General features: G+C 35.9%; 2 protein-coding genes and 1 pseudogene across 2 annotated transcripts in view; 1 reads left to right on the forward strand and 2 right to left on the reverse strand.

Annotated features, from left to right (window-relative positions):
* The window catches only part of LOC120357342, a 3,544-nt gene extending 3,183 nt beyond the window's left edge, over window positions 1–361 (forward strand). Inside the window, exon 4 of the mRNA XM_039447512.1 lies at window positions 1–361. This exon is cut by the window's left edge and continues 688 nt beyond it. Coding sequence (XP_039303446.1) covers window positions 1–361 — 361 coding nt within the window.
* Window positions 362–34,594: 34,233 nt separating this feature from the next.
* Window positions 34,595–46,117, reverse strand: LOC113005649 (annotated as a pseudogene).
* Window positions 46,118–47,752: 1,635 nt separating this feature from the next.
* LOC113005647 lies at window positions 47,753–54,162 on the reverse strand. Its single transcript, XM_026141442.2, has 5 exons — window positions 54,017–54,162; window positions 52,308–53,311; window positions 51,349–51,832; window positions 49,079–49,430; window positions 47,753–47,923 (listed from the first exon to the last, which is right to left on the reverse strand). The coding sequence occupies exons 1-5, from the start codon at window positions 54,160–54,162 to the stop codon at window positions 47,753–47,755; spliced, it is 2,157 nt and encodes a 718-aa protein (XP_025997227.1).
* Window positions 54,163–72,089: the final 17,927 nt, after the last annotated feature.

Here is a 72,089-nt window from a genome sequence, read left to right on the forward strand (position 1 = left end):
TGCTACCAGAATTAACAACAAATGCTCGAAATACGTATCCTGGAAACAAGATCCTGGTTCTATTGCAATAGATGCTTTCACCATCGATTGGAACCACGAATTCTTTTATGCTTTCCCACCTTTTGCATTAATCCCAAAAGTTTTAAAAAAGATCCGTAATGATAACGCCAGAGGTATTCTAGTCATACCAAACTGGCCATCTCAAGCCTGGTTCCCCCAATGTATACAGATGTTTGAATCCAAACCTATTATATTTAAACCAAGTTTCAATCTCTTATCTTCTTCTAACAGAGCTCCTCATCCATTATGGTCCCAGCTTTCCCTGGTGGGCGGAATCTCATCGAACAGGCGTACCAGCTAAAAAATATGATGCCAGAAACAATCAAGATCTGCATCGCATCCTTGAGCACCTCTTCGCTTCGTCAATACGACTCAGCACTAAGAAAATGGTGGAAGTACTGCTACTTCACTGGAACATCAATTTTGTCCGCCGAGATTCCAGATGTTTTGCAATTCCTTACTAGCGAATTCCAAAACGGAGCTGCTTATGGCTCCATTAACACCCTCAGATCAGCAATAGCCTTAATTCTGGGACCACAGATAGGAGAGGATGCATCAATTAAACGTTTCTGCAAAGGAGTCTCTAAACTCAGACCAGCACAACCTAAATACGACACGACATGGGATCCCAAAATTGTCCTCGACTACATCTCACAATGGTCTCCAAACGAACAAATTCCACTAGAATTTTTATCAAAGAAAGTTGCAGTACTACTGGCGTTAACGACGGGGCATAGGATTCAAACATTAGCAGCCATTAACATTCAAGATATTATTAAAAAAGAAAATCACATAGAAATTAAAATTCCCGCACAACTGAAGACATCTGGGCCTAAAAAGTTTCAACCAAATCTCATGTTACCTTTCTTTTTTGATGATCCTACTATATGCGCAGTTTCAGCACTGGAAACATATTTAAAACGCACCAGCCACCTTCGTAAAGACATTAACGATTTGTTCATCTCGGGGAAAAACCATACAAGAACATCACAAGTCAATCCTTGAGTCGTTGAATAAAGGACGTTCTCCAAAAGAGTAGAGTAGATACGTCTACCTTCACTGCATATAGCACACGCCACGCGTCAACGTCCGCAGCAAAAAGGAAAGGCGTCAATATTGATCTAATTAGAAAAACTGCCGGCTGGACCACATCCTCGCAGATGTTCGCAAAATTCTATGATCGTCAAATCGAAGAAGATCGTAGCATATATGCTAAAACTATTTAAAAAAAAAAAAAAAAAAAAATATTAATAATAATATTAATAATAAAGGTATTAAAGAAAAATAATATATACGTATATATATGCATATACATGTATATACATGTGTATAATAAATAGATCAACAAAAGGATATACACAGTTCACCGTGCTTGCCGTACACCTTTGAACATCTACGAATGGTGATCTGAGGAGGAGGCGCGCAATACAATTGATCAATTAAACGAACTTACCTTAAGTGAAGTTCTATCGCAATTGTATGAAGCGCCTCCTCCGAAAGATCACTCCCACCCTATTAAATTCCCATGCTAAAATCGCATAATCCCAACATAGCGTACGGCAATTCTTTAAAATAATGAAGATAGAGGACCGGAACCCGCGGAACGGGAACCACAGAGCGGTAGCGAGCCGAAAAAATTTTACTGTAAACCTTGTGGCGCCATCGGCACTAAGGAGGGTACTACGAATGGTGATCTTTCGGAGGAGGCGCTTCATACAATTGCGATAGAACTTCACTTAAGGTAAGTTCGTTTAATCGATCAATTATATGTGCTACAGTAATGATAGTCTTCGTAAAAATGTTTGAAACAAAAATATTCGCCACACCATGCACAACGCATAAATGCGGCCTTTCCACAGATACTACATTTTGGCACATGCTTTTCAGTTTTAAAATAACAATATTCTACAGGGTTTTGAAAGTGGTCGGGACGCGTTTCTACATATCCGCTTTTAAACCACGAATATTTAAAAAGGTTTTTAAATCTAGGTGAAGATAGTTGATTGTGAGTTAATGATTGTAATTTAATTATTTCATTACGGGAGTGCAAATTAATATCTTCCTCTTGAAGAATGACATTATCTGAAAATGTTCGCACAAAATTTTTCCAAATTCGGAATCCAAAGACATCTAGAGGCTGAATGATACCCGTCGTCTTCTTTGGAATGGTTAAAAATGTAACTTCTTTACCTTGTGGTACATGTTGCTCTAGCTGGCTCGGGCAGTGTCCCGTCCATGAGTCAAGTAGAAGCATACTTTTACTGCCAGTATTCGGTAGATATACTTCGGTGAACCAAGTTTTGAAATGTTCTGCAGTGAGTTTTCCTGATTTTGAAGCCTGGATATATATGTTAACTGGACGAAATAGAGTTTCTTCCACCCTCGGTCCAAATGTTCCTGTAGACTCCTTCAAAACGATGTACAGTGGTGAAAGAAGATTTCCACTTGCCGAAATAAGAGGCATTATAGTATAACTATGTGTTGTTGAAGATATACTTTGAACTGCTGCCTCAATTATTTTCACTCCTGATTTCGCTAATGTTCGCCCAGAATGTATTTCAAGGTTGAAGCCACTCTCGTCTGCATTATAAACTTCTTCTAGTCCTATAGCTGGGATCTTGGACTTTACATTTGAAACAAATTCTTTTGCGACATTTTGTATATTTTCTTGATCTTTAAATGTAAATTGCGTTCGGAATGCGGTTATTTTTCGAGAAACAATTCCGTGTACTTTTTTAAACTTCCAAATCCACCATTTACTTGCCCTGAATTCGGGTAGATCCACTTGATCCTTTGCCTCCAAAGCCCATAATCTTAAATTCATATCATGAATGATTGATTTTCTATCACAAGCTTCTTGAAACTTGTGCAGTACATATTCCGCAATAAATGCAAATTTATCTGCATTTGTTCCATCTTTTTCTAAACTTGTCTCCCACCTGTATAGTTGATGATAAGATGATTTAACCTTGCGGAATTTGTGTTGTACTGCACTTAAAGTTCTACAGGCCTTTTTTCCACTTTTCCAAAACTCCACAGCTTTTCTCTTATAACTGAAGTCGACTATGCCTCCTTCATCATCAACAACGCATTCTTCAGGTTCGAAACTGCCTTCATCTTCTTCTTTTTCTGCAGGCGTAATATGTTCTACAACTTGCATGGAATGTGGCTCCGACGGATCTTCAAAATCAAGCACGTAATCATGATCTATCAATATCACTGAACGTGTGTCCTGAGCTTTTTGTAAAATATTTTAAATTTCGTTATGTACTTCAATTTCCACTGGTGTTATAGGTGTCTGTGTTATACTCGCAATTTGAAACGTAGTAGCTAACATGTTTATTACGTTTGCTACATTAAACGGCGTCATTTTACAGAAATTTCTGTCAAGCACTGATTACTAACGACAGAATGGTAACTGATTGACGTCGCAAATGAAACTGGAAATAATACTTCCTCGGATATATTTATATGACTCAAAAGACGCAATTACATGAATTTATTTACCGCGCGAATAGATTTTGCGCAAATAGCTTAAACGTTAGAAAATTGATTTCCAAGAAATCTTTTATTTAATCTTATTTATCGTCTGGTATGCAAAATTAAGAGGCGCGGTCGCGTCTCGCGCCAAGTGACATGCGAAGCGAACCGAGTTTCTTTTTAGTCTAGACATCAAGGTGACTTTATGTTATTAAACTTTACTTCGAAAAATAGCAACGTATTACATTACTTCAATGCTATTTTATTACACTATTATGCTATTTTATTACATTATTATGCACGATAAATAAGATTTTTCCTGGAACTCTATTTTCTAATAGGAGATGACGAAAACATTTCGAGGACAGTCTGCGTAAATATTAATTATAAAATCGCGCACATCTAGAGAAATATTTACGTAACATTTGAATGTATAATGTTCGAAGTAAAGTTAATAAATAATGTAAGCATACCTATATTAGAACAGTAGTATAAATACGTAAAACAATAGTATAAATGAAACAGTAATATAGTGCTATCGCTTTGCGTCAGTTTAGTATATTTGCAACATTTTTTATTGTGAAAAATGAAATCCTGTTCAAGCTGTGGCAAATCTTATCAACCTAATCTTCCAGTAAGTTCTTTTATTAGTTACATGAATAACATTAATTATTTGTACTTTCTATTATTATTGTTTTTATTTTGTTATCTATTATAGTTTCCGCCTTCAAAATGCGACACTTGTAAAGCAAGTGTCCCGGTGAATATAGTACGACCACTCATTGATGAAACAAATTCTTCTACAGCTCCTTTTACAGCTGAAGAAATCATGCGGCGCAGTGGCGGAAGAGGAGCAATAATTTAAATACTACGGGAGAGGCGGGAGGCTCGTGAAAATCGTTAATTTATAATTTTGTATAATTTTTAATTTTGACTTTCCACGACAATTAGAATATGTAACTATTTTTTACTCGAGAGTCGTTTACTCAAGTTTAGTTGTTTAACAATATTTTGTTAATATTAAGATATTTATGATAGCGGCTGATGAAGGCATAGTGAGGCAGAAATTGGTTCCGCGTTATTATAATAATGTACATTGCTCGCTAATGTATAATGCTTGCTCCTACATGTACATAATAAAAATATATGTAATTTAGAATAACTTGATTATCATTCGTTCTTGGCCAGGCTAAAATTTTATACGAGCGAAACAAAATATAATACATATTTCTTCATATACGTCAATGATTTCTTTTAATTAGTTTCATCTTTTATGTCATCGTGAGTATACATGTAATATTGTCGTGCTCAAATAATTGAAAACTATGTGAAATGTATGTTAATAATAATTAAATATCTCACAAAAACAAAAAAAAATTATTTTAAATTATTGTTGTAAAGTACTCTTCGAACCATTTAACTTTTATTCAGAACATTTTTCTCTATCTCTTACAGTTTCGACGATACACGCTTCGAAAAAACAAAACCGATTTTTTCAAAGGGGTGTTTCACCCCTAAAAGTGAGAGTGGGCACGTATAAAAAAATACGTGTCCCTTATTTTGATCTGTACGACAACGTATTAAAGACTCGTCAAAATCGAAGGGGAACACTTTCATAGTGCACGGACGGGTGCGCGTACCATGCATTATGGAGTGGTTTTTAATTATTTAAAAAAAATGGAAATGTTGCAACATAGCTTTGTCATATACCGTTGAATTCGTAATAAAATAAGCTTTATTTTGCTTATAAAAAAATAAAAATTTTGAAAAAAAAAGGTAGGTGGTGGGGGAAAGTATTAAAAAAAATAAAAAAAAAATTTTTCTTTATCACTGTTATAAAGTACTCTTGCAGCCATTCAACTTTTATTCAGAACATTTTTCTCTATCTCTTATAGTTTCGACGATATTTGCTTGGAAAGAAAAAATCCGATTTTTTTCAAAGGGATGTTTCACCCCCTTAAACTGAAATTGGGCACCAACAAAAAATATTTTTGTGTTACGGATGAACTCCTCTATGTGTACACCAAATTTCAGAATTTTTTGAATTTTCGGGTTGCCAAACGTTCCTTGTTAGTCAAGTTTTTGCTATGCAGTGTTGATACAGTTGCTCGTTCTATTTTACAGAATAGAATGCAATTTAATGGTTATTACAGGTTTTCGTGGTGCTATGACAAAGGAAAACATGAAGGAGGATGTATGCGGTTCTTAATGAAGGATGTAACGGTGCGCGATTTCCCTCGGTGTGAACGGTGCGGTGAATTTCGGGGTCGGATAAGGATCGTCGGTTGGTCAGGTGTTCGAATTGATTGTACCCAGTTGATTAAGTTGACAAAAAAAAATTATTTATTTTAAAAGCATAAATATAGTCTGGAAGTTTCGTTTGGAAGCTTTGCTACACGAAAAAGATTTGCTGCGTTATGTTGAAACGCCTTTATAGGAAATTCTTACTCAATATCAAATTACTGAAGGTGATTCGTCTGAGGTAAGAGTACAAAAGGAAAAATCCAAAAAAGCAGCACAAAAATCTGCAAAACGTTGCAGAGGTTTAATTATTCAAAAAATAGCAGAATCACATCTTGAATACATCAAGGACTAAACATCTGCATATGATACCTGGGAAACATTGAAACAGATCTTTGAGAGGAAGAGCATCGCGAATCAGATTCGTTTAAAAAGAAAATTATTATGCATGAAATTCAATCCCACGCGGGAGAATTTAGAAAATCATATTTTAAAATTTGATCGAATCGTAAGGGATTTAAAATCTTCAAGCTCAACTATGGAAGAAAATGACATCATTTGTCACCTGCTATTAACTATGCCACTCGAATATGATGCGGTCGTGATAGCCATAGAAACTGTAAGTCAAGATCAATTAACTTTATCTTTTGTTAAAGGTAGATTGTTTGACGATGAAGTTAAACGAGGAACGAGGAAGCCCAAGTCGAAAAATGAAATTCAGCCAAATTCTGTATTTGTTGCTCAAACTAAAACAAAAAATTTTGGACATCAACAGGGAAATGTCAGGAATCAAAATACTAGCTATCAAAGAAATTTTAAAAATCAAAAAGGCAATGTTGGAAGTAAATTATTCATTTTCACTTGTCATAATTGTGGTTTAACAGGTTTAACATAAACGAGCACAGTGTAATAAATCACGGCAACCTTACTGAAGTTTTAATACTCCCACTCAAGCTCATGTTACAGAGGACAACGAAAATCAGCCTAAGGAAAGGTCATCGTCCAAAGCAGCTTACACCTTCTTGTCGTGTGAGGATTCGCAAGAAAATGGAAAAACCTCCAAGAAAAACCTCCAAGGTATTTAGATTCTGGAGCCAGTGAACATTTGTCATCTCTGGAAAGTAAGATGTATAACATCAGAAATTTGAAAATACCTATCAAGATAAAGGTAGCTAAATCAGGAAGTTACTTGATCTTTAGGAAAAGAGGCGATTTAAAGGCAAGTTGTTTTGTTAATGGTCAATATAATGATAATATTATTAGTGACATTTTAATTGTATCAGATTTAAAAACCAATTTAATTTCGGTAAGAAAATTAGAAATAAAAGGTTTTAAAATCATTTTTGAAAACGGAATGGGAAAGATTCACTATAAAAACAATATTGTGGCAATAGCTTATAGAAAACAAAAATTATATGAATTAGAATTTTCTAATGCTGAGGAAGAAAAAGTTTTAAACAGTGAGGCTGCAAATAACATAGAATTATGGCACAAACGCCTGACGCATCTCAGTTATAACGGAATTCAAAAATTAAAAACCCTAGTAGATGGAATACAAGTGGAAAAAGTAAATTCAGGTCCTTGTAAAATTTGCATGGAAGGAAAGCAAGTTAAGCTACCTCATAATACTCAAAGAAACAAAACTACAAGACCTTTGGAATTAGTACTTAGTGATGTCATGGGTCCTATAAGTCCAAAATTCTATAATGACATGCGATACATTGTTTCATTTATAGATGACTTTACTCATTTTACAGAAATTTATTTAATGAAATCCAAAGACGAAGTTTTTAAATATTTTAAAATGTATCAAGCAACGGTGACTGCCCACTTTAATCTTAAAATTAGTCGATTTAGATGTAATAATGGCAGAGAATATGTCTCAAAGAAACTTGAAGAGGAATTTAAAACAAATGGGATTCAATTTGAATATACAATCAGATATACACCCAAACACAACGGAGTTGCAGACAGGATGAATAGGAACATAATGGAGAAAATAAGATGTTTGTTGTTGGAATCAGGACTACAAAAGATATTTTGGTCTGAGGCAGTTATGAGTGCTGTTTACATAATCAACAGATGCCCTACTACAGCTTTGAAAAATTCCGTACCTGCAGAGAAATGGTATAGAAGGAAACAAAGTGTTCGGAAGATAAAAATATTTGGAAGTCTAGTATTTCTCCACGTGCCAAAAGAAGTAAGAAGAGGAAAACTTGATAGTTGATCTAAAAGATGTTTAATGCTGGGCTATTGTTCTAACGGATATAGACTTTGGGATCTGGAAGAGAATAAACTAATTACAGGAAGGGACGTTATTTTCGACGAGGAGAAAACAGCAAAAACTCTTTTCAAAGGACAAGATTTTTACCAAGAAACTGACGATGAAGATAATAAAGAAGAGAATACTCAAGAGGAACTGACTGAAGAAAAAGGAGAAACAACAGACGACTATAAAGAAGATAGTAATACAGAAATAAATTTGGAAACGGAATATAACATGGGAGGTAAACAAGGGATATCAGAAAAGAATCAAAGTCCCACAGCATTGAAGAATAAAAATGACTCAGATATAGAACAAAACGAAGAATTTGGAAGAGGAAAAAAGAAGAAATGGGCACCCAAACGATTAGAAGATTTTGTCACAAATCTATGGCCAAGTTGGAATAACGAGGAAAAAGATTACGTAGCTTATGCATTGTCTGCAGAGGAATTTGTAAATAATGTTCCTCTGAGTTATAAAGAAATATAAGAAAGAGAAGACAAAGAAGTTTGGAAACAAGCTGTACATGAAGAAATGACATCCCTAATTGAAAATGGAACTTGGAGTTTAACACCGCTGCCTGCAGGAAAGAAAGTTATCGACAACAAATGGGTGTTCAAGGTAAAGAAGGATGAAGACGGAAATTATCCCTTAAGGAACAAAGCCAGATTAGTAATTAAAGGTGGTAACCAAAAGAAAGGGCTCGATTATAAAAAAACTTATGCAGCAGTTGCTAAAATATCTGTTAGAATTTTACTTTCAATTATTAACTATAAATTCAATTATTAACTTTATTGCTCATCAAATGGATGTTAAAAACGCCTTCTTACAAGGTTATGTACATGAAGATATTTATATGAAGCCCCCAGATGGTTTTGATATTAAAGATAAAAGTGTAGTTTGTAAAATAAAAAGAGCTCTATACGGATTAAAACAGGCTCCTAGAGAGTGGAATTTTCGTTTTGATAGCTTTGTTAAAGAGTTAGAGTTTATACAACCTAAAAATGATGAATGCTTATATATTTACAAGAAAGGAACTATGTACTTATTACTTTACGTAAACGATTTTATTATCACTAGCAATAACTTTGATTTTTTAAAGATTGTTAAAGAAAAATTAATGAAAGAGTTTAAGATAACAGATTTAGGAGAACTAAAATTTTTCTTAGGAATTAAAATAGAGAGAAAAATGGAATGTACCTGTCCCAGCATCAGTATATTGTAAATTTATTAAGTAGATTTAATATGAGCGACTGTAAACGGGTTTAAACTCCCATGAAGGAGGGTTTTCTTTCAGTATGTCCTGAAGAAAACAATAATAACTGATAAACCGTTTAAGGAACTAATTGGTTGTCTTATGTATTTAATGAATACATCAAGACCTGATTTATCTTTGTCTGTTAATAAGTTAAGCAGGTTTCAAGGATGTCCCACGGAAAGTTTCTGGAAAGGACTTAAGCGAATTTTGCGATATCTGCAAGGCACAGTTGACTTAGCTTTGTTGTATCCTAAGAACTCTAGATTGAAAGAGGAATTAGTTGGATTTGTGGATGCGGACTGGGCTGGAGACACATTTGATCAAAAATCAACATCAGGATTTATGGTAAATCTTTTTGGGGCCACTGTTACCTGGACGACTAGAAAACAAAGTACAGTAGCTTTATCTTCTACGGAAGCGGAACTTGTTTCACTTTGTAAACTTATTTGCGACTTATTATGGATTGTAAGAATTCTATTGGATATAAATTTAACAATTAATTTTCCGATAACACTGTTTGAAGACAATCAGTCCTGTATACGCGCTGCGTTATCTAATAATTTACACAAGCGACTAAAACATGTGGATGTTAAATACCATTTTATTTGCGATTTAATTAAAAAAAAAAGGAAATTTTGGAAGTTAAGTATCTTCCAACTAATGCTCAAACAGCTGATATCTTAACCAAGCCACTTAGTGCAACAAAGTTTTATATTTTCAGAGAAAGTTTAGGATTAAGTCTAATTGATTCATAATTTTAGAATATATGTAATTCGTTCTTTTACCTATTCTGTGCAGCTTACCAAAGATAGATTATATGAAGTATTAGGAGTACAAATTGAAAACCGCCGTTTTCCAGTAGATGGCGCCAGCGGTAAATGCTGGCGCCAAACGTTAGATCAAAAATTTTAAATGTAAGGTTGGGCATCTGGCAACAATTCCTTATCATTGCAGTTGTGAATTTTTATCGGCGTTACATATTTTTTTGTGATCGAAAATGTCGAAATTTGTGCCCAATAAGCGTCATTTGCGGGAAATTTTGCTTTTTGCCTTCAATTCGAAAAAATCTGCGGCTGTGGCGCGTCGAATGATTGTAAAAACTTATGGTGAGGCTTCCATTAGTGAAAGAACGTGTCGAGAATGGTTCCAACGCTTCAAAAGTGGTGATTTCGGCGTAGAAGACAAGGAGCGTCCCGGACAGGTGAAAAAGTTTGAAGACGCACAATTGGAAACATTACTGAATGAAGATTCATCTCAAACGCAACAGAAGCTTGCAGATTCATTGGGCGTGACTCAACAAGCTATTTCACATCGTTTGAAAGCCATGGGAACGATCCAAAAGCATGGACACTGGGGGCCATACGAATTAAAGCCGAGAGACGTCGAACGGCGTTTTTTCGCGTGCGAACAGCTGCTCCAACGGCAAAAACGGAAGGGTTTTCTGCATCGTATTGTAACCGGCGATGAAAAGTGGATCCATTATGATAATCCAAAGCGAAAAAAATCGTGGGGCTACCGCGGCCATGCATCAACATCGACGGCCAAGCCAAACATCCATGGCTCGAAGCTCATGCTGTGTATTTGGTGGGACCAGCTCGGCGTGATTTATTATAAGCTGTTGCAACCGGGTGAAACCATCACAGGAGCTCGCTACCGAACACAACTAATGCGTTTGAGCCGAGCATTGCAGGAAAAACGGCCACAATACGAGCAAAGACCCGAAAAAGTGATGTTGCTGCACGACAACGCTCGGCCACATGTTGCTCAGGTCGTTAAAACCTATCTGGAAACATTGAAATGGGACGTCTTACCTCATCCGCCGTATTCTCCTGACATCGCCCCTTCAGATTACCACTTGTTCCGATCAATGGCGCATGGCCTGGCTGAGCAGCACTTCCATTATTACGAAGAGGCCAAAAACTGGGTCGATTCGTGGATCGCCGCAAAAGACGAGCAGTTTTTTCGACGCGGGATTCGTATGCTTCCCGAAAGGTGGGAGAAAGTAGTGGCCAGCGATGGACAATACTTTCAAGAATAAGTATGTAACCATTTTTCAACAATCAATCCTCAAATTTTGACAAAAAACGGCGGTTTTCAATTTGTACTCCTAATATTAATATTAACTAAGATAGTGAGTTTTTTTTTATTTTTGTAATGACAAATTGAGGGCTGGTGTTGTAATATGCAATTTGTCGTTACACTACTGCGTTTGAATATTGTGATTTTTTTTTATTGGTTAGTAACAACCGCTTTCTTTATGTCTAATGACTTTGAGAACGCGCGGCGCTCTTCTTGATTTTTCCGGTGCTCGTTACTAAGCTCACACACATTATTGTAAGAATAATAATAAAGTACAATTTAAATAGTAAAAGCTTGGAAAGTCTATTCAAAACCTACCTGCTTCAACATAAAACACTTAAGGAACGAGAATATCTAACTGGAAGTGTGCTGGATTTGTTGGAACGGTCTCTACAGAATTTGTGGATTATTTTACAGCGTCTGAGAACGCCGCAATGAAAAGAGCGCATAATATCTGATACAAAAGAACAACCAAAGAATAGCAAAAGAGTAGCAGCTCGCAGGCATGGCGGCGGATACGCGAGAATAACTAAAACCTACGCGGAAAGTACTAACGAGTTTAGTCCAGATACGGCTTAAGGCTAATTTAAATACATAATTATTTGCGGTTACGTGAACGTAATATTAATCGGAGACAAGTTATGCGGACGATTTGTCCGTTTAGTCGGGGGAACCTCGGAACATGGCGTGATTGGCTGGCGCGTGTGTGTGTGTGTGTGTGTGTGCGTCTGTGACTGTCGTATCAATATGTATAATATGTGATTTTCAATATATAGATTTGTGAGAGTTAGTCGAGCCGTTCAAAACGCTACAGATTTTTGTATTAACAATAGCTGTACGTTAACATCTTGTATAATACGACGGCTGTTCGCAAAAAAAAAAATTAACAGAAATGTCGGTAATTTTTGCTTATCGCGTTCATTGATAACAGCTCTGACATGCGCGGAAATGCTGTTGTTTTATAGAGGAATAAAAACGTTTTTCAAATACTTTGGCAGAGGAGGATATAGTATTATGGCTACTGTCGACAATATGGCTATTCTTATTATTTCCGTTATTAGGTGACGTATTCTAATAGAAGCAATAACAATTGCTTATGGAGTTATTCGTTTAGTAGCCCGCCGTTTCTAATGATACTAATATTTCAATACATAATGATTGACAATTTTTATAAGGCATTTTGACTTTTCTGTTCTTTTAATCTTTTTTCAAGGTGCACTTTCAACGTTTAATTACATACATTTCCTCATTATTCTTGAACTTGAGTGTATTATCATACGAAGGTACATACACTTAAGTGTTTTTTTTATTATTTAACTTTTTTTTGGTCGTATACAATTTGAGTTATAAAAAGTTAAAACAATTACATGGAAATTTGTTATTATGGATTTTTAAGCAAAATTTTTATATCAAAATATTTCTTTGATAAATCGATTATCATTCTACAAGGCAGTGTTTAGAAACATTAGAGACATCATTTTATTGTTGTTTAAGAGAATGCTATACTGATGGGAATTACAGTTGTTACGTCCTGCGGAGTAACGATTCTTTCCTTCGCAACCAGCGGATATTCTAATTAACGGGCGAGCGACGGTGATCTCACCCGGATTCTAAGAATACGGTGACTCTCACGGCAATAACCGGATGTCACAAATTAAGTAGTTATAAATTCACCAATTAAGGAGATCTGAGGTGACACCGTTGCTCGACGCCGGAAACACCCAAGATAGTAAAATCAGGGAGCTGGAAGACGCACGTGTGCACCCCTTTGAGTTCTGATGTCCGACACCTGCATAGCAACAAATCAAAGAATTTTTTGACATTTAATGCTTTCGAAAGTTCAATTGTCAAACCTGCCGCTTTCTCAGATAACAATTACCGAGGAATATAAAAAAGTCGTAAAAGCAAATATTGCACGTGGGTGTATTAATGAATAAAGTGGTGCACACGGCCCTCGATGGGACAAAGGGAATCATAGATGAAAAATAGTATAAATATGTGCGTCTTCTAGCGGAGCGTTCAATTCAGCCCAGTCTAGTCTTCATTCCTCGTCCGAATCACAGTTCCGTGGCATCTTGCATGCCCGAGTTCTGCGACTCTCGGATCCGCGGCATTTAAACTCGTACGCGGCGCAAGTCTCGGTCGAGAGGAAAAAAGTGTCAGTTCAAACGTCCCTGGTTGGGATCTGCAGACCATTGTGCATCGCACCCGGAACACCTCCAACCGGACCTACCGTCTCCCGCCGAGTGCGGCCCAGTTTGAAGGGCTGCGGCTCCGAGAGAATCACATTCACCTGCATCGACACTCACACTAAAATCTGCAAGCAGTAAGTCCCGAATCAACCGTTTGTTTTGCTCTCGTTTTTCGAACACCTTTTCTCTCTCTAGTGCGAAAGACTTTAACTTTAAACATAATATATTTATTAAGTTTATTACTCTTTCCTTCGCATACTCCTCTCTCACTCTCTCACTCTCTCTCTCTCTCTCTCTCTCTCTCTCTCTCTCTCTCTCTCTCTCTCTCTCTCTCTCTCTCTCAATCTCTTTATTTTCAATTCTTCTCTTTCTTGGGATTAACTCGTAAGAATTAATCCGAAAGAATTACTTTATCTTTAAATTTTTTTCTTTCTTGGGATTAACTCGTAAGAGTTAATCTGAAAGAATCTTTTTATTCTTAATTCTTCTCTTTCTTAGGATTAACTCGTAAGAGTTAATCCGAAAGAATTACTTTATCTTTAAATTTTTTTCTTTCTTGGGATTAACTCGTAAGAGTTAATCCGAAAGAATATCATTATTTTTAATTCTTCTCTTTCTTGGGATTAACTCGTAAGAGTTAATCCGAAAGAATTTCTTTATCTTTAAATCCTTTCCTTTCTTGGGATTTTCTCGTAAGAATTCTCGTTTCCTTCTCTCCCCTTAGATTCTGTCGAACCTTTTTTTTAAACTTCCGATCTTTTCCCTCGGTTTCACCCTATTCCTAATCGAGTTAACCCGAGAGAATGTCTAAATTTTAACCTTTGCCAAACGGAGAGAAACGGAGTATCTTTTTTTATTTTAGTGAATAAAATCCCCAAAGTTCATAAAAACTGGTCCCGAGCAGCCGCGAAGCGCCGCCGAAATCGCCGCAATCGCCGAATCCGCCGCCTCGAAGCCATTGAGGAGGAAATACCGATCGCCGCTCAAGTCCATCGACTTTGCCCCCCTGTTTCGTACTCTCCGGTCGCACCGGAAGAAGAGCGACTTCCCCCGTTCGCATTTTTCCCCCACTCCCTCGTAGATAATTTTCTTCGCACCATTCCCCCGTGGATAGTTTTTATCGCGCCGACTCTCCCTTAGATAATTCTCCTCGCCCCGACTCCCCCGTAGAAAATCTTCTTTGCGCCGACTCCCCCGAAGATAATTTTCTTCACGCCGACTCCCCCGATTCTCAAATAACTTATAGAATCTTCCCGGACTCTCCCGTTTCGCTCTCTTCTCAGGGATCTCCGATCCCTGAAATTCACGATTTGGAGGAAGACCAACCTCCTGCGGATTTTCCAAACGTTAGGGCCCACAAGGAAGAGGAGGAACCTTGTTTCACCCCTCCGATCCTCGGATCGCATGATCTCGAGGACGAGGATCGGTCTCCGAGCCCCGAGTTCCTCGATCTCGAGGAGAAGGAAGAAGCTCCCTTAGAGCCTCCGATCTTCGGATCTCACGATCTCGAGGATGGACCTCCTCCCCCTTCTCCTGTCCCCAGCGTGGAATATCTAGATGAGCTTCCATCACTTCCACCTCGTTTGTTTTTCGCTCCTGGCCCCCTCCAGTCGTTAAATGCCATCCTGTCTGTCCTCCCTTTGTGTTCCAATCCCCTCCCTCCTGGCGCATTTTCAATCGGGCCTGACCAGTTCGATCTGGAAACCGTTCGCGCCTACCTTCCCCACTTCTCTCCTGACGGAACTATTCCCGTCTTCTTCCCCCCCCTCGTACCCAAATTATTATTTAGTCCCGAAATTAATGTTCCTCAACCATTTTCGCCTCAATTTCGCTACTGTAAGAGAAATTAGAGAATAATATTTCTAGATAATATGGACACAATTACACATACACATGTGCGAATACCCTGTTCGTTACACTAATATAGAATATTATAAATGTATATATACATATATATATGAAAAAAAATTTATATATATGTGTATAATCGTAATTGTTAATCTCGAGCTTTGTATCACGAGTCTGCGGATTTTTTCGTTTTTTTTATTATTACTAAATTATGTTTCTTAACAGCTCTAATTTGTAATAAATTACTTTCACATAGAATTAATTTTTTTTCTTATATATATTGCGACCGCACTCACGAGCGCGGTGCAACTGCGTTAACTGCTCGTGACGCTAGTTAGGCAGCCACGGTAATCGCGAAGTCGCTCACATCAAATGCGTGAAATTAGTCGGTACGATTGGGCGCCAGGCACGAGCGAGCGTGCCACTCTTAGACCGGGACGTGACCGATCTCTCGATTCATGCCGGAAAAGGAAACGCGAAGACGCTCTACCTCGTCACGGGCAATAACGGGCTCTGTTAACCGGTAGCTCAGCCACGGGATTGGCAGAGGGGGTGGTTCGCGGTGGGCGGGGTGGTAGAGGAGAGCGAGGGAACTTAAAGAAAACACTTCAATTTAATAAAGAAATGGACAATGTATTTCCAAGATCTAACACTACTTACAGGACTCGACGACGATGTCTCGCGACGCGGGCGCGGTCGGAAAAAACTACGCGGGCGTCGGTACGAGCTCACCGAACGAAGAGAGTCACACTTCCATTCTAAGTAGCGGCGGACAAAATACGCCGTGCACACTCGCAACTCAGCACATGCACTTTCATTTCACGCGAAATTATGTCGCGATTCGGTACGAAGCAAGCATTCGGAAATACGCGGAACAAAACGGACATCGCCAAACAGAAACGCATACATACGCTATTACAGACGACACACAAGAATGTGACACAATTAACGCGACTTGGCTGTGGTGTCGGCGACGCTCTCAGTAAACGGAACCGGAAGAATCAAGACGCGACTTGATCGGATGAGACGCACGGCGGCTGAGCACGCGGACAGCACGCGATCACCGGCGTGTTCCCGGCGGGAGATTTTACGGCGAACGATAACTCTAAATGCAGCTATCGCACGCGCGACTCATCCGACCGGCGAAATCGGTGGCTTTACACAGGTCTCGTTCGTCTCACCACAACGCTGGCTTGTCTCGAGCTCGTCTCAGAACAGGGGTACGACTCGTCCCTGGGTGATGGCGGCTCCCGTCGTCTCGGCTAAGGGTCCGATCCCGGCGACGATCCACAGCGAAGTGATCGATAGCGCGAGGAAATTTGGCAGGCGGCACGCAGGATCTCTCGCCCCACGCACGGGGGTTCGTCGCGCCGCGCTATTGGTTCCGCCTTATAACGCGGTCCTCGCGACCCTCTAATCAGGCTGTCGCGCCGCGGCGCGCAATTCGAAGTAGGTCGGTGTCTTTGGGCAGCTCGCGACTCTTCCCGTGGTTTTCCCGAGGCCGGACGGCTATCCCTACGGACTCTTCGACGTCCGGTGCACCCGCGCTCGGGACCACGTCAGAAACTTTCTCTCGCAGCTCCTCGTTCGGGGTCTCCTACGCGATGCTCCGCGTGGAGTGTCGACATCCCTTACTCCGGACCTTCCCTCTTTGCGTCCTGCAATTTCAGCGGCCTTACTGTTGCGTACAGGCGTGACGGTAAGAGATAACGTAATTAAATGAAGAGAGATCACCTGCCGTGCGCGCTACTGCGATCCTGCGCACGGTCCGGAAGGTCTCAAGTGGCGGGTGGTTCTCCTTCTTGTAGTCTGCTCGTCGGGTGAGATTTCGTCGATACAAAAATTGAATATCCGCTAGCCGCCGATCCGCAAAACGTCGCTAAAATTAACGGACGGATACACGCACACAAAACAAAGACGCGAAATTGTAAGCGCACTCGCCGACACGTCCGACTCCGAGCCGAGAGGACGTAAAGCCGCAGCGTGCGCTCCTCGTCCGGATCTTACGATCCCTGTGACGGACAGCCAAACGGGATGTCACGTCACAATATTTATCTTTCATATTTTCTTTTAATAAATCGATGGTTGATTATAAGGAACTTGATTGATTTCTTAACCTGACTCATCATCCCTCGCTCTATTAAGCCAAGCACTAGGTCCGATCTCGAGGTAAAACAATTAAATTTGCTGCCTCAAAACAGGATCGAGGGACGCGGAACACCCTGAATGTTTGTCATTGGGCTCCCCGTTGTGGACCCATTGACCCATATATTCTGGGTTGTCGACGCGCCCTGCCTGTGCCTCGTGTGCACATTCTCAAGTTGTTACGTCCCTCCTTTCTCCCTCCACATCTTACCTATCTTTCTTCAACCCTGGACGTAACACAGTGTTCATTAATTTTTGAATTGGTTCTACAGATCACAAAATCCTTTTGCAGAATAAGAGTACGCACCAAAACAAAGTCTAGGGTGGTAAATTTTACGAGAAAATAGAACAAAATTTAAAAATTTATTTTTGGCTCGTAAATTTGTCAACCGAGATTAACTTTTGTCATTTACTGATGTTCTGTATCTAGTATGTATGAAATGAGACCAGCTCGGACTTCAGAAAACTCTAACAAACAACACTGACTATGTGTCATTCCAGTCAAAAGCCTAACAAAAAGGTTTAACATGTAAACAGCTGTACGTGTACAAATTTCGTTTAGCGCACGTAAACGATGACAAGCAGAGGAGTGACTGTAGTTGATAGGTCTTTTCGCAGATGGCGAAATAATCGAAAAACAAAGACAGATCTATGTGTTGGACAAAGAGCAATAGCCTGGCCTCCCTCGAAAATTAATCTGCTGTGCTAACGTCGAAGAAGTTCTTCGGTCACTATAGCATCCTCTTAATGTTAAACAGGGATAAAGTAATATTTCTAATGAACTTTCTAATGGTATTTCTAAAGTTTCTGAACACAGAAAAATTCTAAATCAGGAAAATTCTAAACAATGGAAAATTAAAAATTTATAATTTGGTATCACGGTACTGCGTTTTTTTTTAAACTAAACTAATTTTTTAAAATTATTTTTTATGAATAGCCATTTTATAACCACTTTTTTTCTTTCATCAATTATACAGTGCATTAGATTTTTATAAATCACGTCCCAAATAATAAGTATTTCATTATTTTCAGTCTAGAATCTGTCAAACAATACTTTGACGAATGTAAGCGTTCAAGTTTCAATAGAAAATATTAATTATAAACAAAGTTATTCAATAAAATCTAAATGGGTGTCATATTACCCTCTTCTCCTCTATAGCCATTGGGGTGATGAAACATTGTTTGTTGGAACAACTTGTGTAATGACCTGATTCAATAGTGTCGTCCACACTTTGCATATATTATATTGTCGAAGATTTTGACGTTTAAAACCAATTATAAATTTACGAGCCGCTGTAAGAAGCCTCTAATTTTGCATATTTTGCAATACATAGCATGTACTAGAATAAGTAATTATATAATAAATGTTTACAAAAACGTTATTCTTACGAAAATTAATATTACGCAATACTTGAATGTATTTGAAGTAAAAAATTGTACTTTTCTTTATTTGACCATTGCATTGAACATGTATATGTATACATTAATCTTTATATCAATATTACGACAAAAGTGATTTCAAGCTGTGTTTTCACAAAAGTATCCTTTAATTGACGTTTGGCAAGCTATTGAAGAAAAAATCACACGACGTGGCATTAATGCTTGACGACAACCGTGGCAGATTGTTTTTGCCTTATAGAACGTGCAGAGGGTAAAATATAAATAATAATTTTTTTCAGGGGAGGAAAGGGTTAATATAGATGCTAGTAAGCATCAAGTATTATTAAAATTAATTTTAATTCAATAAAAGTGATATTACTAACTCTTATACGATCATAACTGTGTTATATGACCGAAAGTAATGGCGTGCAGTTTGGTTGAGTCTGAGAAAGTATATAAAATCACACGTATATATGAAGCACTAAGATCTAGCTATGACCGAATAGGCCTTCTTATTTGAATAATAATATTAATGTATTTATATGTAATATGTGTGTTCATTGCAGTTGCAACTTGTCAAAATCAATGGATACGCTTACGTGATCGGTTTTCAAAGGAAAAACGACTGCGTGAAGCAGAAACAAGAAGTGGTAGTGGAGCTTCTCACAGATCTGGGTTTCCATTGTATGTACAATTGTATGTCATTTCTAGAAAATCATGTAAAACGAAGAAAGTAAGTTTAATTGCTATCAAGTGTAATAATGTATAGTATTAATATATAACAGGCTGGTCAGAAAGTATTTTGTATTTTATGTAAAAAGGAAAAAAATATTTTTTTACAAGAAGCGCTTTTATTTTTTTTGTAAAAAAATATATTTCTCTTTTTTGCATAAAATAGAAAAAAACTTTCTAACCAATCTGATCATTCATAGTATTAAGTAATAATTATTATGTTTTGTAGATCATATACTAATGTAAGTAATCCAATTGCAAGAAAGCAATTAATTGATACACCGAATAATATTTGCCATAACATCAACATGGCTACAAGTATTGCTTCTTCATCACATCAAATAATTCCAAGTATCGATTTAAATAACTCTTCAAATATACTGTCAATTCCATTCAACCATTCAAAGGTACCAACGACTGATTTTAACGTGAATTTACCTTATCTCTATCCTGATAATGTACTGCAATTACATGACACATCAATTATTAATTTTATTCTTATCCATTCTAATATCTAGGAAAATACACAAACTGAGAATGTAATACAGTCTAATAGATTGTTTTTACCATCATCACAATATGAAACTTATAGTTTTTCTGGTACAAATGAAGGAACATCAATAGATTCAATATCAAGACATTCTATATCAAGAGATTCAGTACCAAGAGATTCAGTACCAAGAAATTCAGTATCGAGAGATTCATCAGTATCAAGAAATTCAGTTTTGAGAAATTCAGTACCAGGAGATTTAATACCGAGAGATTCAGTTTCGAGAGATTCATCAGTATCACGAGATTCAGTTTTGAGAAATTCAGCACCAGCAGATTTAATACCGAAAGATTCAGTTTCGAGAAATTCAATATCGATGGATTCATTATCAAGAGATTCTACACCGTCTCCTGCTTTACAAACATTACCAATTAATACGAATACTAATCAAACAGAATAAAGAACAAAAGTAACACATATCTAGAACATTCGCTTGTAGCTTTGAGTGACAGTCTTCAACAGCGTATGGCTACCACTAATCAACCCTCTCAACATTTGGCTTGGGATCTTAATAATTTAACATCCGGTAAAAGTTTTGCTTTATTGATTGCAACGGAAATTGAAAGAATACCTGAACCTGAAAAATCCAAACGTAAACAAGCAATTACAGATATCTTATGGAAATTATTACCGTAATTTTTTCATACATTTTTTAAACATTCTAATTTTAATTCATTTTACATTTTTTAAACAAACATTTTATTAAAATAAGTCATTATGTAATTTTTAAAAAACATTTCAAATATATGAGAAAATATTTGTATTTTTATAAATATATAATTTTAATAAATTTTAGTATTTTTTAATTTAATTTCTTTATTAACATTAATCATACTTTATTTTATGTGTGAAGTGTTTGAAGCGAAATTGCAATAATCAACTACCAGGGAAAAGGTTAAAAGAAATGCATATGTACAAATATAAAAAATTGATATATACAAATATTATTGTGACAAGAATGTATAACAGTAATTTATAAGTTTTGCATGTTAAAGTTATAGTTTTTCTGGTACAGATGAAGAAATCATCAAAAGATTCAGTATCAAGAGATTCCGTTTTGAAATAATATATAGCATTTTATAATAAATTTTTCAATTACAAATATAAAAAATTAACTTTTATATTATTAATTTTTAATCCAATGAATCTATTTAAGTAGTATTTAAACCTCTATTAACATATTCATATTGCCAAGCGACTTCGCCAGCATGAGTTAAAAGATAATCTGCAATAGCATCTCTTTGTTTATAAATCTGTTATGTCGATCGATGAGCACTAGTCCGTCTAATACATTCAACACTTGTAGTATGTTCATTTCTCCATGTTCCAGGTATGATACTTCCATCCTCTTGTTCCGTGTCAATGAAAGTTGGTGGACAATATAATCTATTATTTTCTGGTCTTAAATCGTTTAATGTCTTCAAAAAATTATGCAAACATATTGTTGCCATTATTATTTTATCCACCATTTTTGGATTCATACAGATTGGTTTTCTAAACACTCGCCATCGTGATACAAGAATACCGAAACTATTCTCAATTACTCTTCTAGCACGCGACAATCTATAATTGAAAATTCTTTTTTTTTCTTCTAAATAATGACCAGAGTATGGCCTCATCATTTTTATTGATAATTGAAAGGCTTCATCACCAACAAAAAAAGCATGGTGTTTTCGTATTGCTTCCAGGCAAATTGGCTTCCCCACATGGCAGATTTAACTTATCATTGACCAGAGCTTGACCAAATGCGGATCTTGCAAATACTCCTGCATCATTATTATTACCGTAAGCTCCACAATCAACTGCTGTAAACTTATAATTACTGTCGCATGCTGCCATTAGCACTAAGCTGAACGTTTTCTTATAGTTATAATATAAGCTTCCAGAGTTTGGTGGTACCTGTATTTGTACGTGCTTTCCATCAATTGAACCACAACAATTTGGAAAATTCCATTCTCTCCAAAATCCTTCTATTATTTTTAATCATTGTTCTTTATTAGGAACTTGAACATATATGGGCATCTTTGATAAGTGAGGCACAAGTTTCTTTAATTACGTTACGAGCTGTCGATTCTCCGATTCGGTAAGCGAATGCAATTGATAAAATCTGACAGTGACAAGATATCTAGTGTAATAAATTAAATCAATATAATATTTAATATAAATACATGTTAAAATAAAACGTGATATTTTAATTAAATCAGAATGTAAATTAAATCCAAGGTATATAATTTAATTTGCAATTTTGTTATTTAAAATGTTTATTCATTATATTTTATTACTATCCCAGATAGCACAAAATATTTATAAAATATTTACTAAATATTTATAATATTTATTTTAATATTTTATAAACATTTATCAAAACATTTAATAAATGTTTTTATGGCCGTAGATTGGACTGATCATAAATATTTATCATAAATGTTTCAAAAATATTTATGATTTATGATAATTATTTTGAAAATGTTTGAAATATCCGCATAAATATTATATTACACCATATAACCCCAATGAGTAAAACAATATTTCTATATTTTAAAAAACAATTTTTGCAAAAAAAATTCCATTCTTAGGAATTTTTTTCGGAAATTCCGAAGCGGTCACCCATCCAAGTCGCGATCAATATTTTAGAAAATATTTTAACAATATTTTTAATAAAGATTTTTATAATCTTTTTCCGTCATATATACCTATATAAAATATGTATAAAATATTTGTATAATATTTATAAAAAATATTTATGATAAATATTTATTAATATTTATCATAAATATTGTGTGCTATCTGGGATATTTTCTTAAACATCTGCTGGTGACTGTTCAGCTACTGATGCAGTGACCATAGTTGTTATAATATATACCTTAGTGTCAAAGCTAAACGTTGTTCAGGTAATAACGCACGATGACTTTTTTTGGTTAAAACTGGTTTCATCATTTCCAATAATTGATTGAAGACACAGACAGTCATTCTTGTGTACCGGAAAAATATATATGGGTCATTTTTCATCTCTTGCCATAAATGATGAAAATCTCCTTGAGCAGGACGTCTTAGATTAATTGGTCGTATCCAATATTGTCGATTAGTCCAACGAAAAGATATTCGTCTTTTTAATAAATATACACCGAGAATTAATGTTAATAATGATGCTTGTAGTACTTCCTCGTGATCGTTATCCATATTTTCTAAAAATAAGCATAATCTGTGTAAAAAGTAATTCTTAAAAGTAAGCTAAAAAATCATCAGCCACTTAATTTCAATAAATTTCTGTTTACATTAAATTCTGTATACAGAGTGCTATGTACAGAGAGCTGTTATTAAATATTAATAACTCTAGCAATAGTAGTTTTGTGTTGTATTAATGCACGATGAGTACATTAAAATGTAATAAATGTAACAAGAATAATATAAAATATAGCATGATTTAACTTTACCTTCAAATAAACAATTTCTTTTTATCAATGTAAAATATATTAATAAAACTTTTTGCATCTGCGATAAAAGTTAGGAATATATACGTAAATCACAATTTTGACTGTGATTGGTAGAACGTAATGCCTCAGCATTTTGTGTGTCATGGCCTCTACTGCTTACAGCTTACTGCTTACCTGTTACGTCTTACGTTTTTCTATGTGCCATGGCCTTAACACTGAAGTGCTCGGGTGTACGGAACGGAGTGGCAGTGCGCGCGAGGTGGAGGGGCGTTTTGTTACAATATTATAGAATATTTATAAAATATTTTAGAATATTTTATACATATTCTAAAATATTTATAACATATATTGTTTTTAAACATATTATGGACGGTATTCAGCATCTATTCTTACGTATAAATAAGATCATTTTAAGTATGGTCTTATATTCGCTTTCTTTATCACAAAATTTGTCACAGATTGTGCTTGATGAAGAAAGCGGTTATAAGACCATACTTAAAATAATCTTGAATATACATAAGAATGGATACTGATTACTGCCCATTTTAAAGGACTAAAAAGAAGGTAAAATTTAATAACACAAGTTTTAAAATTATATATATATATATATATATATATATATATATATCAGGGTGTTTCAGACCACCCGTACACCCCTTTTCTCTTCGCAGGATTAGGACCAATCAAAAATATGTTCAGACGAAAGTTGTAGGGTTTCAAAAGATCTATTCAATGATCTTATCAGTTTGACCTTGGATGGCGTCGCCAAGGTCAGATCGAAATCACATTAAGTTTTTTAAATGAAACACCCTATTTTTGATTCCAGAATCTAATAGCTGGTGTCAAGACCTTTCCAAAACACTACAAGGAAGTTTATTTTCGTTGACTACTTTCCGAGTTGTGCGGCTTGAAAGTTACACTACCGCCAACACCATGTAAATAACAATATAGAATCACGCGTTACGCAGAAAGCCGTGCAGCCGACACAAAGAAAGTAAACACGCGAGCCGGGCCAACAAAAACAGATCATGAAAAATCGTGAAAGTTAGCTGTCGCGACCGTAGATAGTCACATACATATGTATGTCATAACATTATGTAATTACATTATTACTTTAACGGTAGCACACGAGCAATAACGAGCGCGGCTTTCTGCGTAACGATGTCTAACTCGTGATTTTATACATATTGTTATTTGCATAGGATGTAGTAGAGATGTATTCACCACAACGCTATTGTGACTCAACTCAACACGAGTGACAATAACTCTCTCAAACTTGTCACCTACGTCTTCAATAACCGTCATATCAGTATCAATCGCGCAACAAAAATCCGACCCTCTTTATTAGTCTAGGTTTATTTAGCCATGTCCTATTCCAATGAAGAAGCATATGATATGCTGCTAATTTTAGGTGAGTGTCGAGGTACATTCATTGCAACGGAAAGATTGTGGCGGGAACGTTATCCTGATCGGACTCCTCACTCGCGAAATGTTTTTTCACGTTTGGCTAAACGAATCAAAATTAAAGGTGTCGTTCAGCCTCAACATAACAAAGGTACACAAATTCGTCGTCCGATTATGGATGAAAGAACAGTGGAAATTCTTGCATCGACAGAATTGAACCCTTATGATTCTTTAAGACGACGAGAACAAGATTCTGGTGTTAGTAAAATCAGTGTTTGGCGCATTCTAAAAAATAACAAATTTCACCCTTACAGAATGTCTGTTCATCAAGCGTTGAATTATAACGATATTAGACAGAGACTTGTATTTTGAAACTTTATAAGACAGCAACCACTTGATTTCCACTTGAAAATTTTATTTTCTGACGAATGTACACTTAAAAGTGATGGATCTGTTAATACTTGGAACTCTCGTTATTGGGCACTATAATCCTCAACCACTGGTTGAGAGAAGTAGATCATCAAACCATTTGGAAAGTCAATGTTTGGTGTTGGAAGTCAAATCATAGGTCCTGTTTTCTTTGACGAAAATCTAAACGGTGATAGATATTCCGCCTTGATAATGACAGATCTTCCTGTCTTACTAGAAAATATTCCTCTGCAATTGCGCCTGAACATGTGGTTCCAACAAGATGCATGTCCGTCTCATACATCGAGAGTTGCTCGTGCGGCATTAAATACTATGTTCCCCGACAAGTGGATAGGCAAATACGGTCCAATCAATTATCCACCCCGATCACCAGATCTCACCGTCCTTGATTATTATTTCTGGGGAAGGATAAAAAACTTGGTCTATCATGAACGTCCGACTACGAGGGATAATATGATTCGTAGAATAAGTGAAGCAATTCGATCCTTACGTGCCGAGGAAATTCTTCGAGCAACCAATGATTTTCAAAATAGAGTTGATGCTTGCATCGCAGAGAATGGTGCTCACTTTGAACATTTAGTCGCTTAACAAAACATACACTCATTCATTCCCGAACGTGAGAGGCAAGGGGACTCACGTGAATCAAGCACCCCAAACGTGAGAGGCAAGGGGACTCACGTGAATCAAGCACCCCAAACGTGAGAGGCAAGGGGACTCACGTGAATCAAGCACCCCAAACGTGAGAGGCAAAGGGACTCACGTGAATCAAGCACCCCAAACGTGAGAGGCAAGGGGACTCACGTGAATCAAGCACCCCAATGGGATGAAATTCTCGTCACGTCCACGTCGTTCATTCTGGATAATGCTAAGCACGGGAAAATGCATACAGTCAATCTGGACATGATTGATCATCAAACATAATCAATCCAGTTAATAAACAAAAGCAGAGTACATAAAACTTTGACTCCCCTTTTCCTCCCCCATACACATACGCATGCACGTATGCACACACCCACACACAAGATTAAATCCGACTAAGTAACCACCACATGGTACATCTTGAGTAATGCTGATGCTGGCGGTAGTGTAACTTTCAAGCCGCACAACTCGGAAAGTAGTCAACGAAAATAAACATTCTTATAGTGTTTTGGAAAGGTCTTGACACCAGCTATTAGATTCTGGAATCAAAAATAGGGTGTTCCATTTAAAAAACTTAATGTGATTTCGATCTGACCTTGGCGACGCCATCCAAGGTCAAACTGATAAGATCATTGAATAGATCTTTTAAAACCCTACAACTTTCGTCTAAACATATTTTTGATTGGTCCTAATCCTGCGAAGAGAAAAGGGGTGTACGGGTGGTCTGAAACACCCTGTATATATATATATTGCGACCGCACTCACGAGCGTGGTGCAACTACGTTAATTGCTCGTGACGCTAGTTATATAGCGGAGAGGTCCGCGAAGTCGCTCACGCCAAATTAGGCGATACGATTGGGCGCCAGGCACGAGCGAGCGTGCCACTCTTATTTTACGACATTACCGATCCCCAAATTTCGGTATGATGGAACGCGAAAATACTCAACTTCGTCATGGGTAATAACGGGTTCTCTTAACCGATAGCTCAGCCATGGAATTGGCAGAGGGGGTGGTTCGCTGCGGGCGGGACGTTAGCAGAGAGCGAGGGAGCTTAAATAGAACACACCAATGTGACAGAAAAATTAACAATGTATTTCGGCCAATATCTGACATCGACTCACTGAGTCCCGCAACAATGTCTCGCGATCCAGGCGCGGTCGGAAAATCCCATGCGGTTGTCGGTATGAGCTTACCCAACGGAGAGAGTCAAAATTCTATTCTAATTAGCGGCGTACAACACGCCGTGCATACTCGAAACTCTACACATGCACTCTCGGTTCACGCAACATTAGGTGGAGAGGCGGTACGAAATAGGCGATCGGAAATACTCGATTGCCAAGCAAAAACACACACAGATGCTACTACGACACACAAGAATATTACTCAATTAGCGCGACTTAGCTATGGTGTCGGCGACGCTCTCAATAAACGGAACCGAAAAGAATCAAAACGCGACTTGATCGGATGAGGCGCGCAACGACCGATCACGGAGGGCACGCGATCACCTGCGTGTTCCGATTCCGGCGGAAGGTCTTACAGCGAACCCGAACTCTAATTATAATTACCTCGCGCGCGACTCATCCGATCGGCGAAATCGATAGCTTTACAAAGTCTCGCTCGTCTCACCACGACACTGGCCTTGCTCCCAAAACTCGTCCTCGCGCGGGGGGTGTAACTCGTCTTCGATGACGGCTCCCGTCATCTCGACTCGGGATGGTGCACACGCGACGATCCACAGCGAAGTGATCGATATCACGAGGAAATTCGGCAGGCGGCACGCAGGATCTCTCGCCCCACGCACGGGGCTCGTCGCGCCCCGCTATTGGCTCCGCTTCATTACGCGGTCCTCGCGAACCTCTCATCAGGCTGTCGCGCCGCGGCGCGCAATTTGAGGTAGGTCGCTGTCTTCGGGCAGCTCGCGATTCTTCCCGTGGTTTTCCCGAGGCCGGACGGCTACCCCGACAGACTCTTCGGTGTCCGACGCCTCAGCGCTCGGGACCAAGTCAGGAACATTTTCTCGCAGCTCCTCGTTCGGGGAGCTCCCCCACGCGATGATCTACGGGGAGTGTCGACGTCCCCTACGTCGAACCTTTCCTCTTTGCGTCCTACAATATTTAGCGGACTTACTGTTGCGTACAGGCGCGACGGTACAGATAATGTAATTAAATGAAGAGAGATCACCTGTCGTGCGCGCTACTGCGATCCTGCGCACGGTCCGGAAGATTTCAAGTGGCGGTAGGTCCTCCTTCTTGCAGTCTTCTGGCCGGGTGAGACTCCGTCGATAAAAAATGAGTATCTGCTAGCCGCCGATCCCCAAACGTCGCTAAGATTAACGGACAAACACACGCACGCAAAACAGAGACGCGAAATTATAAGCACACGCACCGACACGTCCGTCTCCGAGCCGAGAGGACGTAGAGCCGCAGCGTGTGCTTCTCGTTCAGATCTTACGATTCCTGTGACGGACAGCCAAACGAGATGTCACGTCACAACAAATAAATATATATATATATATATATATATATATATATATATATATATATATATACATACACACAGGGTGATTTAAAATAACCTATTGGTCCCGAAGCTGGCATATTCGTAATCGAATTCTGAGACGATTTTTCCTTTTGCAAAAATTTGTCCGGAGCTTAGTTACAATAAGAATTAGCGTACAACGGGTCGGATACAAGTGGTAGACAGGGGCGGCGCGACTTACTGTTACATGCGGGTGTTTCAATGGGGCACCTCCTGCGCTCAAATGACTGACAAAAGTACATGGACAGCACATTTCTATTTAAACTCTCTCTCTCTCTCTCTCTCTCTTTCTGTCACTTTAATTATGCTACATTTAACTTGTCAAATTTTGATCTGTCATCCGGCCGTCAAATATCGGGATGATCGTGAAATCTTCAAGTTTACATTATTATAATTATAATGTACATACGCCTGCGAATAATAAAATTTAATGCAAATTAGATTATTTAAATGTCCACTTGCAAGTTAAAAGTAGCACGTTTAAAACGTACAAGAAGAGAAGAAAGGGGAGGGAGAGAGAGAGAGCGTTAGTGACAGAGCCGGGGGGGGGTTTGAACAAGTTTAAGCACGTTTATTCACGCACCATCCCATACGGCGATCAGCTTATTGTCCTATTTAAACTTCCTCTCTCTCTCTCTTTTTCTCTCTCTTTCTCTCTCACTTTAATTATGCTACATTTAACTTGTCAAATATCGATCTCCGTCATCTGGCCGTCAAATATCGCGTCAAAAATCTTCAGGTTTACATTATTATAATGAATGTACATACGCCCGCGAATAATAAAATTTAATGCAAATTAGATTACTTAAATGTGCACTTGCAAGTTAAAAGTAGCACTTTTAAAACGCACAAGAAGGGAAGAAAGGGGCGAAAGAGAGAGGGAGAGGGAGAGAAAGAGAGAGAGAGAGAGAGAGAGAGAGAGAGAGAGAGAGAGAGAGAGAGAGAGTGACGCTGGAGGTGCGGTGGGAGGAATCGACCTCCCGCGAAGACCGTTAAATAGGATGCAGCGATCGGTGCTCTCATCAATCCTTCGATCGTTAGATCCATCGTCAGGACGATACACGATATGGCAGCATACACGAACGAAGAGTACTACGATATGCTGATGGCACTTGGTGAATGCCAGGGCCAACCCTACGTTGCTGCAAGGAGATATCAAGAATTATATCCGAATAGAGCAAGGCATCCGACAGCGGTCATTATAATTGGAGCATCTCAACGGTTGTTAGAGACCGGAAGTGTCTCACCGAAAAAAAATGATTGCGGTAGACATGGCAACAAAAGGAATTTGCGAAGTGTAGAGAGAGTTCTTCGTGCTGTCGAACAAGAGCCTGAAACAAGTGTTCGGGTCATTGCTTGGGAACATGATCTACCTTACTCTACAGTTCGAAGAATTCTGAAAGAAAAAAAATTGCACGCTTATCATTATACTCGCGTGCAAGAATTACGAGAGGAGGATTATCTACAAAGAACAACATTTTGTGAAAATTTTTTAAGAAGAGTAGATAAGGATCCTGATTTTCCTTCTCGTGTGATATTTAGCGACAAATCACTGTTTACACGAGAAGGAATTTTTAACTCTCACAATATGCATATGTGGAGTGACGAGAATCCTCGAGTAACTCGAGCCAGAAATTTCCAAACACAATGGAAATTAAACGTATGGGCAGGAATCATGGGCACAAACATATTGTGTCCAGTAATTCTGCCCGACATTTTAAATGGCGCGTCGTACATGGAATTTTTATCTGAAAATATTCCAGACTTTTTAGAAGAAATTCCATTAGCAAACAGGAATAAAATTATATTCCAACAAGATGGCGCTGGACCAGAATAGTTATAATAACAAATTACTTAAATGCACAATTTCCTGGCCGTTGGATGGGCCGTTACAGCCCAATACGTTTGCCCGTAAGATCCCCGGACCTCAATCCGTTGGATTTTTTCCTGTGGGGATACTGTAAAGAAATTATTTACAGAAAGCTTCCGGAAGACGTCGAGGATTTAAATGACAAGCTGCATCATGCCATTTCGAGTATGACAATGACATTCTGGAGAAGATGCAAATAAATTTATTACGACGCATGAGAGCCTGCATTACAATGGACGGTGGCCACTTCGAACATTTATTATGAAGAAAACTTCAAGAATATAATTCTTGAAATCTCCTTGCAGCAATGGATAATCTGCCCTTTTCAGGGCAACCAAATATTTTATTTCAAGGAATATTTTCAGTTTTTGCAAATAATAAAAAATAAAAAACAAAAAAATATTTAGAAGAAATTGATTTTGATACAATCATTTTTTGAATATTTTGAATAAATAACAATTATCTAGATAAAGAGTCACTTATGGATCATACAATTTTTAACAAATAATGATAAACATGCATTTGCAACATTTTTCTGATAAATTGTATTGATGTAAATTGTATTAACCAATATTTTCATTTTAAATTGCCGCGTTTTGACTTATGGCTTTAACCAATTGTTCGACACTCTTATAACGACATAACCAATAACATCCAGTCGACTGCTTGATATCGTCGAGTGAACACGTGTTGTGCGATCGTAACGTAGACACGTGTTTCTTCGAGTAATTTTAACGCATCGAATGATTGTAGTGATTAGAGTAGTGATTAATAGAAATTAATAAAGTCGATCGATCGGTTCGTCGCGTAGTTCCGCGTTCATCGATCAAGTGCCGAGTAAATAGTATAAATGTGGTGAAATGTGGTAAAACAACTTCGAGGGATAAATCTGGATAAAGGACAAATTCAAATTGAACTGTGGCATCATAAAAACAATAAGCTGATCGCCGTGTGCGTGAGTAAACGTGCTTAAACTTGTTTGAAGTCCCCTCCTAGCCCCTTCTCTCTTTCTCACTCTCTCTCTCTCTCTCTCTCTCTCTCTCTCTCTCTCTTTCTCGCCCCTTTCTTCCCTTCTTGTGCGTTTTAAAAGTGCTACTTTTAACTTGCAAGTGCACATTTAAGTAATCTAATTTGCATTAAATTTTATTATTCGCGGGCGTATGTACATTCATTATAATAATGTAAACCTGAAGATTTTACGATTATTGACGCGATATTTGACGGCCAGATGACGGAGATCGATATTTGACAAGTTAAATGTAGCATAATTAAAGTGAGAGAGAAAGAGAGAGAAAAAGAGATAGAGAGAGGAAGTTTAAATAGGACAATAAGCTGATCGCCGTATGGGATGGTGCGTGAATAAACGTGCTTAAACTTGTTCAAACCCCCCCCCCTCTCTCTCTCTTGCTCTCTCTCTCTCTCTCTCTCTCTCTCTCTCCCTTTCTTCTCTTCTTGTACGTTTTAAACGTGCTACTTTTAACTTGCAAGTGGACATTTAAGTAATCTAATTTGCATTAAATTTTATTATTCGCGGGCGTATGTACATTTATTATAATAATGTAAACTTGAAGATTTCACGATCATCCCGATATTTGACGGCCGGATGACAGATCAAAATTTGACAAGTTAAATGTAGCATAATTAAAGTGACAGAGAGAGAGAGAGAGAGAGAGAGAGAGAGAGAGAGAGAGAGTTTAAATAGAAATGTGCTATTCATGTACTTTTGTCAGTCATTTGAGCGCAGGAGGTGCCCCACTGAAACACCCGCATGTAACAATAAGTCGCGCCGCTCCTGTCTACCACTTGTATCCGACCCGTTATACGTTAACTAATTCTTATTGTAACTTGAAAACTAAGCTCCGGACAAATTTTTGCAAAAGGAAAAATCGTCTCAAAATTTGATTACGAATATGCCAGCTTTGGGATTAATAGGTTATTTTGAATCACTCTGTATATATGTATATATATGTACGTACATGTATACGTATATGTGTATGTATATGTATATGTGTATGTATATGTGTATGTGTATGTGTATGTGTATGTGTATGTGTATGTGTATGTGTATGCGTATGTATATGTGTATATGTATATGCATATGTATATGTATATGCATATGTATGTGTATATGTTGTGACGGTGTTTTTACGCACCGGCCACAAGTCTCAATCATCCGCTCACGGTATAATTCAAGAGCGCAATATTTTTCCCTCTCCGATAATTATTAGCGTTAGTCCCAGGAAAGGGGCGCCAGGCACGAGAGAGCGTGCCAGTTTTTCGGTTTACTAATTTCTCAAGGTTATGCTAACGCTAATTGCATAAGCGGGGACGATACGACCGTCCGGCAGCTTCCCGCTAAGTTGGTAGAGACCTGGGCGTGAGGGGGGCGGGCAGGTGGTGATTGAGAGAGCGGAGAAGAATCGCAGAATAACGAGGCGTGAATTAACAAAGAGAATAACAACGTATATTTGGAATCTTCGGGTTAATGAAATACAAAACCTCGCACGCGGTTTACCAGCGTGCGGAATGCGTTACAGATTCGCGAAATGTTACTCGAAGCGACTTAGTAATCGGACGGTATCGTACGGTAGTCACAAGCGTAACGATTCAATCGCCTCGGCGAGGCGGTCGCCGCGGGAGAAGGTGCACACATCAAGGCGGAATTTCGCGAAGCGAGTCATGCACACACTAACCGAAAGATCTCGCGATTTCTCTCGCCGCCACTACCGTAACTAAGCTACGTTCTACCCGCGAAATCAGACAAAACTCACACACGCACAATTACATGAACTTACGATACAACGACGGCGTGGCTGTGGCGATACAGGCGCAGATACCGGAACTACAGAAACTGCGTTAATACGGCGGGTTCGTGCAAGTGACGTCGCAGCTGTAAGAACAGCTACGTTTACAATATTACACGCGAGTACGAGACAGTACGGAGGGGACTCTACTTAATTCTGTCAGTCGCGACGTTACTCGTCTTTAATCGCGAAATCGGTGACTTTACAATTTGTTTGGACGCTCGTCTCACCCTTCGGCGCGGCACGCAACCTCTCTCTGGGTCCTGTCCGGAAGTTTGGCCTTCGAGTCCTCGGCACTAGTCTCCGGTTCGGGATACGCTCACAGCACAAGCGAGTATCGATCCTCAATCCTGCGGGAGGCCCGCGGTGTCACGCCCCACTTATCGCCGCTGCCGCTTCCGCATTGGCTGTTATCAGGCGGTTAGATCCTGGCGGTGTGCGCATTATTCTATCGCTCTGCGCTTCTGACGTCGATAGCGCGCGAAGCCCAAATTTGGTAGGTAATTCTCGGCCTCCCCTAGAACTGATAACGGCCGTATCTCCGGTGGCGGGTGGCCACCGCCTCAGGCCCGTGATGCCTTCTTTGCCCGGTTCTCGATATCGCCTCGTTCTCGTTTTCGCCTTTTAGCTTCGCGCAACTTCCGCCTGCGGAATCGTAACTCTGCCGTTCCTAAAAAATTTACTTCTGACAGACAAGGTTTTTGTTTGGCGGCAAACAAAAGGGACAGTGATACAACCTGCGAGCCCCCGCGTCTTGGGATGCTCCGTAAATCCCTCGGCGATGTTCCTGGATTCTTGCTTCCTTCCCGGTGCCTCTGGGTGGACGAAACGTTTTACCCGTACAAGATGTTTTCCCGCAGTCACCGTCTCTCTCCTCGATGGACCTACCGCTTACTTGAAATTAATAGTAGGCGCAGGGACGGCACAGAGACGAACACACACACTTAAACGATCGCGCCAACGAAATCGCGCCTGCTCCCGAGCCGGAAGGACGCAGTATCCGTATCTCGCTTCGCGGTCAGGCCATACGGCTCTTGTGACGGACAACGAACGCAAGTTGCACCGTCACAATGTATATGTATATGTATGTATAAGTATATCTGTATGTAGGTGTGTGTGTGTGTGTGTGTGTGTGTGTGTGTGTGTGTGTGTGTGTGTGTGCGTGCGTCTGTGTGTGTGTGTGTGTTACGTGTGCGAGAGTGGCGCGTGTGTGAATGTGTGCGTGTGTACATAAATCACATATAAAATATTATTTTAACACTAAGATCTTGCTATGACTCTTACTAATCCATTTTCTATTTAATTTGTTGAATATTCTAGCAAGGCTCTTTGAAATTTCTCTTATTTCCCATTATAATTAAAAATTTTAGAACAAATAAATTTTATTACAATCTTGCATCAAGATGAATAAAATATTCCGAATTTATTAATTAATTTAACAGAAAAATTAAAATATATAAATTTTGCTAAACATCATAAATCAAAATAAAATTTGTAGTACTTACTAAGGACTAATTTCGCCATGATCAAGTCTTTGAAAATCAGGTTTCCTTTGTGTCTCTGCCAACTGTATTCTCTTCCAACTACGGAAGTTAAAATTTAGCACATTATTTTTTTAACAATAATTTTTAGGATAGTACCGCCCATTTTCGATAATTCTGTAGCTTAAAAAATTACCATATAAATTAAATGTATATTTATTCACATAATTATAGTATAATTTCAGTAATAACAATCATCTCACCACATCATAGAATATTTGCTCATCTTGCAAAACTCTTTCAATTTCTTCAAACTCAAGTTTTGACTTGATTGGCAAATTTTCTATGCATTTTAATGAATTTTCTTTTACAATAGTTTGGTGAGAATTTTCTTCATTATCAAGAAGATTAGGTGTTAATGAATCTACATGCTCATTTATTTCCCCTATTCGGGCGTTAATACTATGCAAGTGTCTTAGAACTTGACGTTGAAATTCTAAAATATTTAAAACACAAAATTAAATGCGATACAGTTTCAACACATTTTAGTTGCCAATGAGTTCTTGCCAATGAATTAGATAGTATACATTATAATATATCCACTGAAACATATAAGAAAGTTTTTCTCCAAACATTACCTTTCATTTCATTTGTGTTTCTTTATATTATTATGAACCTCATTTAAAACACTATCAGATTTTAGCTTTTTGCTTGTACTGAATTGATTTGGTTTACTATGAGCTTCATTACTTAAATCTGAAAAGAACACTCTTCTTAGAAAAATAATATTAAAATTCATAATTTTTTCACTTAATTAACCGTACCTATATGTGCTAAATTTAGTGAGGATACAGTATTATCTGGATTATATGTAGGAAAATTAATGGACGATTTCTCTTTGCTTTCCTTGTCCGTATCACTACCTTTTTTTCTATTTTTGTGAATACGACGTCTATATTCAACAGCTTCAGTTAGTGATGACAGATTATATTTGTCTATTGCTATTTTGCATTTTTTCTGAGCTGTTTTATAATCATCTAGAAAAAATATTACAATTAAGCCATAGTTAATTGATAAAAATTCTTTATTTTTTAAAAACTCATATATATATAGTAAATTCTATTAAGTATTTAATTAATTGAACAATTTAATAAATAAACTAAAAACCAATTTTTAAAAAATATTGACTTAGCAATATTTTTTTCTTTTAATTAAATACATCAAACTTTATAAAGTGATAAGTGCATATTCTATGTTTTTCATATTATTTAACAGAGTTGGATAAGTTAATATTTTTTAACTAAATTGTGGGAACAGATAATCTCAACAAGTGGAGGCTTTTAAGGGTGACACTGAGATTAAATGTATTATTTGGTACTGAGTAATGATATACAACGCGTGGACTGTGTGGCGCGTAAAAATGGATGTAGAGAAGGATAGCGCGTGAGAGAAAAAGCCAAGTCACTGGAAAGATGGCGATGCGAACATAAAGCTACGTATCGCAATCCCCTATATAAATTAGTTTAAAGTTAATGGTTTATAAAACTAATTTAGTTACGTTAAAAGTTTCATGATTATAAAACTAACTCAATTGAAAGTAACATTAAGATTTAATTAACCGAAGTTAAATTAAAGTTAATTGTAAAAAATATATTAATATTAAATTGTAACGGTACGCGTTTTCGGTCGGTTCAGTGCGGTGCGGGAACTTCGAGATCGGACTGGATAAGGCTCGTCGATTGGTCAGGTGTCCGTAATGATTATACCCGTAATGTTTTAAGTAGAAAAAGATATAGAGAATGATTTATTGCTGAACATAACAATTGCGAAAAGCGTTAACAAAATGAATGAGAGAACAAATATAAAAACGATAACGAAAATAAAGAGAGCTTGTCGGCGTCCAGCCAATCGCTGGTAATCGGATTACTACCCACATAGCACGTAATATTTCTGTGATATCACAGAATCATTGCAATATCACAGAAATATTACATATTACTGTGAAATATCACAGAAATATTACTGTGATATTACACAATGATAATGACATTGAAATATTCCACTGATATCACAGAAATATCACAGAAATATTATTGTGATATTACACAGTGATAATAACATTAAAATATTCCAATGATATCATTGCAATATATTGTTGCAATATTTAATTTCAAAGAACAAGGTAATGTCAAACCATATTTTTATTATGTCTTATTAATGCAACGTCACTATCTCTTTGATTAATTTCGATATTTTTAGTATCCTTAATATTCTTGGTAATTTCGGTATCCTATAGAAGAAATCAACTTACAAATAAAATAATTATGTCTTTGCCCTTTCGTGGAATAAAAGTAAATGTTAAGAAAAAGAATTAATTAACTTTATTATTAGTTTAGATATTTACTTAGTTTATTCCTTAAACTGTATATATGTATAAACTGTAATGTACGCTCTTCTATGTAATCTATCAATTTAATTGTTGCTTTACAACTCGATCAATAATGATTTTATTAAAAAATTACAGAAAAACCTTTGTATTTATCTTATTGTCATTTATAATTTTTACAGGAGCACAAAATTGATTTTAATTTTTAAAAATTTTTATCATGAGGAATTTAAAAAAAAAATGTTTACAAAAAGTTTTGTTAATACACATTTATTATTCACTTGGCAATAAATATTTCAAACTATATTAAGAAGTTTTTAAAAAAATATACATTTTTACGTCATTTAATATTTACTGCTCGGTACATTATTTTGTGAAATAGTTTATTTATTAATATTGATTAGACTATTATACACCACAGTAAAAGGTTTTTCAAGTTAATTAAAATATTAAATTTCCAACAAATTTTTCTTTAGATTTCACTCTTTTTTCAACTCTATTAAAAAATATGATTATATATATTCTATCATTAATTAGGTATTTTACAATGTTCATTAATTATATGTATGTATATAATGTTGCGGCTCGGTCACCGACCGTCACAACATACGACGAAACAAGCGAGCGCGTACACAGCCGCTATGCGGTCCCGCCGTGTGTATAAGACTCCACGCAAACAAGTGAGTGCTGGCACCACCGCTAGGTGGCCGCGCCGCTGGAGACCTTCTCGTGAGTCAAGTGCAGCCTCAGGTGTTATATCTACACGCCACTGCGGCCGACCGGGCCGACTCATCACGACTCACTAGCTCACACTTCAGTGAGATTTTAAAGAAAATTGTTGCTTGTTGTAATTTGGAAACGAATACTTGTTCTAATTTTTTTCCAATGTAACATCCCTTGAAAAAAAAGTTGATAAACTTGTTTCAATAAACTGATTACTGATCAGTAACTGATTATATTTTGTCAGTTACTGATCAGTAATCAGTTTATTGAAATAAGTTTATCAATTTTTTTTAAGGGTTACGTGTGGAATGCTGTTCCATATAAAATTTTATATTTTTACATGTAAATAATATTTTGTGTTGTTATTTAATCTTGAACATAAATTAAAATTATAATTCAAATTGAATCTTTTTTAACAAAAATGAAAAAGGATCAAGAGATTTTTTTTGTAAATTAAACATTTATTACGGTTACATTATTGTATTCTGTTTTAATAAATATAATTATTTTTTTTATGTTTAATATATATTACATGTAACGATATGAAAATAATATTAAGAATAACAATAAAAATAAAATAAATTGAAATAATTTATTTATTTAATTTTTTGCAATATTATTTAAATATCACATAAACATCACAGAAATATTGTGAAATATCACAGTAATATTACTATGAAATATCACAGTAATATTACTGTGATGCGTTTTCGCGGACATTTTGATATTACTGTGATATCACAGTAATATTTCGTGATATTTCTGCAATATTTCATTTGTAATATTGCAATGTAGAAGTGATATTGCTATGATATCATTGCAATATTACGTGCTATGTGGGTAGTTGCGCGGCGGAGTGACTTCGGATTAAAGCTTTATTTACGATTTATATCTAAACAAAAGAACTTAAATATTTATTTACATGCTTAGGCTAGATTAGTGTGTAGTCGGCTACTACACGGTGAGTTACGCGGGCTGCTTGCCCGTACGGTCGGGGAGTCGCGGGGCGTGGCGGTATTGGCTAACGCGGTGGTGTGAGCGCGTGCGCAAGTGCGGGTCGTTGCCGGAGCGGTCGTCGCCGCGATTCGCCCGAGCGCGCCCCGTGCAAGTGGGGTGCTCGATCGACATGCTTATGCCCTGCCGATGAATAGGTTACGAAACGTGGGTTATATGTCGGTGCGGCAGTGAAGGTATTCAAGGACGACGGTGATTGGTCGAGAATGCTCGGCCGGTGATGATGACAAGAATGCTCATCGAGGATCTCGGACGTGATTGGTCGAGAATGCTCGGCCGGTGATGATGACGAGAATGCTCGTTGAGGATATCTGAGTTGACTGGTCGAGGATACTCGGCCGAGGATAGCGACGGGAATGCCCGTCGAGGATATCGGAGTGCGACGAGAATACTCGTCTTAAGGAGCGATCGAGAATCCTCGGTCTGTGGACGGGTCGGATAGTCGGACCGATCTGCCTTGTGCGTTTCCACTGCCGGCTGTATATCCGAACGCGCGGCTGGGCAAGCCAATCCGCGCGCTCGGTCGGTCAAGCCGGAGTTGGAGCGTTGTGGAACGCCACGGTCGGCGCGCGTGTTGCCGCGTGGTCGCACGGCGAAGTTTGGTCGTACGCGCACGTGGTCCCCGGCTACGCCCGGCGTTTGTCGTTCGGTGGACGGAACGGAGGCTCACGGACGGCGGAGGGGCGTATCGTTACAAAATTAGAAATTTGTAATTTTTAAAGTTAAATTACTCAAATAAATTATAATATGTTTTATCAATTAAATTTAATATTTTATTTTTAAAATAAGTTAATATAAGATAATAAAGAAATATTGTTTCTTATGTGAAAACGTTTATTCTTATAATATTTTTCTTTACATAGATAAATTTTTAATTTTTTTTAGTAATTTAATTCAGTAAATTAAAATGTGCGTTTCAGAAATAAATAGTTAAAGTTAAAAATTAAATCATTTCAAAGTAACTAATTAAAAGTTATTAACTTTATGTTTAATTTTGTAACTTTTTACTTTTTAATTAATTATTACCCAATTCTGCTATTTAATTTTTGAAAAATTGTATATAAATTTTGTAAAATATACAAGCACAAAAAATTGCAATTTGAATAAGGCTCATATTTACCATATCGTCCTAAAATTCGGATAGTTAAGGTTTTCCAATCATCTTTTGAAAGTTTCTTTTTTTTAATAAATTCCGATAATTTAGTTGATTTTTTTGTTAACGGCCATACACATTGATTGTCATTAGTTATCCAGTTATTATGGACAACTTCTACGGAGTCATCCATTAGGAAATGGCAAACATGCCATGTTTCTGAAAGTGAAAATTCAAGCAATATAAATTCAACTACGTACAGACTTGTTACTCGTATCATGTCCTTATAACATTACGACTCAAATGAAACAGGTTGCAATATTTTGTGCAATAAAAAGATATTAATAATAATAATGTAAATGTATTAAAAAATAAAAATAAAAGTAATGAGACAATATAAAATTGAAAGAATGCATAAGAATTGTATCAATCATATGATGCTTGTAATATAAAACTTAAAGATCGATGTGTAAAAATAGTTGGACTTAAAGATCTTTCAAAGGAAATCAGAAATAATCCAAATCAATTTGTGATTGATAGAAATATTTGTTTTCATAAAGTTGACACATTTTTGAATTTTTAAAGTACAATATTAATGGAATCAAAATATTAAAAAAATAAAAACTATTTTTATTGAAGTAACAGTAATAAAACTCATAAATTGCTCATAATGTAAAAACAAACATTAATGTTGTTTACTAATAAATGATTCGTCAGACTTGTTTGGTATGTGACTTGGTATGTACTTTTTTTTTATGGGGAAATCCTCATGGATACCTTCCCCCTCCCGGGGCGGAAGGAGGAGGTTATGCCGGACTCTTACCGACTAAAACCCCAGGGTGGTCGTAGATAAAATCTGTTAGATTATTTAAAAAAATATGCTTTATAATGTATGTCAAGGAGACATGAAGTATTCGTAATTATAATTTAAAAAAGCTGCTTTTTCAAATCGCTGGAAAAATTGCTTTCGGCAAAAAATTGTTGTTTTTGCTATGTAAATGACATTGTTATATCGTGCGTATCTGTGCACTAGCTATAAGCGCCCGGACTTACCGGACACTCCTACGCTCTTGCGTAAAATGAGTGAACAACCTTTCGATCTTGACACAAGTTTATTTCGGGTATTACAATGACCGCCTTAGGTTTGTGTGTTATACTCTGTTGCCATGACAGCCTTGTCTGTTTCCGCCTTCTCCTCCACGCTTGCTAGAGACCCTCTAATAAGAGTCTGGCCAACAAAGATCCGATTTTAGAGCGTTTTGATTGGTCCGCCATTTTTTCTCTAATCTAAGAGGAGGTAGTTTCAGCGCAATCGTATAATATACAAATGTATTCAATTTTCTGTTTTGACTCGTCTCCGAGTCAATGGTCTGCTTTTTTTAATTGTATTTTTTGCACAGTTTATCACTTTTTTTGTAGCTAAAAGAATCAAACCGCCTCACAGTCGGCTATAGCATCACTATATTTCAAAAATATTGACGAATATCAAATAATATTCAAATATTATTTGTGTAGATTTTAGTATTTTTTAAACTGCAATCAAATTTTTTAATATCTTTATTAATAAAATAATTTTTTTACATATAATATACACATATAAATGTACGCTATATAACGTACTTAGATAGTACATTGCCGTTTTTAGTATCGTCTTTGGTGTCAAAACAACAACAAGGACGGCAATGTGCTATTTGGGTATAAATATTAACGAGAAATAAATGTAAAATAAAAATTTTACCATTTGATAATTAAGAAAAAAAAATTAAAGGAACAAAATTAAACCATTTGTTTTATTTTATTGCACTGTGCAAAGTAAAAATTTTACTATTTAATAATTAAGAAAAAAATTAAAAGAATAAAATTAAACAATTTGTTTTATTTTATTGCACTGTGCATTGCCATTGACTTACTGTCATAATATTTGCGTTGAACAATTGTTTTTTTGTTCGCTATCCTCATTCTGTAAACTGCATATCTATTTGCTATCTTTAAATGTAAATTATGACACGACAAAATATGACTGTTACTTAAAATATTTAAAAATGTAGCAACTAAAGAATTTTTATAACTACGATTGTTATTAGACGATTTTTGATGTTGCCTAAATATATATTCCGTTTTTTTAAATAGTTGAAATGTTTCATTGTTAACATAAAATAATGTATTGTTTTTATAACTTCGAAGTCGCACTTATCTCGCATGTTGTGATAAATTTTGATGAGTGGAACCTAAACTTTGAATACAATGCTTACGAAGTTTTGTATTTTTTTTAAATGCTTGTTACAATGTATCCAGCAATACTATATAAAATATTACATTCAATAGTGTTCAATTCTTCTACTTTCTCAGCTGTGGATTCATACGCTAGATTAACATCTAATTCATTACAAAACTTAGTTTTGCTTGCGGCAATTACATCTAGAAAACCTGTTAAATATTGCCCATCGTCGTCTTCATAATTAGCTCGAGAAATTGGACGCATATATAAAGAAGTGGCAATTAATTTCATTTTTAAATTGTAAAGCATTTAATGTAACATTTTTGCTTCGAAGAACAGAGAAAAGTTTCTCAACGCAGTCCTGCGTAAGTCTACCTGTCAGTAAGAATTGAAACTTCCTCTCACAAAACAAATAATTTGCCAATTCTAAAATAGATTTAGTTGATACAATCACTCCCTTCTGAACAGGTTTAAAATTTCCTTTGTCACCAATGTGAAGATTACAAAATATTTCTATAACTTCATTTAAAAATGAAACAGTAACTTTATATTTCTCCAAATCTTTTGTACTTAAAGAAATACAGCAGTGCCTTAAAGTCATAACTGTATATCATTTTACTATTATTTTAACAAAATATGCTGTAGTGACGTATATTGGTTTTGAATTTTTATCTGCTAAAAACTCCAAAGCAGTGCTCACTTCATGACTTAATAAATTTTTCGCTTTGTTAACGCGCATTTTATCAAAATTATTATTTGTATTGACATCATTTATACTTATTTTTGGCGTTAATAAAAATTGAAGTTTTTTTTGTGTCAAAATTATTTCTTCAAAGTGTTTTGCTTGTACCATATCTGTTGGTAAATTATATTTGCGTACAATACTTTTAGGTAGTAAGAGAAACTTATTATTTAAAATACACGCTTTTAAATTTTTTAATAAGTGGGGTATATCCGCGATAACATATAAATTACGATTAGGGTTACATGGATGAGTGATGTAATTAACACATCTGTTATATCTTCCAGCTGTAATCCCAAACGCTTTCCATAAAGCCTGATTGCCGGATCCCATGTCGGAGGTAATCGAATTTACGGCAAGACTAATTAATTTGGTTCTGTGAAGTATATCAACTATTATTGATTGCAATACAGCACCATTAAATCCAACACCCGTAAAATAATAACCAATAATTTGTTTCCAACGACATGCAATACCGTATAACATAAATACCATAGCGTGTGTCGCTGTACCTGTATGTTCTGGTAAATTAACATTACCAATGTAACTTTGAGAAAAATTATCAAAAAATTTTCCTGGTGAAATGCTGATTTTATCGTATACTAAACAACATTCTTTATCAATGTTATCCCAATTTGACATCTTTAATTTTAAAAAATTGAAAATGTCCGAAATTCCGCTCTCAAATTTAAAATTTTCTAATTTTCTTCACAACGTTCGAAGTCCTGGCAAAGGAAATTTCTGACAACGGAATTCTTCATAACTGGTGATGCCACAAGAAAACTTTAATTGAAGTGCTTTCATAATCGATTTGTTGCTCCATTTATGAGCTTTTTTATTATTCTTCAAAACTGTAATTTGATCGTCAGTGAAGATTTCTTGTAGCCTGCTTAACAAAGTTGCATAATTAGATCGATTTTTTTGTTTCTGTTTCAAGTCACGACGAACAGTAAGCATGCTTCTTTTTAATTTTTTTAGTTTGACATTCTGTTTTTTAATTAGACGTAATTGTTCACAAATAACTTGCTTCTGTTTTTTTATTGTACGCGACATGTTTTTAAGCTTACTATCTTCTTGTTTACTTTCGACATTTTCTAATTGCACTTCATTCTCGCAATCGTTACTTTCTTTTCATTTTGAATGCTTTGTACATTATGTTCGTAAACATAATCCACCTCATTATTCAGTAAAGCATGTCTCATGTTTTCGCGGTAACTTTTCTGAAATCAAATATACGAGTATAAGATTTACCATGAATAATTTAAAATTTTTTAATGAACTTATAATGCTTTTCCATAAATGTGCATTTGCCTTTCTTGTATGCTTTTGATTTTCAGAACTTACAATCTTTTTTGCTTCACTTCCAAATATAGTTGGCACAGCATTTATTTTAAGTTTTCTTTTTCCGTCAGCTCGATTATTTTCCCACATATCGTGTGAGAAATGTACCTGCAATAATAAATAGTAAAATCTTAAATATTTCATTTCAGAAAAATTACGATGAAAACGTCAAATATGCTTCATGAGATGGATTGTGTTTAGGAACATGACTTGTCAGTGCAAAGTGTCTAAAATAGAAAAGTAAATAACAATTGCGACAATGAATCGCCATTGGAAAGTGCCAAAAATAGAAAAACAATAGTAAACTTAAAAACATGTAAGGTACAAAAAAAATTAGAAAATAACAAATTTAAGATATATAAATCATGAACTGAAGACATAAATAATTGATTACTATAAATAATATCTTATAGTTTCTTAATATTATCTAGGTATAAATATGTCGTTTATAATTTTAAACATACTTCACACAGAAATGATCTTTTGGTAGGTGTCCACTTCTTTCTATTAACATTTGCTACCCATTGAGCACGTCGAACTGGATCCCGGAAGAAAATTTTCATAAAGAATCCCTTTTTGTCGGAATTTGTGCAATCAAGAGCTACACAACCAGTCATATTGCCAAAATATTCTAATAATTATATAAATGACTTATAGATAATAATAAATCTGAAAAAATATATCATTTATTATTAATAAATTATTAAATGTAATGCATATTGAATTTATAATTAATGAAGATTTGATTACAGATAGTAAATTTAATCTATATCTTAAAAGTAAGGTTATATTATTTTATGCTGATTATAATTTATAATAGTATAAAATTTAAAATACTTACCTAATAATCTCAATATAAAAATCTTCGAGAGAATTCGATTTGCAAGAATTTTGTTCTTATTGCTTTCTTTCTAATTACTGTACATACGGATTGTACATACGGAGAAAAAAAGCTGATGCATACGATACAGACTGAAGCTAGATGATACCACGTAATATTCACGTCATTAGAGAAAAAAATAGCGGATCAATCAGAACTCCTCAAATCGAAGTATATCGAAATACGTGTGATGGCCAGATTCTTATTAGAGGATCTCTAACGCTTGCGCTACTCGCACGCCACCTCACCTAACCTTTTGCGCGTCAGCGCGCCAACATGCCGCCCCCCTTGATAAATATGGATACACCCAAAGACTTTAAATCTGTCCATGGAGAAATTTTCCAAACTGAGAAGTTACTACCTTCTACATACTCGCAGTTCATGATTAATGAAACGACTAGAGTTTATTGGTCGTTACATTAATCATGAACTGTTAGTATGTAGAAAGATAGCAACTTCTCAGTTTGGAAAATTACCCCATGGACAGAATCAAAGTCCTTGGGTGTACATATTTTCAAAATGATAATCAACCCCAACAAAAATTAAACGCTATTAATAATCTGCTTAGTACGAAGGAAGTTAACGGTAACATAAAATAAGAAAAATAAAAAATTAATGTTGAAAAACAGGATTGTCCATATCGCATGATAAACTAATAATGAAAATGATTAATATGGTAAGTTAAATTAATATGGTAAGTAACTTTAATCCCTAATGAACTTAACAAAAGCCCTATTTTTTCAAATTGGCGCTAACTTTACGATCGTTCTTTTGTAGTTTTCTTTCGCTGTACGCACCATAACTGCTTGCACTATTCCATCTCTTCCTGGATGTTCCTCAACTACCCTAGCCAAAGTCCAATTCCATGACATGATTTCGTCCTCCTTTATCATCACTAGCTGGCCGACCCTTATTTGCGATTTTTTATCCGTTTTACACTTTGCTTACTGTTGACAAGCAGTTAAATATTCTTTCGACCATCTAGTCCATATCTGTTGCCGTATCTGTTCAACGTGTTGCCAACGTGATAGCCTGTTCTCGGGCGTTCCTTGAATATCGGGTTGTGGTAAAGACGCCATCGTACGATGAGGAAATGCTCTGGTGTCAAACTTCCCAAGTCCTTTGGATCATCCGACATGGGTGTGATGGATTGCGAGTTTAGTATCGCTTCCACTTGCGTTAATACAGTTATTATTTCCGTAACTGTAAGCGATGCAGTACCAATAATACGCTTTAAATGCCTTTTCATGGATTTCACCGCCGCCTCTCATAATCCTCCAAAATGCGGCGCTCGGGTGAGTATGAAATGCCATGTTATCTTTTCTTTCACTGCTACTTCAAGATTTCTTTTTGAACTCTGGGTTCTGGAATAGTTGCTTCAATTCTCTTTTTTCTCCCATAAAATTACATCCGTTATCGGAATGTATATCTGAAAGTCTCCCTCTTTTTGCTACGAATTTTTTCAAAGTGCTGATAGAAGCCTCCGTCGTCATGTCTTCTACCAATTCAATATGAATCGCTTTGACGGCAATACAAACAAATATTGCCACATAGGCTCTGTACTGCTTACTATTGCGCCTTACTCGATTCCGTACGAAGACAGGACCGCAATAGTCGACTCCAACCTTAGAAAATGGCCTCGACACGTTCACTCGGGCCTCTGGCAACTGTTCCTATTAGTTGCTGACTGGGTTTAGGGTCGGCTTTTCTGCATATTATGCACTCTCGGAGTTCTTCACCTTGCTTTTGGCATGGATTGGCCAAAACTCTTCTTTAACTGATACTAGGCTAGCGTTGACTCTAGCGTGAAAATATCTTCCGTGCCTATCTAGGATTACTAACTTAGTAAACGGATGAGTCGCAGGAATTATCAATGGATGTTTTGCCTCGTAGGATAACGATGAATAATCTAGCCTTTCTCCTATCCTTATCAATTCCTGCTCGTCTAGGTATGCCTGAAGACCGTGTAATGCTGATCCTTTTTTTAAGTTTTGCTTTTCCCTCAGTTTTTTTATTTCTGACGCCCACGTCTGGCCCTGCACTAATCTTACTATTAAATTTCGCGCTTCTTTTGACTCTATGACCGATATATGCCCTACTCTACGCATTTCCTTGCCGTGTTTTAAATTGTATATAAACCTTGCTACACACGCTACTACACGTAACATTTTTGATAACGATGAGAATTTTGTACAGTATATTACGGATTTGCATGCCTGGGAAATCGTAACTACCGTTTCTTTGCGCTTTTCGGGTACGCCATTCTTTACGCTTTCGCTATCTTTATATGCCAGAAATTTGCTTTTCCATTTTATCCAACTAGGATCCTCCCACCACAAAATGGAATTTTTTAACTGTTCGGGAGTGGCTCCTTTCGAAATTATACCCGCGGGATTTTTCTTTGGTTTTACATGTCGCCATTTGCACGGCGCCGAATGTCTTTGTATTACGCTTACCCTATTTGCAACAAAAGTATGCCATTTTTTAGGTGGCGATCTTAACCATGCTAACGCAATTTGTGAGTCCGTCTAGTAGTGTTTATCGTGCACATCCACGCCCAGACTAGCCACCACTTTGTTCATTAATTTTACTAACAATACTGCTCCTAACAACTCTAATCTTGGTAGTGACACAGTCTTTAATGGCACGACTCTAGATTTTGAGCAAATCAGGGCTGCACCATTTTCTTGATCTTGTTCCTTACATATATAACACAAATTAAACGGCTAAAACAGGCTAGTGAGAGTCAGCGCGGGTATAAGAGCGCAAAACACAATCAGTGTTTAAATAGTTATTTATTCATGATGAATTTAAAAAATCGAACGTTTCGGCTCTCTTTGGAGCCCTCTTCAGCGAATTACAAAAGGAAAAAGTTAATTTAAATCGTCATTTTCAACGCAATTACAAGTGGCTGTTCTAATCGTCATCAGTCCGTTACCGGGAATGAAATGAGTCACCAACGGTTTGCCAAATCCGCCGTGGAAGCATTGCCCGTTGTCGTGTCGGTGAAATTAACAATTTTCTAAACAACCATCGTGTTCGTAGATAGCTGACATTACTATAATTAATGTTTGTTTGTTTTTTAAATTTTTAATTTACGATTTAAATTAATTTTTTCTTTTTGTAATTCGCTGAAGAGGGCTCCAAAGAGAGCCGAAACGTTCGATTTTTTTAATTCATCATGAATAAATAACTATTTAAACACTGATTGTGTTTTGCGCTCTTATACCCGCGCTGACTCTCACTAGCCTGTTTTAGCCGTTTAATTTGTGTGAAATCTTGAGAGTCTTTGAACACTTTGTTTTGACCTTACATATATGTTCCCTATGTATATGCAAGCTTCATAAGCTTGCTCGCTAGCATCACTAAACCCGTGTCAGCTAATTTGTCCTCTGTTTCTAATCACTAATCTGGGAATTTTTAGTTTTTCTAATGTAGATAATTGAGATCTGACTAACAATCAGGAATTTTGTTGTACATTTACAGGAACCGCGTCGTCCCACCCTATTCTTCAAGTCCATAGGGTTTGCATTAAAATTTTTACTAATGTTATAACTGGTCCGACCACCTAAAGGGTCAAACAGACTAGCGATTTCGGATAGTATTTTACGCTTAGTTATGCGACTATGCTTGCTATTTGTTGGTGGTATAAAACACAACGTGTCTTCCTGCGCGTTCCATTGAATACCGAGTAGATTTGATTCTTGCTCTTTTTTTATTTTTGTTAACTCCACTGAGTGTGGCGCATTATCGTTTCTAAATTCTGCGACTAGTCTCTACTAATCTCTGCTAATCTCTGCTTACTGTTCCACTTGTGTAATTCAAATCCTCCTTTTTTTCAATAATTCATTCACTTGACTTTTTACTTCTACAAGCTCTTCTATTGAATTTGCGCCAGTCAAAATATCTTCCATATGAAAGTCTTTCTTTACTACTTTTCGTGCTAAATCAAAATCTTTTCCTTCGTCATCGGCCAATTGATGCAAACATTTCACCGCTATAAATGATGTTGGTTTTGTGTCATATGTTAACGTCATCAATTCGAACGAATTTATCGGTTCATTCTTCTTTTCTCTCCATAAAATCGTTTGCAATGCTGTCTGGCTGTCATGCAACATCCGTCTCACCACGACGCTGGCTTGGTTCGAACCAAAAGTCGTCCTCGAATTATAGCGGCTCTGGTCGTCCCAGCTCGTGACGATCCGGCTGACAATCCACATCAAAGTGATCGATAGCGCGAGGAAATTCGGCAGGCGGCACGCAGGATCTCTCGCCCCACGCACGGGGCTCGTCGCGCCCTGTTATTGGTTCCGCTTTATGACGCGGTCCTCGCGACTTTTTAATCAGACTGTCGCGCTGCGGCGCGCAATTTGAGGTAGGTCGATGTTTTCAAGCAGCTTGCGATGCTCTCCATGCTTTTTCCGAGGCCGGAATGCTGTCCCTGCGGATTCTTCGGTGTCCTCTGCCCCCGCGCTTGAGACTAAAACCGGGCACATCCTCTCGCAGCTCCTCGTTCGGGATCTCTGCAATATTTAGCAGCTTTACTGTTGCATACGGGCGCGACGGTAAGAGATGGAGTAAATATTTAAATTGAGATTACGTGACGTGCGCGCTACCGCAATCCTGCGCACGATCCGCGAAGTTCCAAAGTGGCGGCATGTCCTCCTTCTTGCAGCTTTCTTGTCGGGTAGAACCTCGTCGTTACAAAATCGGTATTTGTCAGCCGCCAATCCGCAAAATGTCGTTAAAATTTTAAGGACGAACACACGCACACAAAAGAAGGACGAGAAATTAGTAGCGCACGCGCCGACACATCCGTCTCCGAGCTGAGAGGACGTAGAGCCGTAATGTGCGCTCCTCGGCCGGATCTTACGATCCTTGTGACGAACAGCCTAACAGGATATCACGTCACAAGTTGTAGAAATAAGACCCTTAGTTTGGAGGTGTTTGTATTTCCATATGGCGGCCATCAAGTACCCCAATGCAATTTGAAAATTGCCATTTAAGAAAGAAGTCTTCACTTATCGTTTTCTATTTTTCAGCATTTAATGTAGGTAAAGCAATAGGTTGAAGAGCGAGCCATATTGCTTAGCAAACTTTGTATATGATTTTATATATGTAAGGGTGTTTATCACACTCTTATACACACGACACCCTTCGCTGTCGTGAGTAAATAAAGCTGTTCGATGCCTCTATAAACAAGTTTTATTTAATTAACAAGTTATATATACATACTACTGTGTCCAAAAAGTAAGGTGACATTGCATTTATTTCGAAAATTCTTTATTTATTCTTGCAAATCAATTTCGTCCCCTTCAAAGTAATCCCCCCTTGATATAATACACTTATTCCAACGGATTTTCCAATCTTCGAAACAGTTGAAATAATCGATTTCAGAAATGGCCTTTAGCTCCTTCTTCGCAGCGAAACGGTGTCCCCGGAGCGGCCGCTTGAGTTTGCTGAATAGCCAGAAGTCGCATGGAGCCAAATCAGGTGAATACGGTGGTTGTGGAACGATATTAGTCGAGTTTTTGGTTAAAAAATCACGAATCACCGTTTCGAGTCGATAGAAGAGATTCAAGCCGCTGCGAAGAAGGAGCTAAAGGCCATTCCTGAAATCGATTATTACAACTGTTTCGAAGATTGGAAAATCCGTTGGAATAAGTGTATTATATCAGGGGGGGACGAAATTGATTTGCAAGAATAAATAAAGAATTTTCGAAATAAATGTAATGTCACCTTACTTTTTGGACACAGTAGTATATACAGTAACGATAATACCAACTAGTTTCTAACCTATAAACAGGAATCGAAAGCAATGCTCCTTCACATACGGTCTTAGGTTAATTTGGATTGGAGTCGAAAAAGTCCTTTGTTTACCTATCTATTTTGCCTATTCCAAGTAATAAAATAAGTGGTTCCGTCCTTTTTACAAACCAAGGAGACAAGTCATTCTTGCAATTTCTACAAATTCCGAGCTGTCGAGAGTAACTAGCAAGCACACAACTGCTCCCGTCAACGGCGAGTGTAGTAGTGTAGCACTTGAAAGCAAATCTTTATATGGTTTTCTTTTACATCCCCCCTCCAAAGGTGGAAAGAAAGAAAATGATATCCACGAGATTACCGGAAATCGTCAGGTCCGGTATATGGACGAAGTTTAGAGATATTGTAATAGTTTGACTTCTTTTTCCTGTGTCCGGAGTGTATTTCAAAAATAGTGTTGGAAATCTTGCAAATTATTGGAAAAGGCCCAAGTCTAATTTCGTCTAGTTTTCCTCTATTCAGCTTGGATCCATTTTCGACATAAACCAAATCGTTAACATTGAAATTGAAGTTTTTTCGGTTTTTATCATATCTTGACTTGTTGTATTCATGGTTTCTTAAGGAATTTCTATATGCTGATTCTTTATCTTTAATCAGGTCTCTGCTAGTTGCTAGTAGTTCCTTTGGGATTACGGGATTGGTTTTTCCAAACAATAAATATTCCGGGCTGAATCCAGTCACTGAATGTTCTGTCCAATTATACTGATCTGTGCATTCCGTCGCTATTTTTGACCAAGCTCGAGATTTTGTTTCATTAATTTTAATCGGATTTGGTTCACAAGAGTCTGATTGAGTCGTTCATTAAATCCATTAGAAAATGGGCAGTTTACTGCCGTAAAAATTAAATTTATATTTTGATTTTTTTAATAATTCTTAAATGAGTTAGAGTTAATGCCGCTGTATTGATCCGTTAATAGAGTTCTTATTTGATGTTTACCTTGAATCTTTTTTACAACTTTGTGAAATCTTCAGATGTCTGATTTTTCGATGTCAGTATAAAGGCATATCTAGTGAAGTGGTCTATCAAAAGGTGTAGGTACCTTTTTGTTGACCTGTTTCCCGCGAATCCCCCGATTATGTCCAAGGAAACAATTTCAAATGGTTCTCTTGGCGGGCCTAGTTTGGATAACAGGCCGTAATGTTTACTTCGAGTTTTATTTTTGGAGCAAATTTTGCAGCGCTCACAAATTTGTTTTGTTATTTCATCTATATTCCGCACGTAATAAAAATGTCTTAATTTGTCCATAATCTTGTTCTTACAAATGTGTCCGTATTCTCTATGAATTTGCAAAATTAGTTGTTTCCCAAATTCTTCTGAAATTATTATCCGTTTTCTATTTCCATTTAATTTATAAAATATTCCATTTTCGACTAAGATCTTTTTTGAATTTTTCTCTAAATTTTTATTTGTAAATTGATCTTGTTTTATCTGTTCAATAGCAACTAAGTTTACTGTTTTCACATGTTCTTCTGAATTCTTTAAGTTAGAGAGAACAGGATTGCGTGAAAGGCAATCTGCTTCTATATTGCTTTTTCCAGGTTCGTACTTAATTTCGAAATCAAATTGAGACAGGAAATACATCATGTCTCCTAATTCTTCATCTGTTCTCGATCGAATGTTCTGACTTTCAAGTGGTTTGTGGTCGGTTATAACCAAAAATTTATTTCCAATGACCCAATACTGCCAATATTTAATAGCTTCTTTTATGGCTAGACATTCCAAAAATATAGCTTTCTTTTTCTTCTGGTATTTATTTAACTTTTTTGAGAAAAAGGCAATTGGTTTTAGTTCCCCGTCTGGTTGTTTTTGTTTTAGCACAGCTCCAATACCTTCTATACTGGCGTCCGTATAAATGACAGTTGGTGCGTTTACATCAAAGATTGCTAATATCGGTTGTGAACACAATAAGTCCTTAGCTTTCGTGAATGCTCTTTGGCAATCTTCTGACCATGAAAATTGAATATCTTTTCTGAGTAAGTTTCGTAGTGGTTCCAAAAGACGTGCAGAGTCTGCGATATATTTATGATAAAAATTTATTTTTCCAAGAAATTGACGAATTTTCTTTCGGGAATTTGGTATTGGTAATTCTTGAATCGACTTCAAATTATCTTTCATTGGACGCACAGTATTTTTCGATATTACATGACCGAGATATTTTACTTCGTTCTTCGCAAAATTACATTTGATAAATTTTAATCGGAATCCTTCTTTGCAAATAGCTTGCAATAATTTTTCTAAATGTTCCATATGTTCCTCAAAAGATCTAGAGAAAATAAGGATATCATTAATGTAGTTTATGCAAAACGAGCTCAAGTTATTTCTTCGAATAAGATTGCTTAGTATGCGTTGAAATATTGCCGGAAATGTCTTTAGACCGAATAGCAAACACTTCCACTGCCAGTGACCATCTTGTGTTACAAACGCAGTCTTGTACTTGTCTTTTACGCGCAAAGGATTTGCTCAGAAAGCGGAATTTATGTCCAGTGCAGAGAACCATTCTGAGTCCCGAGTCTTAGCTATAATCTCCTCTATCAAGGGAAACGGTTGAGGTTCCGAAATTAGTAATTTATTCAACTCCCTAAAATCAATATACATTCTTGTTTTCGTTTCTTCTTCCCGTTTATACGCAAGAGTGACGGGCGACGCGAAAGGGGAGCATGATTCTTCGATCAATCTAGCTTTTAATAATTCTTTAATCTGAAATTCTATTTCTTTTTGATCTGGTATGGAACAACGATATGGCTTTTTGCCACAAATTTGTGTTTCACAAGTTTTACATGTGCTTCATGGTCATTAACTTGTCCAACGTCAAATTTATTTTTGGCAAAAATTGTTTCGTATTTATTAATCAAAATTTTTAATTTCGTCTTCTTTATTTTCCAAATTTATTTTCTGGTAAATTTTAAGGTCGTAATCTTGTTTCAAGTAGAAGTTTTTTATTGTGTCGAGACCGAGTAAAATATCGTACCCAAAGTTTTCATCATTAACAACAAAAACCTCGACTGTTTTTTCAATCTTGTGGATTCTCATTCTAGCAGATAATCTGCCAGAAAAATCTTTCCTGCCACTGACAGTTTTAAAAGTATTTCTATCTTCTCGTGTAGTCAGACCCATTTTCTTAATAATCTTCGAATTCAGAAGAGTTACATTTGCACCTGGATCGTAGATTCCTTGTATCTTTTTATCGTTCAGAAATACCTCTAGCGTAACTAGCGGCAGCAAGCCTAGTTTTTTTGATCGGTTATGGTTTCATTCAATGTATCTTGAACTGCAACATTGTTCACTGTCTTGATATTCTTCGGTGGTTCAATTTGTTCTTTCTGTTTTAATCTGCATATTGCTTCAGGGTGAAATCTTCCTGGAAAACCTCTTTTGTCGCAATATGAGCAAGGTTTTTTTTCTGTATTTGTGATAGTAGATGTTTGATTCTTCTGATTAAGATTTGAAGTTCCTGGATTGGATCTCGTAGTAGGCTGATCCCCGTTTCTAGAAGTTTTTGCATGAGAAAATGTTTTCTTTTTTTGTACTAAACTCTCTAATTTCCGTAACTCTGATAATAATTCCTCCATTGATGCAATCTCTGTTTTTTCAAGTTTATCTTGTATCATTATCGGTAAATCTGTCACAATCAAGTCAATTAGTATATCCACTGGAAAATTACTTCGAATTATTATTAACTAATAAGTTCTCTTTTTGTAAAGCGTAATCTATTAAACTGCAATATAGCGAAAATAATATGCCTCTCTATATTTGCGTCAACCTGTTTTAAGGAAACTCTCCAGAAATGTTTTTTTCCATGTTTCAAAATCTGCATCTAAACCTATTGTAATTACTTTCGAAGAATACCATTCCTTAGCTGTCCCTTCCAGAAATAAACATAATATTAAAATCTTATCATCCTCGTCTAATGTGACCTGACATCGCGTACATTCTTTTTCAAACATTTGGAATCAGCTTGTAATCGAAAAATTTTTATCGTCAAAATTCACTAGTACGAAATCTTCACGTATTTTTTTTTAATTCTTCTTCGGTGTTGATTCTGGCGGTCTTTCTTTTTGTGTAGCAGACACTATTTGTTGTAAAAGCGTACATATGTCTTCTTCCTTTCTTTTTTTCGTTGTTTTTATTTCATATTGAGGTGTTGTTGTTGCTTGTAAATAAGTCCCTTTGTACACTATATCTCCATCATCGTCCATATATAGTGCCGCTTTTTTAAGGGGGTAATGAAAGCGTAAACGTTCGGTAAGCTCTCCGGGCCTTAATCGAAGACAGTACGTTCTTTACCTTCTGTATTGCACAAATCTCTGAATGACCGCCTGGGTTTTGTAATTCTAATGGCAATTCGTAATATAATTCGCTACCCGCCGGTTGAAGCTACTTCAGCTTATATACATTTGTTTTCTTATCTGTTGCTTCTTCAGCGGTTACATAAAAGCGAAATTGAGTATTCTCCGTCATCTTTATAGCTATTGAGTCTAAGCTTTCGATTTGTAAGAGTGTTTATCACACTCTTATTGGCCTTCGCTGTCGTGAGTAAATAAAGCTGATGCCTCTATAAACAGGTTTTATTTAATTAACAAAGTTATATATACATATATACAGGAACGATAATACCAACTAGTTTCTAATCTATAAACAGGAATCGAAAGTAATGTTCCTTCTCATACGGTCTTAGGTTAATTTGGATTGGAGTCGAAAAAGTCCTTCGTTTACTTATCTATTTTGCCTATTCTAAGTAATAAAATAAGTGGTTCCATCCTTTCTACAAACCAGAAGACAAGTCATCCTTGCGATTTCTACAAATTCCGAGCTGTCGAGAATAACTAGCGAGCACACAACTGCTCCCGTCAACGGCGAGTGTAGCAGTGTAGCACTTGAAAGGAAATCTTCATATGATTTTCTTTTACATATACTGTTGATTTTCCCATGCAAAATTCCAAATGTTTACTTTGCACTAAAAAAAATAAAGTAATTAAATTTTGTATTTAGGTAGTAAATACAGGTAATAATAAAACAAACAATTGTATTTACTTACGTCAAAGTTACGGCTAATCTCGCATAAGGCAAAAAAGATTTCTGTATGCTATGCTTTCTCAAATAAGTTACTAGTCTCAGTAGTATTTCATATTGTTCAGGCCAAAACTGGGTGTAACCAAACAATTCTTCATGGTCAGTTAATCTAATTTTGCGAAATAGGTTACACATAAATCTTTGATGTTTCTTTTTGTTAAGTAGTCTGACCCACTAACGTCTTGTTTTCACTCTCTGTGTTCGCAAAGCAATTTGCAGTAAAATACTTTGATGTCTTGATAAAATAAAGAGGGTTATGAGACCTAATTTCTTCAAACCTATTTCTTCAAATCTATATCCACAAACAACAGTTGTGGTGTCACAGCGTGCATGTTTGTTCGTTAACTCCAACGCCTGAGCGACTACGTGATTGGATTACTTTTTTTCTTTTTCTTCCAAACCGTTGTAACTGCCAAATTGTTAGTTCCTGGCGTCAATATTACAGCACTTTTAGAATAAGATTCCTGTGGAATAAAATAATCCTCAGATATATCTGAAGTTTTATTGGTATTTGAAATACAAAAAAATACAATTAAAATCAAAATTATCAAATTTTTCAATTCTAATTGAGTCTCACGTATAAAGAATAAAGTTAAAAATTTAGAAAATAACATTTACACAAAATAAATGACACTTCTTCACTCAATAAATTCGAAGTCGATCGGGAATTTAACATGAAAGTTGAAGTGTTCATTTCTGATGATTTGGATAAAACGTTTACTTGTAATAAAGTTGACGGGACGTTTGTTTGTGATGAAGTTTTATATGTTGTAGATTTTCTTTTATAGTTTGACGTAGTTCTAAACAACACAAAATAAAAATAAATAAATTTATGATTGAGTATAATTGACCACAGAAAGAAAGATGTTGATTCTTGCTTTCGATGTTTTATCACATCAGTTGGATTATTTTTTTCCTTTCTCTTCCAAACCGTTGTCGTAACTGTCAAAATCTATGTTTGGCATCGGTGCCTACGCAAATATACTTGCATTCATTATATGAATTCACATAAATTTTTAATGAAAATATTTTAGCATTTAATAAATTTCAAATAAATAAATCTTGCAAGTACTAACTAGTTTTTTTCTTGGACAATCTTTCCTTAATAGTAGTCCAAGCTAACTTCTTCACTTCCATTGCTTTTAACATTAAACGTTGTTTCTCTTAATTGTTCTGTCTTAAAGCCATTGTAGACAGCACGGTTTCAAAGATATTTTAAGTTTTATGATCTTAGGTTAATGCTACAACTTTACGTCTTGTGTATACTGTTATTGTAGAACAAGTTTTTGCGGGCTTTAGACTTACAACTTAGGACTGACCAATCAAACGCTTACGTTTGAAAGCGACGCGCAAACTCACAAGTCACAATATGTGATTAACCTCCAAAGGTGATACTGGTATCTATGTATGAGGGTTCACAACGTTACTTAAAAAAAGAAAAAAACAAAGAAAAAATACTGGTATGTGATTAACCTTTTGCTACGTGTGTAGTGTTTATGAATTATTTAAAAAAAGTTTTGAGTAAATTATACACAAAAGGAAGAAACAGTCTGTGCCATATTATTCGAAGGGCTGACGGAAGGCACCTTTTCTTCCACCCGGGAATACAAATAAAAAAAAGTGTAGTGTTTATATTGTGAGATCAACGCAATTAATAAAATGAATTTTGACGATTTGGAAATAATAAAAATTGTACAGTCAAATCCTTGTCTGTACGCAAAAGATACAAAACTGTACAAAAATATTGATAAAAATTATTGTTGGGAACAAGTGGTGGTTACTCTAATCAAACCAAAAACAGTCATTCTTTATTTTGCTCATGTTTTCTAGTATAATTACTAATCTACTTAATTACTAATTTACTTAATATTAAGGTGAAGCCGTGCAGAAATGATGGAACGTACAATGCGAGCCCATCGTAAGCGAATGGAATATATTCCATCAGGTTCTTGTGCAACAGAGTATCCTGGTGAGAGCAGTGGAATAGATTTTGTATATTATGCGGAAATAAGCTTTCTAATTCCTCATTATAAAACAAAAAAGTAAACTGAAACAATGAACTTTTAACTTATACAGCATAAATTACAGTGTATCTAATGTTCTCATACAATATACAGCACTTGTTCAAATATTAAGGTTTCTACATCTATACAAATACCTCTTTAGCATCAGCTGTAACTAATGAGTCAGTATCAATCGTCATTCCAAGTAATTCCATTTGGGACTGTTACATTCGGAGAATTTTACGATTTTCCTTTTTGCATCCCTCATATAAAATGTGAAATACAAAACAAGCTAAGAGATTGTCCGTAAGATTTATAGTATAACAATTATATCCGAAACTCCACGAGTTCTGTTTTATAAATAACATTATCATTCGGTTATTAGAACAAAAAAATTAAACATTGTCTTTAGAATATATAATCGCCACATATTACGTCCGGAACAAAAAGTTTGTTAAATAGAAGCAAAAAAGAAGAAATCATGCGACGACAAAACTACAAGCAACGTTGGTTATCCTAATACAATAATCCATATAAACAAACAAAGCCTAGACTTGCAGAAGAAAAAATCTAAATGCTATTAAAGTCTTGCAACAATCAAAGATAAGATTGAGTCGCGACGCCGGACGGAAACTATAAAACTGTAAAATCAAAATTTACAACCCCGGCTTTGTTTGTTCGAACCCACGTTTCATCACGAATAAAAAGGTGATTTATATGGAAAGTAGCAAATCATCAACAAACGGAGGCGGCAATATAAAAAGTCAGAATTGAACCTTCCAGGAAGGAAAATCGTAAATAACGAAACCTGTAAGCGATTGGGTAATGCAACTGCTCGCCCCTCTCAAAGTTAAGAAAAATTAGGAGAAGAAGGAAAACTATCCAACGAGAGATCATCTGAAAAGATGGTTGGTAGAGAGCGTCGATGAATTAAGAGAAGTAACCTTTGATTGGGTCTATTCAAAATGTAATATGTTCCCACCGTAAAAGACAACAACATCATCGTTTGCATTAGCAAAACAACAATAAGACCTTCATCCATTTTTATCACAGTCTATCACAAGTTGTTAAATGATAAAACGCTTTAATTATCTAATTTTACCAACAGTCACCAGTATAAACAGTCAAAACGTACACTTTCCACAGCTTGTTTTCTTCTTATTGGTTGAGCCGAGTGACTCGTTTTACGACTAACAATTCATTTTAGATGCGAAAAATTAAAAAGTAACCGACTTAGGTTAAGACTTAAGACTTCAGACTTACAACTGCTTTAGACTACCGACCCATTGTAAACCCGGTATAAACCGAGCACGTGCGTGCGCCCGGCTAACCTCTCCGCGATCACGCGCTACCACGCGTTCCACGCGCCGTGTTCGGCAAACATTCCGGCCGGCCCGATTGTGCGCGCTAGTTAGTGCATTCAATCACGTGGACAGATATATAAATCGGCAGTAAGAAGCCAAAGTCAGATTATTCCAAGCCACCGAACTCGCATCTACTCCTCTCCAGCGCCGGATATCCTCAGCACTTCCTGGTATGAATACGAGGTGTGTTCAAAAAGTAACGGGAATTTTTAAATTTCGCGGGTTTGGAGAGTCCGACAGTCAAATTTTTTTTTTGTTTATGTTGGTATACATGCCCCTGAAGTATGCTGAAATGTTGAGCTGTATTCATTGTTTACTTTGTCTGTGGCAGCCGCTAAGGTTACACGTGTTTTTATGAGCTCGGCGATTTTCGTTTCTGAAAAAAATGGATCAAAGAATTGTATCAAATTTTGCGTAAAAAATAACATAAAGTTTAACAAAGTGTGTGAAATGTTAACAAAGGCCTATGGTGAGTCTGCTATGAGTAAAACAAGAGTTTACTAGTGGTATAATCGTTTCCAAGATGGCCGTGAAGACGTTGAAGATGACGAGCGCCAAGGACGCCCCAGCACATCAAAAACCGATGAAAACGTCGAAAAAGTGAAAGAAATGGTTATGAACAATCGCCGAATCACAATCAGAAAAGTCACTGATGATGTTGGCATATCAATTGGCTCATGCCATGACATTTTTTCGAATGTTTTGGGTATGAAACGCGTGGCAGCAAAATTTGTTCCAAAGTTGTTCAATTTTGAACAAAAACAGCGGCGAATGGAAGTTGCTCAGGAGTCATTAAATGAAGTCAACGACGATACACAATTACTGAAACGTGTTATAACAGGTGACGAAACATGAATTTACGGATATGACGTCGAAACTAAGGCTCAATCGTCCCAGTGGAGACATTCTGGCTCGCCAAGACCGAAAAAGGCTCGACAAGTGCGGTCGAACGTGAAGGTTATGCTCACTGTGTTTTTCGACTTTAATGGCATAGTGCATCATGAATTCTTGCCACGAGGTCAAACGATCAATAAGGAGTACTACCTACAAGTTCAACGCCGTTTACGTGAAGCGATCCGAAAAAAAACGCCCGAATTTATGGAAAAACAATTCATGGCTTTTGCACCACGATAATGCACCTGCTCACACTTCATTGCTTGTTCGTGAATTTTTGGCCAAAAACAATACTGTAATGATGCCCCAGCCTCCATATTCGCCAGACATGGCTCCGTGTGACTTTTTCCTATTTCCAAAAATAAAGAGAACCTTAAAGGGCCGTCGTTTTACAAGCATAGATGACATTAAAAGCGCATCGCTGAAAGAGCTAAAGGCTATCCCAAAGATCGAGTTTGAGAAGTGTTTCGGTGATTGGAAGAAGCGCTGGCATAAGTGCATAATATCTAATGCTGACTATTTTGAAAGCGACAACATTAATGTAGACGAATAAATAAATATTTTTTTCAAAAAACGAAAATTCCCGGTATTTTTTGAACACACCTCGTATTTTTGAGCACCTCCTCGGGAACAGATATTCTCGTTCCAACTACCTTACGACGGGCATACTCGTCAATCCTAGCGGCTGGGAATACTTGACCAATTCCATCCTTCGCCTGCGACGGAAATACTCATCGTTTCCGCAGCTTGGTGTTCTCGACCAATAGGATCCGTCTGCCAATTATTAAGTCATTTAAAAAGTATCCTCGATTTTTTGTCACTAGATGGTATTGATGGTCATATATTGGGCACTAATCCGAATGTATCAAACAAACGCGCGTCTGAAAGATGACATTCTAGATTATACTTTTTTTGTAAACAAAATTTGATAATTCATCAATTGTGTCAAAAGTTATATTGGTTTGAAAATGAGTGAAATTTCTGAAGAAATATGTTATGTGATGCTTTTTTACTACAAAAAAGGCAAAAACGCAGCAGAAACATGCAAAAAAATTTGTGAAGTTTACGACGCTGATGCTGTAAGTGAACGCAGGACGCAGGAGTGGTTTGTTCAATTTCGTTTTGGAAATTTTGATGTCAAAGTTCAACCTCGCTCTGGTCGGCCAGTCATTAAAAAAGTCGATGAAGTTTGGGTCGAGCAAGACCGGCATGCAAGCTCAGGACATAGCCAATGCACTAAGAATCAATGGATTAGTTTGGAATCATTTGAAAAAGGCTGGTTACGCAAAGAAACTCGATGTTTGGGTGCCACATAAATTAACGCAAAGAAATTTGATTGATCAAATTTTCATCAGCAAAACACTATTAAAACGCAATGAAATCGACCCATTTCTGAAGCAAATCATCACGGGCAATGAAAAATGAGTAAAATATAAGAATATCGTTCTTAAAAGATCATGAGGTAAGTGTTGCGAACCACCACAGACTTCAAAGCCTGATTTGACGACAAATAAGGTTGATGTTGTGTGTATGGTGGAATTGGAAGTCAGTCATCCATTATGAGGTGTTACCACATGGCCTAACGATTAATTCAGAGCTTTACTGTTCACAACTGGATAGATTACAAGAAGCGATTAAGGCAAAACGACCAGAATTGATCAACAGAAAAGGTGTTGTCTTCTATCATGACAACGCCAGACTACACATATCTTTGATGACGCGCCAAAAATTGAAAGAGCTTTGTTGGAAAGTTTTGATGCATCCACCGTATAGCCCGGACCTTGCATTTTCTGACTATCATTTGTTTCGATCTTTGCAGAATTCTTTTGATGGAAAAACCTTGGCCGAAAATCACTTAAAAGAGCTGCCGAAAATCACTTAAAAAAGTTTTTTGCCGATAAACCTTAGAAGTTCTACACGGATGGAATTATGAAATTACCCAAAAAATGGCAAAAGGTTATAGATAATAATGACCAATATATACTTGATTAAAATTTATTTTTAATAAAAAACAATTTCATTCAAAAATTAAATAAAAAACCGCGGATATTTTTTAAATGACCCAATATTTCCGTTCCCGGGGATTCTCGGGACCATCACCATCGTCGGGGATACTCGACGCCGTTCCCTTGTTCCCAGCTCTTGGTAAACCAAACTCCACGGGATGTCCACACCACCCGCGGGGTGAAATCATTTGGATCTTCACGTCGATCACCCTCGCGTATTGCGGAACCGGCTTCCACGCCACCCGTCGGCGATTTTGCGGTCGCAACCGGCCGTCGCGCGGGCCAATCACGGCTAAATTTGGAAAATTTTTTATTTTTTAAAATCTTTCTTGAATTTCTTATTTTATTTCTTAGTGTAAAAAAATCTTCGAGAAAAATCAACTGAAATAATCAAAAGGTTTCGCTTTTTAAAATAAGCCCTGGACGATCGTCTTATAACTCTTTTTTCACAATGTTCAAATATCGACTTCAGGAAATATTAAGTAAGCGTTCAACGGCAAAATTAAAAAATCAACGATTACTTTTCAAAAAATAGTGTAACATGATATGATTTGAATCCGTATAACTTCGTAAACTATCTGTAAATCGTTTAATGACTTAATGTCAAAAATAAAAATTTCAAGCTTTAAAATGCTTTTTTTAAATTTTTCTACGATCATTTTTGACAAAGTTACATTCTCTTGAATTTTGCCTATTTTTCGGAGTCAGAATAGGTGATCCATTAAGGACGTTTTCGTGATTTTCACTTTTCTACAGATTTCCTTAAAATTTGGTGTACAGCTTGATGGCAGCACTATCCATAACATGTTTAATTTTTAAAAGTCTCAACCTCACCGAATTATAGATATAGAGCTTCAAAGTTTCATTATTTAAAGGGATGCTAAAGTGAACGGCGAACTCAATCGAGGTCGGTCTAGACTCTAATGGTCCTGCGACATCTGCGGATCTCTGCAGAACTAAAAATGATAAATATCGATAATACCAACATTTTTATCGACATTTATCATATAAGCGTCATTTCTCTTCTATTTTCACACGAGCTCTGTTAGACAGAAACTATTTCTTTTTATTACATAACAAGAAAAGAAGAGAAGAAGTACAACGAAGTACAGCGTTTTATAAAAATTATATGCGTATAATAAACACTTATAGTATTGTGTCATAAGCTAGTTCATACGCCTCCGATATTATAACTATCTACAACACAATGTACAGCTGTAGCATTTTGTTATAACAAGCCAGTACACGATAAATGCCCTTGGCAAAAAATTAAAAAGTCAGCACACAATAAATGCATTTGACATTTGGTTATAACTATCTACAGCACAATTTTCAGCTTTAGCATTTTGTTATAACAAGCCAGTACACGATAATGACCCTGCCAAAAATTAAAAAGCACACAATAAATGCTTTTGACATTTTACAACTGTGGCATTTTGTTATAAGTAGCCACCTCACAAAACGCCTCTGGCAGTAATTACAAATGTAATTATAATTAGAATGGTTTACCGGTCTATGGCAAAAGAAACCTTTTGATACCTCATTATAGGTTTCTTACATAACGTGGTTCGATTTCGCAGACGGTACGGTGGCTTTCCGTTGTCTTCCGCTGCCGCTACCGTTGTCGTAGTCGTTCAGTAACTATTATCACCAGCACTAACGGCGACGGCGACGGCGACGGCGACGGCGACGACGACGACGACGACGACGACGTTGACGACGTTGCCGCTACCGTTGACGGCGGCGGCGGCGGCGCCGGAGAGCAGCCGGCGGAGAGCAGGCAATATGAGTGGGGACTGGGGAGCTCTTCCTCTCTCCTGCTTTCTCGAAGAGTGTCTCCTTCTCGATCTATCTTCTTTTGTTTCGAGCGTTCTCTTTCTTTCTTATAACAGGCGTAGCTTTGCTTTCAGCTACGAATTCCGATTTTGTGTTGCAGAGCCGAGTTGCGACACGCGCGCGCGCGACGTATTACTATATATACGTTTCCTACTTTTATATATGTGTATGTGTGTGTGTGTGTGTGTGTGTGTGTGTGTGTGTGTGTATATATATATTTATATATGAATAATTATACGCATATGGAATATACGTACAATTATTTATACATATAAGTTAGTAGCAAAATCTCGATAGAACAACATTTATTGTATGATAAAATCTTGCATAAAAATTTTAATCAGCAATTATGTACGTACATTTAGAACAATAGATATAGAAGTATTGACCTGTTGTAAACATTGACAACTGCCGATGTAATTTCAAAATATTTCAAAGTATTCGGCAAAACTATGACGATATATATCGATTTTTTTATCTTAATAGTATATTTACAAAATTAGAAAGAAATTGAAAAAAATATAGCTGTATTGTGCATGAAACATTTATAAATATAATTAATCCATATAAATGTTTACAAAAATGCTTAATTATTTCTAAATTATAATGTAAAAATATTGAATAATTGCACTTAGATGATAAATTATTACAATTAGAACAAAGCAGTTTTGTCAAAATAACATCTCAGGAATATTTGTCAAAGATGAAATAAGTCTGAAATAGAGATATAAATGTTTCACAACTTATATAAAATTTATTTAAAAAATCGTTTTATTTTTTATTTAAAATGTTACCATGCTGTAATATTTCATACAGCTATATTTCTACATCATAATTTAGATATAGTTTTGGTTAACATTTATTTGAATTAATTCTTTTACTATTGTTTTATGTGTAGCACAGCTATCTTTCCTAATTATTTCTTTCCAAATTTACTTTTGTAAATGTATCATTTAGATGATTCGCATATCGTTATAGTTTTACCGAAATACTATTTTGAAATTAATTAAACAATTATCAATATTTTATAAAAGGTCAATACTTCTGATTAGAATTTTTATGCAAGATTTCGTCATCGAATTTGATAAATGTTGTCTTATCAGGGAATATCGCACATCTCATCACCAATTTGACAACTCCACATCTGAAATCACATTTAGTTAAAAATAACGTCAAAACAAGTGTTATAACGTTCAAATAAGTGTTACAATTTTTACATTTGTATTGTTTCCAATTTCAATTTAATGTTATAGAAGAACATTGTTGAATTTCTTAAGTTTTTTTAAAAATAATATATTTTGTATTAAATAATTATAAAATGTTTACAAGTGTACCACAAGTAAAAAAAGAACAAGATTTACAAATAATTTATATAAAAAGTCTTGTATAATCACCACTGCTTGGTACGCATTAGCGGCCGGTTTTCTTCATAGCCTTCGATGCTGTTCTGCTCTCGCGCGCAAGGTGATTAAGTAAGAGGAATAACTGTAAAGAAAATAGAGCCAAAAATTGTTTGAATATTTTTTGGGATGCATGTAATTTCCTTATTTGAATAATTTTACCTAAATATGAATACATTGAATTTTTAAACAAATGTACTGTAGAATAATATAATAATAAATTAGAATAGGCCTCTCCAGTGCCCATTCTCGTGAGACGCAACCAATATCTTTCTTCGTCTCTCCGATAATTTAATTGATCGATTTAATTTTTTTAAACGAAAAATAGCCAGCCCACAATAAAGCCTCTGGCAATTTCAAAAATACTTATCGATTATATTTTTATAAATAAAATGAGACAAATTTATTAATTGGGAAAAGGCATCAATTTATTATGCTCTATAATTTTGACAAAATGTTGTCTCATACATTTTACATCCTTGGAATATTTTTCATTTGCAGGATTGTCTCCTAAGGCTACAATTGTGGCGAAAGCGGCAGCATAAATTCCACAACTTGTGCCATCAGGTTGACATTGAATCTTTTCAGAGTTAATATCATTTTGCCTTATTTTGGGATAACGAAGATGTATATAATTTTTTTCCTCAGCAACCAACTTATCGTATGAACAGCCAGGTAAACTGTCATACACGTGAAGTTTGTTACCATAAAAAAATATATATCGCCAATGACCGCTACAATTTCCTCCGATTATTTGTAAGCTTTTGTTGCTTTGACTAGCTTCAATCATGTCGGGGTAAACTATATATAACACATTTTGCGTTTCGTATTGAGATGTTTCTCTTACAACGCGTAAAAATTGTGCTAACGATTCATCGTCTAATCTGTTATATATAGGCAAGACATTTCTTTTTATATGCGAGTTGAGAGGAACATCTTCATCCAAATACTTTTTTAAATTTGCAACCTGTTTCTCAGACAGGCTTTGCTTCTCACTTGTATCATTAACAATGATGCAATCATCATCTTGCTCCACATTTTGAACAGTCGTAGCAGCAATAATTGTTGCTTTTGTGAAAGAAATGTTATATTTCAATTTTTTTTCTTTACGGCATTTTTTTTTTCTATTACATTTTGCTGAATTTTTTTTTTAGTTGCTGCTTCTTGCGCTTCAACAATATAGCTTGGATTTCTGATAGGCATATGCCTATTATGACGACTGTCCAAGATTTCTGGAAGCATGCATTCTTTATAAAAGCGCAGTAGGGCAGGCAACATTATTGTCCAAATTTATTTGTCCAAAAAACAACATCTTTATTTACATATGTTATTTTTAGGCTTTTTGGTGTCCATATAGCAAAAATGCAATATTCTCGCCGCGTTATGTTTAATTGACCCTGAATTTGGTAAAAAAATCTGTGGTTTTGATTTATTTCATCAGGGTTATTTCTATCAAATATGCCTTTCAAAGAAGGTATTGTTTTTATGGCTTCTTCCGCTGTCAAATGTTCAGCTGATAGGGGACATTTGATTTCTATTAAACCATTTTCATCTATGATACCATCAGGAGAAGCACCGAGACAAGGATTTTCATAATCTATGAAAAATCCGCAAGGCTGTATATCTTTGTTTAATTTTGCGGCTAAGTCTTTTCTCGCCTCTTCTTCTCGTTCGCGACCATATATCATTGCTGCGGTATCAATAGACGGAGGATACAAAATATTCTTCACCGTCATTCCGCAAGAAGTTGTCGCTCTCATTTTGCATACATTTCCGAAATTAGATGCTGTTAACCTTTCAGATCTCAGTGATAACCATAGCTCGGATTCACTTTGTTTTACTGTATCCCGTTCAATTTTTTCCCAGTTCTTTGCATCTTTGGACAATTTTTCTAAATTTTTGCCGAAATTGTTGTAATACATCATCTGGAAGATCTGGTTTTTCTGATTGCGGGCCATAAAAACGATCTGTTCCTTCTCGTATTAATTTCCTTTTTCTTCCATTTATTTGTCAAGATTCTCTGGTTCTTGCAACTTTTATTTGCCGTCGCTTTTCCAGGTTCTCGACAATTGAAGGAACAACTTTATCCATATCTTTATGCAGTTCGGTAAGAACTTGCTGTGTGTTATATTGTAGAACTGATCCCGCAATTCTAGCGTTATAAGATCCGCGTGCACCGTAAAAGACACGCTTTCCGCTCACCACTTTGCAGACGTTCGAATGAAATGCTTCCGCATTGTTATTCGTAACATTTTGTAATAAGCTGTCAGCGTGAGCACTTAGATATTTTAGAATATCCTCTACTTTTTGATAGGGACCGTGCCACGTCAGAAGCCGAACAGAACTTTTTTTTGTTACACGATTTTCTTCGCATTTATGACCACGTTCTTTACATTTTTTATGCTCACCAAACACATGACTAGGAATGTTCAATATGTCGAGTCGTAATTCCCTTGCCTTGTAATATTGAGGTTGCTGTTCTTTCATTCGTAAAGAAACTGCTTCTTTCACCTTTTTTCGTATCGTCAGGATATTTTGTTTTACAATTTTTCTTGCCTCGACGAAACCAAGTTTTCTTTGCGTTTTTGGCTGAGTCATCGAAGCCACGGCTTGTAATTTATTGCACATATTGCGAAGCAGATGATTGCTGCATTCTATTTTGTTAACCATTACCTTTTGTTCGCGGTATGGATTATTGTTTTTTATACTATTATATACATTACTGTCACCATCGGCGATAAGTGTTTTGTATATCAAATTATGCATTTCGATGCTACACTTAAAACCACATGCAAGGGCATCGCTCTCCATACGTGTGGAACTTTCTTTGCAATCAAAATTTTTATAACATTTATGAGCTTTTGGTTTAAAATTTTGTCGCTCTGCAAAATCACATATCGCACAATATTTATTGCGAATACCAATAAACAGAACTTGTCCTGTGCGATAATCAAGTATAACACCAACACCGGACAGTGAATCATATTTTTTGCCGTATGATCTCTTACTCCAACTGCCATCTGCTACAACGGTTATATGTGCAATACCGTCCTTTATTTCATTTTTTTCAATAGCAAGTTGTCTTTCGAGTTTACTTGCCTCTTTTATATTTTTCATGGCAGTCTTCTCAAATTCATCAACTATTTTTTCGCGATATTTAATATAAGTTACTTGAGACATGCAACGAATATTCATGCCTGCGCACATCTCTTCCAGCGTGGAACAGCCAATTCCTGCTGTAATAGTTGAAGCCACAGCAGCAGTGTTAATATCTAGTACCTCTGTTTCTGTGGATTCTGACTAGATAGTAGCTGTATAATGGCACATTTTACATTTGAAAATTAATTGCGTCCGTAACCCACGGTAATAAGTTGTTTCGACTCTCCAATCTTTAAATTGGCAGTCAATTCCTCGCGCATGATTTTCAAATACTTTGTGCAACTCTTTAAACAAAAAGGACAGTTCCACAATGCGACGACCTTCAGGTATATTATCATGGATATCTCCATCCACAATGCCTGTGTCATCGATAACAAGCGTTTTGTTATTTTCGCAATTATCGACCTCTTTATATATACCTTTGTTTATTGACGTATCCAAGCTGTAATCATTTCTGATCTGTGAATCCATCGCATCAGTCTGCAATTTTACATCGGAAATCGGAAAATCGCGCGCGACAGATTCATCTGCAATATCGTCACACACTTTTGTGCCAACTGCCTCAAGTGCTCTCAATAATCTACGCCTGTAAAAAGATATAAATGCGTTAGGTTAGGTTATTTTGTCAGTAAAAATTTATAGTTTTTTGTGTGGAACATTTTACATAATCCTGAAAAAAATTGAATCTTTAAAAAGATAGAACAGTTCTGCGTTTATCTAGCTTTTAATTTCTTTCATTGTTATTTAATATTATCTTACTAATAATAATATATAATAATATAAATTTCTGAGAAAAACGATCATGTTGAAATTTACACTTCTTGCAATTACTCTAAACTAAATTAGCCAGCTCACGAAAAACGAGTCTGGCAATCACTTACAATTAGCCAATCCACGATAATGCCTCTGGCAAGAAATTAAAAAGTCAGTCCACGATAATGCCCCTGGCAAAACAAATTAGAAAGTTAGCCCATGATTAACGCTTTTGATATTTGAGTATAATCATCAGTAGCACGTTTTGTAGCTGTGGCATTTTGTTGTAACTAGCCAGCCTACGTGAAACGACTATCTGACAATTTCAACTAGCCAGCCCACGTAAAACGACTTTGGTAATTGATTTAAAAACGTGTGTCAAAATAAACATGATCAGAATACATTATTCGATAATTCAAAGTACTAATTACGTAAAAGTAGTATTCAAAGTAATATTTATATGAATATAAATAATTTGTACATAAAAATTGAAATAAAAAAGAACTGTATCTTTCAAATCAGAGATTCATTTTTTTCCGGATTATTGATAAGAATTAACTTAGGCATTTGTATCCCACGAACAATGTTATAATGAATCAAATTTTAATGAAAATATGATATACCTATGTAATATGTATCTTTTTGAAGTGCTAATTTTAATAACGATTAACATTTTTTAATTATGTTTATTATAAAACGTTGTTACCTAAAAAATAAATATTTTTCAAATTAATAAAAAGATCTAAGTAATGGTTAAAATATTGACACATAAATCAATTTTCAGATAAAATATCTTTTTTCATATGAAAGTCATCATTTTTTTTATAAAATTATAATTTTTCTGTATAGTATAATTCCATTGATCATTCTACATACAACAGTATTATGATACAAGTATTACAAAAATGAATACTTTACGAAATATTTTTTTTACTTCATATTGAAATGTATCAAATAGAATATAAAATTTCTTGTAAACTATTGATTCTCCAGTCATTTTTTTTTTCTGCAGAATAAGAGAAAGCATTATACCACAAAATTTTTTATTATATTGAAAAAAAACTATGGTCTTGAAAATTAATTTGACACCATTACTTGTTTCTCCTTAGACGTATAACAACAATTTTATATATATGTATCAAATGCATAAGTGATTTTTTCTGATAATGTCTAAAAGTCTCAAGAAATATAATATTGCATTCAATATTGGTATTATTTAGTGATGACGTTGCAATTACCTACAGCAGAGCTGATATTTAGGCTGTATTCCAAAATTTATCGCTCGTATCTTAGTAACAAGATAGTGAATGCTTATAAACAAAATGCGTGTCGTTTTATTTCAAGAACGTTTGTATTACGAATACTACATTGTAATCCTTTTTTTTTAAAAATAACATTAAATAACTATATATATATATATATATATATATGCGTGCCGTTTTATTTCAAGAACGTTTGTATTACGAATACTACATTGTAATCCTTTTTTTTAAAAATAATATATATATATATATATATATATATATATATATATATATATATAAATGTATATATATATAACATATATATATAACATTTGTACCACTAATACATTATAAAATTACATATTTCCTTTTATAAATTTTGTTAAAATAATTTATTTTCTTTTGTAATTAAATTATATTTTTGTATAATTATTATACATTATATTTTCATATCTGATAGTTATCATTAATTCTGAATTAAAATATTTATATATATTAAAATTCTAAAGCATATTCCAAAAGGAAAAGTTCTAACTATTTGGTTTGGTTCAAGGAAATTCCAATTTTATTGCTCCTGAAATGAAAGCGTTTTTTGTTTTGTTTATAAGCATCCAGCAGCTCATAGATAAGACATGACAGCAAAGAGAAGGACAGTAGGACCTCAAAATCAGCACGTAGCATACTTTTTGAGCCTGTATTCATAGTTATAAATAAGTTTCACTTTTTGAAAGAAAAAAAAATGTATAAATGAATATGTCATTCATTACATTTTTAATCAAAGATTGAAAATTATTTACGACTATAAATATGCGCCTAAATCCCAGCTCTAAATCACAGCAATAATCTTCAATTCTTCTACAATCTAAAATAATTAATATAAATAAATTATAGAAAATAATATGACGGATGGGGTATGCACGCAATGGGGTATGTGATTTTGCTACTTGCAACGTGATCAACCGAGTGTTGTTAAACAATTTGCAAATGACATCCCAGATTGCAGAGAATTCAAAAACAATTCAAGTTCTTGTCGTCAATTCTGAGTTTATTGAGATGCAAAATTTCTTTTTGCATGTTAAAAGAAATTCTTAAATAATATAAAAATAATTTTAAAAAATTTGAATTTCTCTGTGCTATCTAAGATGACAATATGTATTACAAAATTCTAAAAAAAAATAGTTTGGCGATTTGTCCAAATTTAATAATTTACTTTCAATATACACACAAGACGTAAATCAATCATTATAGGTGTATACAACTCTGAATTTTTAATAATTTTAAATACAAAAAATATAAAAAAAACTTGTATTAT

Source organism: Solenopsis invicta, chromosome 3 (assembly GCF_016802725.1).
Source record: "Solenopsis invicta isolate M01_SB chromosome 3, UNIL_Sinv_3.0, whole genome shotgun sequence".
In the NCBI taxonomy this organism is placed as follows: domain Eukaryota; kingdom Metazoa; phylum Arthropoda; class Insecta; order Hymenoptera; family Formicidae; genus Solenopsis; species Solenopsis invicta.

Bases quoted from the DNA above. Each gene is read 5' to 3' on its own strand.
- LOC113005647 (XM_026141442.2), bottom strand. From the start codon at position 54,162: ATGGGTCTGACTACACGAGAAGATAGAAATACTTTTAAAACTGTCAGT. The intron at 51,833-52,307 runs GTAAGAACAAGA...CGACTCAATCAG, and splicing joins TAGAGAATACGGACACATTT to ACTCTTGTGAACCAAATCCG. The intron at 49,431-51,348 runs GTAATCTCGTGG...GTGGATTGTCAG, and splicing joins ACCGGACCTGACGATTTCCG to CCGGATCGTCACGAGCTGGG.